Raw genomic sequence first — 72,089 nt, 5'->3', positions numbered from 1 at the left:
CTCGTCGAGGGTCACACAGCTGCTAAGTATTAGAACTACATTTTGAACACAGGCTGTTTGGCTCCACCGTCTATGCCCGTTAACCCCTTACTGACACAGGAGGGGAGGCAGTAGAGAGTAAAATGGTAGTTACGAGAGCTTTGGAAGTCAGAGGGTAGAAAGGGATGGAAAGATGTTGGTCAAAGGATATATAATTACAGTTAGGAAGAATTGTTTTTTAATGTTCAGAATAGGCAAATATAGAGAGACAGAAAGTAGATAAGTGCTTGCCTGGGGCTGGGGAGACTAGGGGAATGCTGTGAGGAGAGAATAGGTAAAGGAGGAGAGAAATGGGAAGTGACTACCAATGGTTATAAGGTTTCTTTTGGGGGTAGTGAAAATGTTCTAAAATTGATTGTGGTGATGAGTGCACAACTCTGTGAACAAATAAAAACCATTAGATTATACACTGTAAATGAACGAATTGTATTATAGATGAATTAAATCTCAATAAAGCTATTTAAAAAATAAGAGGAGGCAGACATCAAACCAACAGTCATGTAAATCAGTATATAATCACAAAGTGAAATGAATCTTAGAAAAAACAAAAGGAAACAGGGTTCTAAGAGAACACAGAATAAAGAAACTTAAACTGAGGGTGTGGGTGGGGCTGCTAGGGCACTGATACTGACCCCTGAAGGCTGAGTAAGTTAACCTGCCTCAGGAGAGAGCATTCCAGTCAGGGATGAGTGGAGGAAAATCCTCACTAGGAGGGAGCCTAGTGAGTGAAGGGCCTAAAGAGAGACGGAAGTCAGCCAGGGCTGAGAGTAATGGGAGGTGGTGCTGGATGAGGATAGAGCGCTAAGGCAGGCCAGGCCTAAGAGATAATTCAAGTATTAAAGTCCCATTAGTCTTAATTCTAAATACAATAAAAAGCCAATGAACCTTTTAAACTGGTGAGTGACTAAAGATTTGATTCTGAAAAACTGCTTGGGCTACTATTTGGAGAAAGACCCAAGTGAATGTAGGGCACCAGTTACAGCCTTTGCAATGGTCTAGGTGAGAAATGATAGTAATGTTGTCATGAAAGCCCCAAAGTACTAACTCTAAATTGCCTTTGTTTATATTGATCCAGAATAAGAGTTCTCATTCTAGATATCCTCTCTTATCATTTCACTAGTTTGTTTTACATTGGCTCAAACTTAGGAGCTAGGCAAATGTCTTTGACAGGTTGAGAGATCAGTAAGAAAATTACTCATTAGAAACTGATAGATTATGTGCCTTTCACCAGCAACCTTTTCACTTTGCTTGTTCCCTTCTCATTCAGTTTGATTCGTATACAAACACAGGTGCTTAGAGAAGATACAACCTGAGGACTTCAGTTTCTACCACAGATACTCTAGGCCTTGAGGACATTAAATAAAATGGTCATCTCAGGCAAGCCAAGGAGAACCAAAAACTTTCATCTTCCAGCATAAAGAGGTACTATGGTATTATGGAAGAAGACTAATTTGGGAACCACATAGATTTGCCACTTTCAAGGTTTATAGCCCTAGGCAAGTTGCTTAAGACCTCTTTGCCTTAGTTTCTTAATACGTGAAATGTGGATCTGAAAACTTACCTTATGGTTATCAAAGAGTTAGAAATGATATGTATTACCTGCCTGGAATAGTTAATTGGGAAAAAAAAGTAACCTATATCGGACTCAATTATTTGTTATTGACTTGGTCTCTAGATCCATCCATTTGCCATCTATTTAATAATTTACTGAGGCTCTACTATGGACCAAGCACTTTGCTAAATGCTCAGGGATAACTAGACAGGATAATGTAGGTTCTGCCATCAAGGATTATGCAGATTAGAGATGGTGACTGTTTCCTATTTCCTCTATAAACAACAATTTTGTTGTGGGAGAGAGGATTTCCCTAACCTCTATATATGAATCAGGATTGATGTAATGCCGTCATGAGAATCCAATTCTCCATTTCAAGTGACTAGTTAGATACACACATGTAAGCCAGTCCTGGTCAATGAGATTTAAGCCAAAGTAGCTGTTGGAGATTTCTGGGAGCAATTTTCTTCCATAATAAGTGGGAGAGGAGAAGCCACCACCAACCATGTCTCCTGCTTTATAAGGAACAAATATCTGGCTGAGCATGGTGGCTCATGCCTGTAATCCCAGCACTTTGGGAGGCTGGGGTGGGTGCATCATCTGAGGTCAGGAGTTTGAGACCAGCCTGACCAACGTGGTGAAACCCCGTCTCTACTAAAAATACAAAAAATTAGGCAGGCATGGTGGCGGGTGCCTGTAATCCCAGCTACTTGGGAGGCTGAGACAGGAGAATTGCTTGAACCCAGGAGGCAGAGGTTGCAGAGAACCGAGACTACGCCATTGCACTCCAGCCTGGGCAACAAGAGTGAAACTCCATCTCCCCCCCCCCAAAAAAAAAAAACCACACAGGAAAAAAAGAATAGAAAAAAGAACAAATGTTTGTGATAACATGATAGCTTGGAGGCTGCAAAAGTTCATCTTGAGACCATGAGGGGAGATACTCACAAATTATTGAGTATGACAAAGCAGAAGAATCAAAGGAGCCCATTTCCTTGGTGATGTTGAACTACAAAGCAAACTTGGGACCATCTGCTATTAAACTTGTCATTCACTAACAAGAATGGTGGATATTGGGATAGAAGCCTGAAGACAGTAGGTACTCTAGGAAGTAAGAAGTAGAAATGCCACTCATTACTTCATTCATTAATTAACTTTTATTAAATACTTATCCAGCTAATTTCCATAGCTCTTCAAGTGAATCTACCCTTCCTCCTTGGAAAGGAGGTATGAATCAGAGTTTAGGAGCAGTCCATAGCGTTGCATTGCCTAAGCGAATTATAACATTCTGTCCTTCTACTCATAGCTACCACTCTGCTTCTGCGACAAAGAAGCAAAATCCCTTTGTTAGAAGCAACACCCCAGATGCACCAAGAAGGAGACTAAACTCATGTCTACAACCAAGAGTAGCTCTTCAAAAAGTAAATAGGCCATGTACTAGCTGATATTTTTTCAGCAATAATTTTTCTTACCACAAAAGAGAGGCCTGTGCTTTAAAACATTACCGTATTCTCAAGGTTTGAGCCACCACAATAAACATAATATTATTTCCATTCTGTATTGGGATGTTGCTGAGACAAAACTGTTTGTTGGTTTAGCTTGTTTGTTTTATTCTTAAGTAAAGTGTAAGTGAACACCCAATGGAATCTGACAGTTCCCTTCCACGGGTGTGCTGTAAGAATTGCAGCATTTCCATAGGAATGTGATTAATGTCAAGCGTCGGAGCCAATGGTGTTGCTCTCCTGCTGCCTTTCCACCTGTCCACTGCCAGGTGAGCATATCCAGCCACTGTTCCCTGTCTGACTGCCAGATGATGCTTTCCTGCTGATCTGTCCTCGTGCTTGGTGGTATCTTCATACGATCTCACCACCTGTTAGGAACTAGCTCCTCAATACTTTCAAGTCTATAATTGACTTTGGACTTGATTTTTAATAAAGGCCCTATGCAAGACCATTTCCCCAAAGATCCAATGACAAAATTCAATTTCCATTGAAATAGCAATCAATGGGGATGATCAAGACTGAATATAGTTTTTCTTAATTACTACAAATTATAATTGTTTTCTTTACTATGTCACCTATCTAGATGATAGACCACACATGTCTTTGACTATTCTCATTTTATGATGAATCCAAGGCTCTGGAAGTTTAATCAGCATGCCTAAGCCTCATGGCTCACTGAGAATAGAACCCAGGTTTCTTACCTCACTACCTCATGCTGCATCATTTGCCTCTCAACAAAACAACACAAAAACTTTGGGCTTTCCTTGGTTAGCTTGCAGGAAATAATATCTTTTGCCACAAGAGAAAGCCAGATGGTCATAGTGAAAGAACACACAAAGATGTCCTAATCACAGAAAAAGAACAGGAATAAAACATGATGGATATAATGGATATAAGTTCTAAGATCCACAGCCTCTCTGGAAATCAAAAGTTAGTTTGATGCCGCCCCTTCCCACCATGAAAATAGCTGCCCTATGCAAATAAGCATTTTGCCAGCCAGCTGAGATGGGGCAGAAACAACTGGTCTGCAGTCAGCCAGAAAGAAAAACAGCAGCCAAAGTGCACAGTGTTACTTTTCCCACACTGAATGAGGCATTAACTTCCAAATCTCTGACCCTTTAAATCTGTGTGACAATAATTAATGGGAGAAAGATAACTAATATTTACGTTTGCAGTCAAAGCCCCAACTAATAAGAATACAGGTTATGTAAGGAGACATGAGAGCCTCACCATTTCTTACATGTGTTTCCAGCAGGTGAGGCATTAATTTCTTTTTCACTATGCTTGAGCTCCTACTTATTCCAGCAATGCTGCCACATGCTGTGTGGGAGCAAATGACTGGGAGATCTGAGTGAAGAACAGAGAGGAAAAGTTCAATTTGATGACTTACTGATTATCTGCTAGGGGCTCTGGCCTTTGGTCAGATGCAGAATCTCAATTGTCCTTATAAATACAGATTTTCATGCTATGCATATTTCTAACCCTTATCTTGGGGCATTGGCATCTTATTCAATACCAGGACAGCATACTCTTAACGAAGTCACTTCCCTTCTCTTGATTCAAAATTCCTTTCTTGCAAAATAGCTAGGTTTAACCAAATCAGTGGTTTTCATAAACAAAATCACCTGCATCACAATCTTTTAAAAATACAAACCCCCAAATCTTTTCACCATATATTCCCCCAATTTACTGAATAAGAGAATTTGTGATGAATCTATAGTATTAAAAAGTTTCCTAAGTAAGCATGATGCCCAGTCCAGGTTAAGAACCACTAGACTACTTAATGAATACTGTGATTTAATCTAAGTTAAGCAGGCTGTAGGCTTCCACTGATCTCTTCATTCAAGGACAGAAACATTGCCCGGAATAAAAATCAAAATGGACACCATATCCTTTCTATTCAGCTCTTCAGATAAACTTCAAGGAGGCAGGAGTATGGCTTGGTAGGCAAAAAGTTATGGAGAGGATGAGGGACCAAAGTTTTCAGAATATTCTAGGTCTGCGAGATAACAAATACCCAAGGCATTTATATTCACTGCAAGAAATTAAAGATTGTATTATTCTTTGGCTAGTAGAAAATTGTTTCTCTCTTTTTCTCTTCCACCTCCTTTCCTTTGATTTTGTTATAACTTTTATTTTAATGCTCCGTTTATTACTCTCTTTTGAGAAAAAGAAATGAGGATAAGAGAAAAAGTCATCCTTATAATCAGTTACGTTTTTCTTAATTTTTTTTTAATCAAAGTAGCCTTACTCTTTACCCTGCCTCTGACTCAGCCAGATCCTCTACCAGATAATTCGGCCCAGATCACGCTCCACTTCTATTTCCCTCTCTAATCAATTCCACTCAATACTTATTGAGATGGGAGACAGTGAGGGTGAAGCTGCCTTTCAATTCGCTTTTGTTTCACCTTTAAAGATAATGTATTACATTCCATTTGAATCCTTCTCTGGATCCTCAAATAGAAAAACCCAGAATTTAACCTCAATTTTTTTCCAGTGATTTCCAACCAAGTAAGACGAAAAATCCTCAGTGGTAAAAGAAAGGATTAGAATTTGTTTCAAGCTTCAAAAAGTGGCAAAGTAAGCAACACAATAACTTCATTCAATAAGAATTTCTGGAACTCTTACCATGTGCCTGGCACCATGCTAAGTGCTATGGATACAACAGTGAACAAGAAAAAATTTCCAAAATTTTGGCACTACTAAAAGCAAGGATTCTTTTACACAGGATAGTTATAGCTTATAAAATATCAAAATAGTATCTTACATTTATGTAGTGCTTTATACATATGCTACCATTTGATGCTTATAATAACCTCTGAGACAGGCAGGGCAAGTATTATTTTCATTTTATACTTACTTGTGGTAATGGTTAATATGCACTTAACACTTAGTAATAATAACCTAACATATTTAATGCTTTCTTCTATAAGGCACTGTGCTAAGCATTTTACACAAATTTATCTTCCTTTGACATGGTATTAATCCCCATGATATATTTAGAAAACTGAAGCTTAAGAGAGGTCACATAGTGGATGATGGGACAGAGCCAGCACTCAAACCCAGGTCTGTATTTCCAAAGTCTGTAGGTTTAACCAGTTTGCTGTAATCAGGGAGGTTAAATGATTTGCCCAAAATAATCTGACTACTAGGCACTGATTTTAACCCATACATTCTGTTTCCTTTTACATCATAAATATCTCAATATATAAATATCTGCTGGAGGTACTTTATATAGAACAACACAGCCTGTGTAGAGAAAAGATTCCATTGTTTTGAATTTCAAATAACTCCAATGGACTTTAAGAAGGATGCCTCCTGTTAGGGAATGAGTCCAAAGTCCTGCCATGTCTGTAAATGAACTATATTAATTATTTGCAAACATGCAAATGCAAATGATAATTTTTTATTTTAAAAGAATTAAAAGCTCCTTGACTTTTAAGGAATTGCTCACAGATCCAAATGATGCACAACGAAAAAGGAAAGAACAAGAAGGAAGTTCATAGAATCTGTGCATTTTTTTAATGTGAAAAAAAGTGAATGAGTATGATGCTGACCACCAGACTTCTAATATACTGATGAGAGAGAGAGAGAGACTAAAAAACTGAAGGAAATTGCTACCAAGAGTCTTTCGCCTATAAGAATAATATGATCTTGAAAATAGATTATGCTGGAAATTATAGCTTCTCCTCTAATGTTTACAGGGAAAAACCAGTGCTTTATGTAGCATTCATGTTTTCACCAAAGGTGCTACAATTACCATCCTAGCTAAAAGATGTCACAGTCCAACTCTTCATTTAAAAAGAAAGAAAGAAAAGGAAAAATGGAGAAAAGCAGGTTAGCAATTATTCTCCATGGGAAAGATGGCTATAAAGTAAGTGCACCTCATAAATTATTTGCAGACATGTCCATATTAGAATGAAATAAGATCTTTCAGAGGATAACACACCTGTGCCATGGATAATTGCCCTCATTCACAAATAATAAGTGGTCTACCAGATGTTTAGCCCCACACAGACATATGTAGGGCAAAGCAGTAGGAGAGGGTGTCTTAGCTCAGACCAGAGATGATCTTTTTTATCCTTTACAAGCTCTCATGCTGTGTCAGCAGCTTATTTAGTATGGTAACCAAAATTGAAGAGGATTCCAACTGTTAAGTACTAACATTTCATTTCAGTTATTAAACTTACAGAGAAACTCTTGGGATCAGTAGAAGTCTGAAGACGACGCCTGAATTTCTTTTCTTTACTTTTTAATTGTGACAGATGTCAACTTGATAAAGATTTTCTTAAATTTCAAGAATTTTATCAAGATGAAAAGGGCATTGTAAAGCTAAATGGAAGTTCAGTATGTGAGCAGAAACAACTTTCTTTACCTAATAAATGTGATTCAATTTTGGAGAACAAATATTTGGATGGTTCTATATTTACCATGCTTGTTCTTTGAAATATTCAATCTACCAAAAAGTGCCACCTAAACTAAAGGCTGAACTAGTTATAAAAACTGTCAGAAGTATTATTGCTGGGCTGGTTGGTGTTAAGCAGTGAACTAGGTATAGTCAGTGGTGAATATAGAAGATGATTTCATGAGTTACTTTTGATAAAGAAGTATATATTTCAAAACAGGTGATACTTTAAAGTGTGTGACACCACTATGCATATTATGTAGCCAGTGGTACATCCAAAAGATAAATAACAATAATTACAATCACAAGCTCACTTTCTTAAAGCCCTTGCAAGTAGAATTATGGTAGCATAACACAAGTCTTTTTTAGGCATGGTAGTGTGCCATCAACATCAGCATAATACTTATTTCATTAATATTAAAGGAGATGTGTGAAAATAGGATTACCTCTAAAACAGACTTGGAAGAGCACAAATCCATCCTACAGCTTCCGAAGGTGGTGTTAATAATAATACTTCTACAGTACTGACACCAAGCATTCTTCCCTCTCTTCACCTGGGAACTGCTCCCAGCCATACCCCACCACACACACACACACACACACACACACACACACACAGAAAACTACAGTGGGAACTTCCATAGTTTTACATGACCCTGCAGCCAGAAGTGGACACCTGACCTAATCTACACCAGTCAGTTCTTTTCCTTGAAAGAAAATCAGCCTCCTCTCTTCAGAGGGGTCTTTGATGAGAGGCTAAAGATGTGGAAGAACCAAGTCTATGGGGAAAGAGCATGAAAGCAGAAGGCCATGAGAAGCAGGGATGAGAGATGGAGGGAGCTCAGAGGCATGCCTTGTCTCTGGTTCTAGCTGTACTAAAGACTCTGCAAATCCCTGACCTCCTGCAATTTAGTTGTGAAAATTGAATTTGGAGTCTATGAAATAATAATTTACTTTTTTGGCCTAAGCTAGTTTGATTTCTGTAGCTTATAGCCAAAGAGATTGAATAAACCATATTAATTATAGGCACCACGTAAGTGAACTCTTAAGCATCTTCTTTTGAAATTAAAGTTGACTCATATACAACTTAAAATCTTACCTCAATGTAAACAAAGCCTTGAACAAAACTGTGCATGGCACATCGAGGGAAAGAAAAGCAGCAAGTATCACCAGAATACATGAGTTTTGCGAGAAAAAGTGAGTGAAACAGTCTCGTCATGGGTAAGATCAAAGTAAAGCACCAACACCACCAAACGATGTATTACACAGAATGATAAGAATGAGGGGACTTCAAAATGTTCATGGAAAAATTTAACTAAGAGATAAAAATTTAGAATATAAGCTTTGTTTCTCAACATAAACTTCATCAAGTTCAAGACACTTTTGTAAGCTATTTAGCTTACAAAATAGACCAGCCATTTAGTCCATCCCTAAAGAACTGGGGGTCCTGGGAATTTAACCACATCAATGCAGTCTTTTTATACTAGTAACTAAAGAAAAATGGGTACCTTTCACAGATTTTTTGAGTAGGAAACAAAAAGAAGTCAGATGGAGCCAAATCAAGACTGTAAGGTGGATACCTAATGATTCCTCAAAACTCTCACAAAATTGCCTTTATTTGATGAGAGGCATGAGCAGAAGCATTGTCATGGTGGAGGACTCTCTGGTGAATCTCTCCTGGACATTTTTCTGCTAACGCTTTGGTTAACTTTCACAAAATGCTTTCATGATAAGCAGATGCTATTATTATTTGGCCCTCCAGTCAACAAGCACAATGCCATGAGCATCTCAAAATACTGTTGCCACAACCATTGCTCTTGGCTGGTCTGCTTTTGCTTTGATTGGACCACGTCCATGTCTTGGTAGCCACTGCTTTGATTGGGCTTTGTCTTCAGGATCATACTGGTAAAAGCCACGTTTCCTCTCCTGCTGCAATTTTTTGAAGAAATGCTTCAGGATCTCATTAGCTGAGCATGCTGGCACATGCCTGCAGTTCCAGCTACTCCAGCTGGGTGACAGAGAGAGAATCTGTCTCTTAAAAAAAAACTAATAAAAATAAAAAAGAAATGCTTCAGGATCTTGATTCCATTTATTTAAAATTTCCATTGAAAGCTCTGTTCTAGCCTGCAACTCATCTGAGCACAATGGTTTTGACACCCATTGAATGGTAAGTGTGTTCAACTTTAATTTTTCAGCTAGAATTGTGTTAACTGAACCAGTTGAGATGTCTTTGATGCTGGTTCTTGTTTCTGCTGTTAATCAATGGTCCTTCTCAACTATGGCTTAAACAAAATGAATTTTCACTCTCAAATTGATGTAGTTGGTCTGTCACCGCAGATTTCATCTTCAACATCATCTCATCCCTTCTTAAAACGAGTTATCCATTTTTAAACTGCCGATTTCCTCGGGGCATTGTCCCCATAAACTTTTCATAAAGCACCAATAATTTCACATTCTTCCACCCAAGCTTCACCATAAATTTGATATTCATTCTTGCTTTAATTTTAGCAGAATTCATGTTGTTCTGATGGGGCTCTTTTCAAACAGATGTCTTCTTCTTAGTGCCTCAAACTACATTTTGTTCAGATATGTTATAACAAGTTAGTATGAGTTTATTTTGGTGCAAAAAATTTTTTTAAATCCATGCATAGTTTTTCATAATATGCATTTTCCATGAACTTTCGGAAGTCCCCTCATGTTTGCGGTATGCACCTAGGCAGGGGAGTAACATGGTGAAAGCAGCACCTAGGGAATTACAAGTGAAGGATTAAAGAGAAAAAACTATAGAAAGCTAATGCAAGGACCTTTACACAGACTCCAGTGGTAGGCCTGAGGAGAAAGGGAACCAAAAGAGTCCACATTTAATAAGAATAATTGACTAGGAGGAGTTGCAAATGATACTTAATGAGAACCCATTATATGCCAGTCACGGTTTTAAATAAATATCTCTCCATTTAAAAGTATAATATGTATATATTTATACACATACATAAGTACACTCATATACACACATATTTTAATCTTCATCACCACCTTATATGGTAATATCATCCCCATTTTAACCAAGAGTACTGAGGCTCAGAGATAGTACATTAAAATTTCCAAATTTATGCATATATATAGGGAAAGAGAGAGGGACAGAGAGAGAGAAGCAAAAATTCAAATCCAAATATGTCTGACCTATTTCATGATACCTCTCAAGCCTAATTAGACTCAGAAAACAAAGGAGAGGAAGCAGCCCACATAAAAATAGAAACAGCCTGAAGGCACTTGGAAATATAATGTAAATAATGTTCCTTAAAATAGCATATGATTTCAGCCCATTATATTGTTAGCTTTGAAAATTTGTGCATATCAGAGATAAATGTGAAAACAGTCAATAGGTAATGTCACAAGGTGATTAGAGTAATTGGCCCAGTAGAAAGCAAAGAAAAAAAAGAAGTATTTGCATAATCCAATATAGGAGTTCAGGGAAATATGTATATGGCCTTTTTTAAGCTTAGCAAAGTGAGGAATTATATCTGTTTGGCTCAATCCTGTAATCCCAGGATTTAGTGCAGTGTCTGTCATATTTCAATTAATATTTCTTAATTTTGAATTCTCAATTAGGAAAGTCTTTGAAGGGTTTAATGTAAACCTACAAAGTCTTAAAATGATAGAATAAAGACAACATGATGAATTCAGGATGGCCCACCTTGCAGATATGGTGTGGACAGGAGAAATCATGGTGGACAGGCAGAAATCCAAGAAAGGAATGAGAGTCCTAGAGAAGTTCCCTTGTTGCTTTTACTTTAAAGGGTTCTGCGTATTAGAGAAGAAACTACCCTCATGCAAAGCTGCAAGAAGCAAACAGTAAGACCATGGATTTTTCAAGTTTCTTTCATACTTATTCCTTCCCATCATATTTACACCTGGTAATTTCAGGTATTGCCTGTTTCTGGAAAAGTTCTTCTCAGATGCCAGCTTCAGGCAAACAGCAGTTGGACAAACCTTTTGTTTATTGGGGTTTTGTGTTGTTTTTTGCTTTTTGGCTTTTATAGTGGTTCATCTTTTCACTCAAATTCCACAATCTGCCACAGATGATCTGCTGATGGCTCCTCCATAAGATGTATAATGTCATATTAACTCCACTCTCTAGATGTGGGGCTTGGGGAAGTCAATCACTACCTCAGAGCTTTAGTCTGCACGCAACAAAGCAAAGACAGAGTCTTTTGTTTGTTTTAAAGGTGAATAGACAGTCTCGAAAATTTCTCTTATCTAAGTATGTTAACAAAGGGTTACCAAGGCTTTAGGTCCAAGGCATCTCTGTTGCTATGCATTTTGTCTTACTCAGCTAGACCTGCAGCAGAAGTCAACTAATGAAAATGTGGGGAGTAACCCTGCTGAACCTAACTCATAAAGCCATAAATGATATTCGACATATTTAGTTGTCTTCGGAAATATTTTTAGCAGTGGTTAACTTTTTCCAAATGAAATTTTATATAACTTTGCCACCTCCAAAACAAAGCAAATAATGAATAATAAAAATCAAGCTGCCCAGATCAACGTGGACTTGAGATAAAAATAGCAATGGCATGCATTGTTTGGTCTCCAAGCACCTTCAGAAGCTCTAAAGCACATCCAGAATACTTAAGCCTCCTAGAACCTTAAATTCTAAGTAAAAATGCAAGTAAAATATAAAGTTCTTCATCAATGAACAGTATTAAGTCAAAATAAAGAATTCACTTAAATTTTTATTCTGGGTTCTTGAACATTACTTAAAACAATGATTCTCAAACATTATCATGCATTAGAATCACCCAGACGGCTTGTTAGACAACAGATTGCTGGGTTCCAGCCCCGGGGTTTCTGATTCAGATCTGGGGTAGAACCTAAGATTTGCATATCTAACAAGTTTCCAGGTGATGTTGATGCTGCTAGTTCAAAGACTACACTTTAAGAATTTAAATTATAATTATTAGCTGTTTCTTCAGTGGGACCTATGGCAGGCAGAATAATGCTCTCTGCCACCCCCCACCCCCCAAGATGTCCACATCCTAATCCCTGGAGCCTGTGAATATATGTTACAAGACAAAGGTCAATTAAGGTTGCAAAAGGAATTAAAGTTGCTAATCAGCTGACCAGCAAACGGGGGAGGGGTAAGGGTGGGGGTGGGCAGGGGTGTATCCTGGATTATCCAAAGACGTCCGATGTAATCACAAGGGTCATTAAGTGTGGAAGAGAGCAGCAGGAGGATCAGTGTTAGATAGGATGTGAGGACTCCCCTAGCCATTGCTGGCTCTGAAACTGAAAGAGAACCACCAGCCAAGGAATGTGGGCAGCATCTAGGAGCTGGAAAAAGTAAGGAAACAGATTATCTTGTTGAGACTCCCAAAGAAACATAGCTCAGCTGGAATCTTAATTTTAGCCCAGTGAGGTTCGTTGTGAGTTTCTGATATCCAGAACTGTAAGATAAACTCGTGTTGTTTTAAGACATTAAACTTGTGGCAATTTGTTACTATACTTAATACAGGACCCCACGGATTACATTAGGATGAAGCACTGCACAAAGAAAATCTTCTTGTGGGGGGGGAAAAAAAAACCCAAAACTGGTGTTATCTGATTTGAGGTAGTCTTTTTTCCTCCCGGTAAGAAGGTACTGTGGGATAGAAAGACACTGGTCAAATCAACTAGTCTGAATACGAATCCTGGTGACCTGGACAAATCATCTTATCTGGTCTCAGATTTCTCATCTACAAAATGAAGGTGTGGAACTCAATGTCCAGGAAGACTCTTTCCATGTCTCAAACTCCATGGTTCCAAGTCTCTAGAAAATGCCACTGCCTCTACTGTTGCCATCCTCCAAGGCCTTGCTACAGCCAGCGATGCCGTCTTCTGAATGCTTGAGTCAGCTGAGAATACGGTACTATTTGTTGACACAAGCTAAGGGAAAATGTTTTACTTTCAAGGCTTTAAGACCTGGGAAGCAATTCCTCAGATTAGCTACTTCAGACCAATTTAAAACTTGTATTTGCTCCAGAATTGTTGGGCCACCTTAGACAGGTTCCTAAACCAAGAAGCCATTTCCCACTCTTGAAAACACTGACTTGAAAAACATCAACTCATAGATTTAGCCTAATGAGTAATGGTCTACTCTAAAATGGAAAAACTTCCCTGAAACAATGTTATTCTTTCCAACTAAAATTCATGAAGCCACAGTCAATGATGAAGGGGATTGGGGCAAGTTAAGGACTTCAAAATCTAAAAATGAATTTAAAAATATTTAAGTAGTGCTTGTGGTGTGTCAGGTTCATTTAAGATAATAAAGAGCCAAGTTCCAGGCTGAAGTTGAAATATGAAATTCAAAAAAGTTAAAGCAACTTTATTTTCCTTGCCTAGTCCATTTCACATCTTCAGTAGTCACTTTCCAAAACACTGCCTATTAAAAAACTTCTCTGTAAATACTGGGCAGAAACCCACACATGGGAACAGCATGCAGCATTCTTTGAGAATATGCCCAAAAATTCATCCCCTGCTACTCAAACAAGTTGGAGAGGGTTCAGAGAAGATCTGGAAAATTAACTTTAGGAGAGAAACTTGAAGCTCAAGTTCTTCATCCAGGAGATACAAATGAAAAAGGTATCTTAAAAATGGTTTTAATACAAAGGTTTGCAACTCTGGAACATATATGACTCTCCACGGGCACTTGTTAAACAGGCTTACTACCAGCCCCCAGCCCCAGACAGTCTGACTCAGTGGTTCTGAATTGGGCCCTAGGAATGGGTATTTCTAGTACGCACCCTGATGATGCTATTACATGTGGTTTTCGGACCACACTTGTTGAAAACAAGTTGAGAAACACTCACTAAATAAGTAGGAGAGGAACCCACACAGCTGTTCTGAATCTCAGCCACAAAACAAGTGAAATCCATTTAAACTGCATGAGCGACTTGGATCCAGAATTGGGGGGGGGGGGAACCACCTCCCTGACAGCGAGTGAATTGTTAAAGGTGACACAGCACAGCAGTTATGTGGCAGTAAGTAAGCACAGATAACCAATTAAGGAAGACTTAGGAAACAATGCTTGCTGTTAAAGAGTTTATAGTCTAAGATGGTGGTTCTCAGTGTGGTCCTCAGACCAGCAACATCAGGATCACCTGGGAACTTGTGAAAAATACAAACTATCAGGCTATACTTTATACCTTCTGAATCAGACACTCTAGGGTTGGAGTCCAAAATCTGTGTTTTAACAATGCATCCCCACAAAGTGATTCTGATGAAAAACATTTGAGAACCATTGGCGTGAAGGAAGGAAACAAATAATATTAAAGAAGTTACAGAAATAAGTTACATGGTGTGGTGGAAAGAGAAGTACTTTCAGATCCTGACTTTCTTGCCCAATAGCTGTTTAAGCCTGAATAAGTTATTTAGTCAGGAAGAGCTCCAGTTTCTTCATCTGGGTGGTTACAACTCCTTCGCTTACTATGAATATATTAGAAAAATGGTGAAAATCAAAGGAGAGATGTAAGAACATTTCACAAGCTGAAAGTTCCAAATAAATCTAAGTTATTAATATAGCTATATACATAATCTCGAAAAGTAGCTTGGTTGGATAGAATCATTCATTCATTGTATAAACATTAATAGAGCACTTACCATATGCCAGTCATTGTTGTCTATGCTAGCGACACAGGAGTAAGTTACTTCTGCTATCTGTTAGTTAATTATTTGGAGGTCAGGAAAGACCTCATGAGTTGAAGAACAAGGCCACCAGAATTTCAAAAGTGGGAATAAGCTATTTTGGTGAAGAGCAGGGAGCTGTATGCTCAACCCAACAGAATCTAACTTCCTCAGGGCGGAGAACTTGTTTTCTACTGCTTTATCCCCATTACCTAAAGCTGTGCCTGGCAGGTAAAGTCAATTAAGTATGGCAGAAGCAAGGGTGGCAGAAGTAAATCCCGAGGAATAGCTTGAAAGTTGAATGCACACGCAAATAAATATATTTAACAGAAGTAACAATTCCACCTGGAGAGTAATGAAAAATGAGGTAATTATATAGGGAATACAAACAAAGAGGCTTGAAGTACCCAAGATGGATTTTTGACTTACTAAAGATCAAGTTTGTTATGCTATTTAAAACATCAACAAGGCCTGGTGTAAGTTTTCTGAGCAAGTGTTATTTTAAAATTACCTCCTTTAAAGTCCTTAACCATAGACACAGAACAGTAAAGCATGGGCCTGTCTGAAGAATAGATGATTACTTCTTGGAGATCCTTACAAAATTCACATGTTGAAATTATCTATCCAATTCTTACTTCATTAATTTCACATTTGCTGAATGAATGAAGAAATCCTGGGTAATTGTTTTTTTCTTCGCCTCTGTTATGATAAAAACAGCAATGGGCTCTTCTGGGCCCTTCTACCCAGCAAAGCAGTGACCCATCAGCCTTAGCAGAGGGCTCTTAAAAACAAAACAAACAAATAAACCCTGCTTTTAATTCCTAATCGAAGTTAGTGGGCCCAGATGGAAAGCTTCAAGGACAACTTCTGTTTGCCAGCTTGTCTGCAAATGTGGAGGTTTGAAAATGGCCAAAGGAGTTTAAGGGAAACTTAAACTTGTTAAGTTTCTCTTCTGCAAATAACGAAGTGTGTCTGTCTCTTGAGTTGATGGCGGAAAACATTCCATCCACCAGTGAGTGATTAGACACACATGTAATTAATGGTCTGAATTCCAAAAAAAGAGATGAAACTCATTAATAAATCATTAGGAATTGTGAGGTTTTTTTTTTTTCCACTTCCTCCTACCACCCACATGCTGGTGGCAAAGGAGTCTCTAGCTATTATTTTTAACATGTAGAGTTTGAAAGATTCTGAATCTCTGCAATTAAGCAAGCACTGAGACCTCACAACTAAGGAATTATTAATAATGCTAATTGTAAGGACCTATTTTTTTCTCCCCAAAGTGGGAGTTCTGGGGCTAATTTTTCTAACAACTTATTGTAGCAGGGTCTATTTTTAATTTTGGTTCAGAAAATCATGCTTTATGTGTTAAAGTTAAGCAGCTCTAAATTAGAGGTGGAGCCTTGTAATTGAAATCTGTTCCTCTAAGCATCAAGTGCACTCTGAGATAGCTAGTTAATGACACTTTGGAAATGACTCTCAGGCTTTCTTCAAATCCTGAATCAGATTCCCAGCTAACTGAAAGCAGAAAGCCAGTGAGCAGAGACGGGGGCCTCCAGCGTAACTGCTGGTTTTGACCTGTTTCTAGTTCTCTAACTCTTTTCCATCAGCCTGACTGCAATGTGCTGGCTCTCAGGGCACGGATGTCCCCCTCACACTGTTGCATGGGTACCTTTCAAGTACTTTTTGAAAGCAGATATGTCCATGCCTCTCTCAATCTCCTCAATCTCCCTGTCTAACTCCATTGAAGAAAAAAAAAATAAATGTGCTACAGTCCCTTACATTCAAAGACAGGTAAAAACCCCAAAATGTTATGGATTTCCCTTCTTGACTACTTACAGGATAGTTCAAAGTGCTTCCTCACTCCCTCTTACTCCTACTTTCTAGGATAATGGAATTTTTCTCTGATCAGTTTGACTTTTACCCAATTAGACCTTTGTTACTACATATAAATACATAGTTTAGGACTTAATGACAAACCTTTGTATTTGCAGAATTATAACTAGTCTTTAACCTTTAATAAATTGCAGTGGTACATAGCATTGGGGTTCAGGAAGAAGAGAAGTGGAGAGAGGTGAGCTACTTCCTACTCTGAAGGCCACAGCCCATTCTTTAAAAAGATCATTTCCAAAAATGTGTCCACACTTACATTGAATTGTTGAGGTAGAAATGCATACAGAACAACTTGAGTGAATTTACAATGAGGTTCAATGTGCTAGTCAGCATTTACTTTGCGACCCATGGTCAGGGAAGCTAATTGCTGGAATGTGCTGGAACCATTTGTATTCATTCCATACAACTTTGCTTTCAAATCTTCTATAGCACCATTGTGTACTATTGCCTTCTAGCTGTCAATATCACTGACTTTCACCAGAGATCCAAAAATAGCTATCCCAAGTATCCCTACTCCTTAAATTATTTTTGTCTATTTCTTTTCTCTTTTTTTTTGGAAGCATGAATATGTTTTATTTGATTATTTTTCTTTAGTTAGTAAAGCTTGTCTATATCTTTATACCTGTTAAACAATATGCAAAAAGCATGTAGAATAGGGTCTGGCAAATAGGAAGCACTATATACACATTAGCTCTTATTACTCACTTTTTCTTATGTGGCCTTCTTCTGTGGTATTGGCCCATGAAGCCCCGTGTCATCAAGACAAGGATCATAAGAGGTATCAGTAATAAATTGTGGAAACAAATACAATATGATGATTTCTTACTCCTTTTTTTTTTTTTTTTTTTTGAGACGGAGTCTCGCTCTGTCGCCCAGGCTAGAGTGCAGTGGCGCAATCTCGGCTCACTGCAAGCTCCGCCTCCCGGGTTCATGCCATTCTCCTGCCTCAGCCTCCCGAGTAGCTGGGACTACAGGGGCCCGCCACCACGCCCAGCTAATTTTTTTTGTATTTTTAGTAGAGACGGGGTTTCACTGTGTTAGCCAGGATGGTCTCAATCTCATGACCTCGTGATCCCCCAGCCTCGGCCTCCCAAAGTGCTGGGATGACAGGCGTGAGCCACTGCACCTGGCCTCTTACTCCTTTTTACAACTCTCAAAGCACCATTTGAATACAAAGCTCTTTTGTAAACAAAAAGAGTTTTCTGTGAAGAATAAGAAAATGACCCTGAGAATTTGACAAAACATGAAGCTATCACCCTGAACATTTTTCTTTTTTGTGCATGCGTTTTAAAAATGGGACTATATCTTGTACTTTTTACCCATGAATTATGAAGTTTTGCTTTTTAAAAATGATAAAATTTAAGTTGTAATTTTTTTACACTTTTGCTTTTCCCCTAGTTAGCCATTGGGAAAGTAAGAAGCATGAAATCTATGTAGGGACTCTCACATACGAGGTGAAATAACCTAATAAATGTCTTTCTCCAAGAGAGATCTTCCAATACCATAAAATAAATCAATCAAGTAGATAAAAACGATGTTGTAGATGATGTCTGCTAGAAGCTCTGATATTTACAATTGATTCCAAATTATTTTAAGTACAAACATATTATAAAAATTACCGCGTTGATGTGGCCATCCTATACACATTCACCTGGAAGGGGTTTTTAAGAGGTGATGATGAAAATCCTTCATTCCTGAAGAAGCAGCATTATCAAATCATTCCAAACTCTTGGTATGAGATTTTTCAGCTTCTCCTAGTAATTTGTTTTAGTATTCAGCACCTCTCACTGTCATAAAATTTTTCCAGATATTGCATAGACCATTTATGTTATCGTGGAAACTCACTTGTAATCCTGCTGCCTGTGGAATAAGAAAATGTGCTAAAAGCCCTTTGCATTCTTTGATCCTCCTGTTGATTTATTATTTTTTCTCTTTCCAGATTCATCATTTTTCCCAGAAGCTGTTACCTTTCCTCATAGATTTAATTGTTCAGCTGTTAATTAGCATCCCTGAGACTGTCTTCGGAATTATTTCAAGTTTTCTCAATCTTTGCTCCTAAAAGTGGGGCCTCTGGACTCCTCACATCTGTGTCATCTGGAAACTTGTTAGAAATGTAAACTCCCAGGCCAGAACTTGCATTTTTACAAAGTCCTTTGATGATGTGTATACATACTAAAGTTGGGGAAACATTGGTCTATATATTTACATGACTAGAATTATAGACTACACTATAGTCACTTTAGAATAAAGTAGAAATCATAACATTTCCATTCTATTATCGTTCAGGGGAAATGTTTATGGTGTTATGTGTGGATTAAACATCTAAGATTGGTGAGGCAAAGTCCACTTCATTCTCTGGAAGTGTTCTTACCTATTATTTAGTTTTACCTATTAGCTAGCATTCTACAGTTTATAACTCACCCCATTTCCATGATCACACTGTTGTAATTATCACTTATTAAATGAATTTCCTAGGATTATGATGTATTGCCTATAGTGAAAAATAACAGGAAATTATGACTCTTTCCAGCAGATTCTGCTTGAGGAATTGCAGTCCAGCTTTCTGTACTCCATGTTTTTCCTCTCTGAGGTGGAAAAGGTACACTCTAAAGAATGTACACAATTTCTTTAAGGCCAGAATATATTGTAAAGTTGTCTTAAATATTGAATCAAGGGTCATTTCACTGCTCACCTACTTTGTAGGTGGGGGTTGGTCCTTATTTAAAGTTTTTCTTTCCTATATTGAGCCCCTCCTTACTTCTTACTATCCTCTTTACTTCTTTACTACTTACGATTCAGGGATAGAATTTCACCCTAAAATTCTACCCCTGAATATCTCTCCCACTTATCTCCATGTTAATGAATGTCATAACAGTCATTCTTTGAGAGAATAAGGTTGTCCTGGTGACTGACAAGAGAACAAATACGAATTTATTCCCTGCAGATTTTTCTTTTTTTTCTTTCTTTTTTTTTTATAACGCCTTCACTTGCACCAGAATTTTACAACCAAGCCATTTCATTCGCCAACACAGCCATATTTATCTTTCATCTGTTTGGGGTCATGAATTCATAGATGCAAAATGGTTAATCATCTTGTCAGTGTGGACAAATCGTGCATAGTAATCCACAAAAATGGTATATTTGGGACCCCAGGGTCTGTGTTCATTCATTTGCCTACACAAACATTGGGGTGTATTTCCTTTAAGCTTCACTGAGCAGTCACCATTTTTTCCCCTTCTTTCAGCAGTACATGTTGCTGATTTCTCCTGATGTGTGAAAATTTTCACAGCTGTATGCAAGAGACATTCATGGAACTGAAAAGCTTTTTGTCCCTGTACGACTAAAGTCAGAATAAGGAATTCAATAAAGAATAAAGAAACCCAGTTTTTCCTGCTCTGTTAGAACAAGACTGTGAACTTTGTAGTCTTACTGGCTGTAGGTCAAAAGACAGGTAATTTAGATGTCTATGAGCCCCTGCCAAAGACAAAACTTAAAGATGGAAAAAAATTAACTATAGTAGTACAACACTCACAACTTATAATTCTGATTTTTTAAAGTAGTGCCACTTTATAACCTGCTGTTTTTTTTTTTTTTTTTTTTGAGACAGAGTCTTGCTCTGTCACCCTGGCTGGAGTGCAGTGGCATGATCCTGGCTCACCACAACATCCACCTCCCAGGTTCAAGTGATTCTCCTGCCTCAGCCTTCCGAGTAGCTAGGACTACAGGCACACACCACCACACCCAGCTAATTTTTGTAATTTTAGTAGAGACAGGGTTTCACTATGTTGGCCAGGCTGGTCTTGAACTCCTGACCTTCAAGTGACCCGCCTGCCTCAAACTCCCAAAGTGCTAGGATTACAGGCATGAGCCACCATGTCTGGCCTTCTGAGCTTTTTAATATTAAATAATTAAGTGGCTCATAATTCTCATAAATTATTTAAACCTTCCAGAAATGTAGTCACTCTCACATTTGTGCCATAGATCGAGGATCAATAAGAGCTAATAATGATTTCTGTGTCCAAACAAAAATACAAACAAATAAACTCTTGGTGTGCTCATTTTGAATAATTGCTCATGAGCACTCCTTTGTCGCATGTTTATGACTTCCTATAGCCTTTGAGGACGGGTTTTCTTACGAATTCCAGGCTTATGATTGGTATTTCTGGATACCATGGGAATAATTAATGTTTTATTGATTGTGTTTATACTAATCTTACAAAAACTTGCTTATTTACTATCAGGGTTAGGATGCATCGCTTTTCAATCTTCTAATAAGTGATAGCCTCAACCTCTTTTCTTTTGTATGACATAAGGATGACAAGATAAAAATCACACTACTGAAAATTGTCTTGGGCCGTAAGAGGAGCTTGGCCTAAACAGAGGATAGTGGGAAGTTCTTTGAATAGAATACACTTAGCTGAGCTGATGAGAAGGAGGTAGCGGCAGAAAAAGTCTTGGCACTGGTATTAAGACATCAAAAATATGATTACCACCAATGATCTATGAGGAATTTTAGAGAAGAAAAAAAAAAAGGCGAAAGGCCTGAACTGAACTGAACTAACACCCTATTTATTCCTAGACCCAGAATGAGACAGGGTTTTAGAAACTGAAAACCAGCAAGCACGAGGTTTATCCCTGGCAAAACCAAGCTTCTAGAGTAAGTTGTTCAATAAACAATTCATGATGCAATTAGGAATATTTGAGTCATGGTAACTCGATGCATATTCATTGCTCAGTGAGTTATGTTGACTCAATGTCATTTAATTGCTCAGTATAAATTCTACACAGAAAAAAATGGAGAAATGGCAGACAAACTCTGTCTTTATTTCCCTAAGGAATTTGGCCTCCAAATTTAAATGTTTAAGTCTTTTATGATATCCTTGAGCGTAAGATAGATTGGGTGAGTGATGTCTGAATTTTTATCTGATCAAAACTTCATGAAGAATATGAATGTTCTGGTAAATGTTAATATTAAGCAAGGGCGAGAAAGCCCTAAAATTTTATAGTGGGTGGTGTGGACACACCATCCAGATACCACACTGCAGGACCAAGGGTCTTATTCCCTCAGCTGCCTGGAGTGGTGCCTGCTAAGGGCCACAGCTGAGTTCCCCAACATAAATTTCCCTAGGCTAAAGGAATGTGACTCACCCCAGATAGTATTGCTGGCAATGCTCCAGGTCTGCTCCCTCCTTAGGCAGAGCCTGCATCAAATCATAGGTGAAACCATTTTAGCTTTAGACTTCTGTGTGATTCACTGAGGCCTCTCTTGGAACTGCATTTCAGTTCAGCTTTTTCTCTTCTCTCTCCTGCTTCCCTCATTCTCTTACACATTTGTTTCTCAAGAGCAGTCTCCAATAACCCGCCTATGTGCAAATCTGTAAATCATCATTTATTTTCTAGGGAATCAAACCTACAAAAGTTGGCATGAGCAATGGTCCTAGAAAGCAGATTCTACAATAGGATTTTAGAGACAGATCACTTGCTAATCAGGTGGTCATAAAGACCTGCCACTGGTAGTAGGTTGAGTACTTAAAACCCTCAGCATGGTGTAGCTATGCAATTACTAAAACTTTCACCAGTGACCAACTGGAATTGGATACCAGAGGACGGAAATACACTGGTGGTGGAGTATGTCAGGCATTTGAAAGACTGGAGGAAATAGTAAATATAAAAGGTATGAAATCTGATAGTTATTAATGAGAGCTATAGGGGCATTAAAGAAAGATGTTGAAAGACAGAGAGATTTACAATGAATTAAAAGTACAATATGAAAGCCAGAAAACCTTTGTGGCAGCATACAAACAGACTTCCATCTCTTGAAGCAGGAGGACAGAAAAAGCTGAGGATTCAGGCTCAAGAGACAAGGTCAGCAGATCTACAGAGAAAGTTGAATTCTCAATCCTGGAAAATCACCTATACCAAGATCAAAAGCCTGGTTAAGAAAGGGTAGGATCTTGAGACTTGATAAGGACATCAGGGTTGATGCTTTCAAATCTTCAATCCCCATATTCCTCTGAGCTCAGTGGACTTGCAAAGTAGACCACTGCTCCATATTACAAAGCCACTTTTCCCTTCTTAATTAAAGGCATCACAAAGGCTTTTTTGCATGCACCCTTCCCACCATAACTTACCCCTACTTACCTTCCTGGCCCCAGTCCAAAAACTAGGACTAAGTCACAATATAACCAGATTGGAAATGTGCTGAACCTGCTGAAGGAGAAATGGACTGTTTCCCAAAGGAGCTGCCAACATGTATCAGTAAGATACAGGAGATCACAGAACTTGATCCTGAGGATGTGAACTAACAGATATGGAAGATGAAATGGGATAAGAAAGGGCTTATCAATATGGAGTGGCCAAACATTCTGGAAGACAATGCCAACAGGCTTTTAGGGTGGCTTATGTAAGTTTGAAGAAATAGATGACCCATAGTAAGTGAAGGAATTGAAAGACTCAGAGAAGAGAAAATCCCAGAGATGAAAAACTAGTGAAGGTTAGCTAACCCAAGTCCACTATGTTCCATGGGAAAACCTTTATCAAAATGATAAGGAATGCACTGCTTCGTGGGGCCATGGCATCATTGAGAAGCTCAGAGATGGTTCTTCTCTGCAGTCTAGCACTAAAAATGAAAGATGTTACAGAACTTGGCTCACTGATAGCAATGGAAATAAAAGGATCCTGAAATAAGAGAGGCCACGTGATGACACATAACACCACAAGCAAGATGGGCCCCATTATCATAAAGAACAGCAAAGTTGGAGTAGCAGCCATAAGGTCCTGAAAAAAAAAGGTGTGAAGTTGGTTAAAAGAATGCTGCTGGCAAAATACATGAATAGCAAACAAGAGACTTAGTCACCCTATACAATCAAAAGAAATTATAGTCTCCAGATATTTGAAAATTAAATATTTCTAAATAACTCATGGATCAAAGAAGAAATCAAAAAAGAAATTATAAAATATTTTAACTGAATTAAAATGAAAACAACTTATTAGTGATAAAAAGAATGAACTGTTGATGGAAGAAACAACATGGATAAATCTCAAATTATTCTATGTGTAAGAAGACAGACGGAAAAGAATATATACTGCATGATTCTATTTACATAAAGCTCTAGATAATACAAACTAACATATAGTGAGAAGATGCAGATCAGTGGTTGTTTGGAGGGCAGGAAGGGTAGGAGGGAGAGATTGCAAAGTGGCACAAGAAAATTTTTGGATGTTATTATCTGTTTATTATCTTTATTTATGATTATCTTTATTATTTATTTATAATTTATTGTTTATAATCATCACAATTATAATTGTGATGTTTTCCTGATTGTATACATATGTCTAAACTTATAAAATTGTATACTTTAAGCATGTACAGTTTACTGCATGTCAATTATATCTCAACAAGACTATTAAAAATAAATAAAGGCCATTCTACAGCTCTAATAGGTGGCAGCTTCCTGATAATGTATACGTGAGAGGGACAGTGAATCCCTTGGTCATATGCCCAGAATTGCACCTCCTTTGTTGGAAGGTGGAACCCTGAGTCTAAGAGAATATTACTCATGATCCTGTGTTTGTTGTTAAGGCACTCTGAAAGACATTAGAAAGTAGCACTGGCTGAGTCAAGCAAGAAAGACAAATTCATAACTGAAATGTATGTTAATCTGGTGAAGATAAATCACTCCCTTCGTAGAGTGGGAGGGACCAATGTAATCAAATTATCACCAAGTACCTAGTTAGTCTCCTGGAGTTGTTGTATACCAGAGACTTAGCATTGGTTTCTGTTGTCAGGTTGGGCATTTGGCAGTGGTAGTAACCTGGATGGCCTTGGCGAGCGGGAGCTCATGCTGCTGAGTGTATGCATAGCTTCTGCCTCTGCCTTCCTGGCAACTCCATTCATATACCCATTATACCAGCTTTTGGGTGGCCAATGACAGAAGCTGAAGTCAATCTACTGAGTTATTTTGTCTGCTTCATCATTTAGATCATTTTCATAACTCGTGCCCAATCCCTTAGGCCTATCCAATATCTCTTACCCAGTTGTCCTAATCTCTGATCTTCCTAATATCTTGCCTTCCTGACCCTGATAAATAAGCCAAGCCATTTGCTTGTACACACAAATACTCTTGAGCTACTTTTCTTTCACACAAAGTGGATAATCAAATGCATCATATGAAGTTCTTCCAATTGAGGGGATTTCCCTTAATTATGTACTTCAAGGCCACCCCTGAGTAGGGGTTTGTACATATTGGGCTTGCACCCAACAATACCAAAGTTAACCTTTTTTCTTCCACTTGCAGTTGCTTAGAGGGACATGCACATTTTACCATTGGTTCGTGCCAAAGAAGAGTCACTGGTGCAACAATGGTGGATGACATGTGATTCTGGTCCACCTGGTCATGCAACATTCTTGAAATCCTTGGCCCTACCTGGGCCAAAACCTGGTATTTACGTTTAATGTGTTTACTGATATGTTTAGGTTTGAGTTTGTCTTGTTGTCTTTTATTTATCCTATCTGTTCTTAGTTGCCTTTTTCCTTTTTGTCTACCTCTTTTGTATCAATATTTTTATGCTTTCATTTTGTTGGTGTATTAACTATAATGCTTTATTTTGTTATTGTAGTGGTTACTTTAGAGTTTATCATCTACACCTGTCAATTATCACAGCCTACCTTCAAGTGATACTGTGCCACTTCATGTTTATCATGAGAGCCCTGCAATAATGTACATCGATTTCTGGACTTTATGCTATAGTTGTCATGCATTTTATTTTTTACATATGTTATAAACCCCACAATAGACTAATATTTTTATTAGCCTATGATCTTTAAAAAGATTTAAATAAAAATTGGAATACCACTTATATACCACGTAATTACCATTTCAGGTTCTCGTTCTTCCTTTGTATAGATCCAAATTTTTATCTGGCCTAATTTTCCTTCCAGATGAAAGACTTTATTTAACATTTCTTGTAGTGTAGGTCTGCTGGTGAATTCTTTTAGCCTTTGTATGTGTGTAAGCATCTTATTTTACCCTTTTCTTGAGAAATATTTTTGCCAGGTAGAGAATTTGAGGTTGACAATTATTATTTTCTTTCAGTAATTTAAACATGTTGCTTCACTGTCTTCTTGCTTTTATAGCCTCCAACAAGAAATCCGATGTAATCCTTACTTATCTTCCTCTGTATGCAACATGTCTTTTTTTCCTAGCTCCTTTTTAAGATGTTCTCATTATCACTGGTTTTGACCAATTTGATTATGACCTGCTTTGATGTTGCTTTCCTTATGTTTATTTTGCTTGGAATTTACTGAATTTCTTAGATATGTGGTTTCATAATCCTAATTAAGTTTGGATAGTTTTTGACCATTATTTCTTCAAATATATTTCTTCTCCATCCTCTTTATTTGGGGGCTCCAATCACTCATATATTAGGTCACTTGAAGTTGTTCTGATGGCAGTGGCCCTTCAGAGGTGTGGCAGGAGCTCCCTGGGTGCCACTGCAGCCACCCAAACTTCCGCTGCAGGCCAGAGCCTCCCACTCCATGGAGCAGGCAGGAGCCCCATACAACCCTGCAAACCACAGATGCAGACTCAGGCATCCCTGGGCTCATGGAGGCCCAAGAAGTCTCCCTACTTTTGCAGGCTTGAAAGTGCCTGCTTCTGCTGCATGGCTTCTCCCTGCTATTGGTGCCCTCCCCACCCTAATCTTGGAGAAGTCTGGCAGAACCTGGGTGTCATCAAAGGCAGCGAGAGGCAGATAGGTTCCTGGGCAGAAGGGAGCGGTCCCCAGTAAGGCCCCACCTTCAGGCCAGGGAAAGCTTGAAGGCTGGCGGCCCAGCTGCCAGCCCTGTGGACTGGGGTGGGGACTTGTGGTGCCTTTCCCAAGGCACACATGGCCACCCCTGGATCAATCTGTACACAATTCCTGCTGAGGCCCCAGACTCAACCAGAGCAGGCAGAGGATGGAGAGGGCAGAGAGAGGATGGGACAACCAGCTGCAGTAAGGAGCTACCCTCTCCACTGAGAGCTGCAAAGACAGCCAGATGACCTGCCAGTAGAGAGGAGCCACCCTCTCCAGGGCCTCCTCTCTGCTGAAAGCTGAACACTCCATGAGATTACCTGCTTGCAGAGAGGAGCTACCCACCGTGGGTCTCCTTTGAGCTGTTCTAACACTCAATAAAGCTCCTCTTCATCTTGTTCACCTTCCACTTGTCTGCATACCTCATGCTTCCTGGACACAGGATAAGAACTCCCAGGTCAACAGAAGTTTCTGGCCAGAAAATCAACACCCTATAGATCCCATAACAGTTCCACAGCTCACTGATGTTCTCTTCATTTAAAAAATTTTTTGGACAGTTTCAGTTGCTATGTCTTTAGGTTCACTAATCATTTTTTCTGCAATGTTTAATCTTCTGTCAGTCTCATCCAGGTTATTTTTCTTCTCATTGTTTTCATCTCTAGAAATTTTATTTGTATTTTAAAATATGTTTCATATCTGTATGGGATACAATTATAGTGACTGTTTCAGGGTCCTCCTCTGCTAATTTTAATGTCTATGTTCATTTGATTGATTTTCCTCCCATTATGGGTTGTGTTTTCTTATCTCTTTTTATGCTTTGCAATCTTTGTTTGGATGTCAGCCATGAATTTTACCTAGTTAGGTGCTGGATAATTTTGAATTTCTGTAAATCTTGAGCTTTGATCTGGGCTGCAGCTAAGTGACTTGGAAACAACTTGATTATTTCAGGTCTTACTTTTATGACTTGTTAGGATGTCCACAACAATGCTCAGTACAGGACTTATTATTTTCCACTACTAAGGCAAGACCTTCCTGAAAAGTCTACATAATGTCCTGTTAATTATGAGTTTTTCCAGTCTGTCTGGTGTGAGCAAGTACTATTTCTGGCCCCATGTGAGCACCAGACATTATTATCTCCAACGTTTTCAGATGGTTCTTTACCCAACATATACATGCACTGCTTAATACTCCACTGGATACTGAAAGGGGACCCTCTGCAGACCTCCAGCATGTTCTTTCTATGAAGCTCTCTCCTCTTGGATCTTCTGTCTTATAAATTCTAGCTGCCTTAATCTATCTAGATTCTTGGCTTTATTGCTTCAACTCAGAGAGTTTGCATGGCTGTCTGTCTGTTCCCCTTCACTGTGCCAACTGAAAACTGTCTCAAGGCAGTAAGCAGAGGAAATCACATAACCCATCATGTTTAATTTCTGCCTCTCAGGGATAACTTTCCTTTGTTTTTGACATCAGTGTCTTAAAAACTGTTTGATGTATTTGTCTGGTATGTTTGTTTCAGGAGAGAAGGTTAATATGGTCCTTGTTATTCCATCTATATTACCTGCTAAATCAATAACTATCATCTTTCATAACATATCAATAGATACAATAAATGGATCTGGGGACAAAAAGATAGAAAGATAAAAGTTAGAGTGCCTCGGCTTAATGTAATTCTTGGTGACCCATTAGGAGAATTTTGCTTTTCATGTCCACAACTCTGGGCTTGGAGGTTTAGAGATGTTGAACATTTCTACCAGGATACATTGCAAAAATCCTACAAAATTCTAAGCTATGGCTCCCACCCTGTTACTTTGATCTCCTTGCATGAAGAGACCAGCATTTAAGAAAAGTCAATATCATCCTCATGGTAGTAGCTGATCATGATCATCAGGAGGAGGTAAGGTTGCTCCTTATACAATGAAGGCAGGGAGAAATTGGCTTGGAAAACACATAATTCACTGGGACCACTCTTGATATGCCTCTTCCCAATTTTCATAGTAAACAAAGACAGCAGTTATGGTCTGGGAAGGGCAAGGTAATCACGGGCTCTATATAACAGAGGGATGAGGAGATGAGTCAGATAACTCAATGAACAATTGGATGTGAGGTGTGAGAGAAGATTTAAAGATGACTGCAAGACTTCTGGCCTAAGCAGCTAGAAGAATGGAGTTGCTATTTCCTAGGTTAGGAAGGACATTGACAGAAGTAGGTTTCAGGGGGATTGGAGGTTTAGTTTTGGACAGGTTGCTTTTGAGACACCTAATAAACATCAAGCTAGATCTTTCAAATAGGCAATCTGATATGAGCAATGGCATTAAGAAAATGCTTAAAAGTTACTTAAAGTATTATTACAAAAAAATACAAAGACTTCTCAGAGTACTTCTTGAGTTTGGAGAGGGTGCGTGTCTCTCTCAAACCATACAGGGCATGCCATATTTGGGAAGCCAGAACTCATCTTCATGTCTCATCTGCCCCTTATTTGCTACATCTGCACTCATATTTTCCCCATTACAACCTCTCCCTTTTTCTTCACCTTCTACCACCCTTGACTTTTCAAGGGAAGGATTACAAATATTCTTTCAAGTAAGTATTCTTTGCCTGTTTTGGGTGTCTAAGGTCTGTGGTGATGGCTCTGAGCCAAGGAATTTTTCCAAGAAACAGAACATGTGCTTCCTTGGGCATGGTGTCATTCAGCACAGAAAGAAGCTTGATCAGACACAAAATAGAACAAAACAACCTCCCACCACCTCTTCCTCTAGAACACTTTTTCTCCTCCTTTTCTTTGTTACCCACTACTTTACAGATCTAATGCCATCTCCTGGAAACTCTGGGAGGTTTCCATATCAAGATGTGGCCATCAAATCTTTGCACAGCAGCCCATTGGTGAGAAGACTGGGAGCCTGAGCAGGGTTTTGCATTCCCAAGCTTTAGTTTTTCAACATCTATAAAATGAAGAGTTTGGACTAGATCATTTTTAAAACATTTCCAACTCTACAATTCCATTAAGTATAAAATAATTTAAATGGGTCAAGAAATTTTAATGTTAATTTGAACCAAATGTAAAGCTAGGCATAGTTTATATCAAGCTCTAATTATAATCATCTAAGAACTGGATTAGCAACCAGAAAATTCTTGGCACTCGAGCTCAGCAACAATGACCTTTTAGCTTTGGCAAGTACCCTGAACTGTGGTCTCTGAAGAAATAAGCAAGAAAACATTTACCTACCTCATGGGAGTCTTTGAAAATTTTATTTGTTAATTCTATTTAAGTGCTTTGACTCAGGAAAGCTTAATAATAGAGCATCAGTACTAGGAGTTATTATTTAGGTTTATGAAATTGGGTTTCCATTTGATGTACAGAATGGTTTCTGGGTTCTTATTGTGTAGGGCAGGCAAGGATGCCAAAAGCTTTTGAACTCCACACAGGGTTGCCCTTTTTAAAAAATTAACATTCTATAAATATCAATCATTGAATCAACTTTTAAAAATAAACAAATTTATTTCAACAGTGAGTGGAAATTATTTTTATTAATATTAAGATTATTCTTCTCCCATGATAATAACTATTAATATACTAAAATAACCTCCTGTTTATTTGGGCACATGGGAATTTCTGAAAACTATCAGAAAGACTCACTGGGAAGGGGAAAAAATCCAAGAATAGAGTGAAAAGAAACTGTTTTGAAAGGGTTTGTTTTCCCATGTAGAGTTAAACTACAAATAATGCCAAAACTAGAAAACTTGGAGAGCGAGAAAATAAAAGCTCAAACTGAATGTCTTGGTCATTTATGTAAGTGATCAAAATTTGGTCATCTGATGTAAAAATAGCCTAAGAGAACTTATGAGAATGTATTAATTAGTTAAGCATATAATTTCATATACCTAAGTAAAATCATACATTAAAACACTTTTTCAAATTACCACACAGAGAAACATTGCAATTTCAAATAGTTGTCTCAAATGAAAAATTATGCTATTATTTTATAAATGTACTTTTGCAAGCAATATGTTTACCACCTGCAAAACACTGGCAAAACTTTTAGTACAATACAGAAAGGTATATGTTTTCCAGCAAGACATAATTTATATATGTTTTTCCTAACACAGTTCATTGATAAGAGAACATCTTTGTGGAGTTCTTAAATACATAAGCAGGAAGAAGAGGGTGGAATAGCATGAGGTGATGACATATTTAAAAAAGTAATCATTGATATCTTCCATTTTCTCTTTCTGGATTAGCAGGAAAAAAATCAATTTAATTACATTTCTTTATAAATAAATTTAAAAGCTAAGTTCTCAACAAGAATATGAGCTTTAAACCAAATGAAAAACCCCCTTTTGATCATATGACTGGCCATTTATCTTTCACCTTCCGAATTTTCATTAAATAAATAGGGTGTCATTTTATTAAGAATACATAGATTATATTTATGTAGTCAGGTGTACATTCGACTGTGAAAATCAAAACAGAAGTAGCAGATGGTTCTGCTTCAACCCAAGAGACCACTGACTGAGCCAACTCAGAATGAAAACCTCTTTTATCCAATATGAAGATACGATATTTGGAATTCCTGCCCTAATACTTATTTAAATACCAAAATAGAAGAGAATGGGAGAGGTGGACTGGCACAAATTGACATCATCGACATCCCAACCATTGTTCATTCATTTGTGCTCACCCCAGGCCAGAAACAATGAAATGGTCAGATATCTCAAGAGCAACGACAATGCATAGTGTAAGCACACTTCTCATTAGCTATAATGACTCATTTACACCCAAAGTCTCATTCAAACTGATAGGCTAAAATCTCTTTCTTTCACATTTTCAGAAGAATATTGATGTGTCTCTAAGAAAACGTGCTATTTAAATTAAAACTGTCTAAAAATATGAGATTTTTCTTCATGTTACAAACATAGTTTTCATACTACAAAAGAGATCATCTGAAAGCTGCATTTACAATGTAACAATTTATCAGCCCAAATGTAGAAATGCTATAGTTCAGTTATTGAACTCTTTACCAAAGATCAATGCATCTAGACAAGAGAAGTGGATTTAAAGAAGTGACTGTTTACCCCTTAGTCTTATTGGAGGATTATTTCCACTCGACGATTCACCAGGGAATAGATAAGGGTCAGTTCTTTTCTTAATCAGTCCGCCAGACTAGGACTATGGATTCATGTAGCCTACTCATTGAAACAAAATTTAACTACTAAGAATAAAGTCAATACATGCCTACATTCATTGTAAAGATAGTCAAAATATAAATAGTGTGGTAAGATAAATGTACTCTGTCTTCTACAGGACTGCTATCTAGTTGCATATGAATCTTTTTTCCTCAGTGCTTATACATAGATGACAGTGGCAGATACTGTCTGTGCTCTCCCTATACCTGCCCTGATCTCCTTAAAATGCTCATGCACAACAGCTCCAAGTGTGTTTTACTGCTCACAGCCAGAACTTGCATCTCCTTGTTGGAGGGCTGTCCTGGCTGCCAGAATTCTCTTTGTCTGCATGCACAGAGAGCCAGAAGTGCCAGAATTCATGTCACCTCAGGTACGCTCTTAAACATTGACTGATAGTGGCAGGGTAATACTCCAACTCCCTTCCCCCTAATCAGGACATTTAGAAGTGTGATCTATACTGTTTTCTGAGATCCTCCAGAAGACTGAGCTAGTTACCCTCTTTAAAACACCCTGGCACGGCCTCTCTCCCTTCCTGGTCACACATCCCCACTCCCTTCCCAATTTTTCCTAGAAACATTTCCTAATAAATCACTTCCATATGGCTCTGCCTCAGATTCTACTTCTGGAGAATCTAATCTAAGACAGCTGGTACTAGATGTGGTCATAGGAAGTGGACTCTCAGGAAAGGATTCTTGAGTTGGATCAGTCGCTGACCAGATGGCAACAGGAATTAATTCCATTGTTGGAGGTAAATCAGGTGAAGATAACCCTTAGCATGCTATAATAGGGTAATTGATAAGAACCTTATCTGTGAATTAGGGGGATCTCTGATTTCCTCAATATCCACTCCCACCTCCCTGCAGACCACTAAACCCATGACTAGGGTCAAGTCTCAACATGGATCAACTAGAAAAATACAAGACATGCTATGGTCTGTTTATGTCCCTCTAAAATTTAAATGTTGAAACCTAATCACCTGTGTGATGGTATTAGAAGGTGGGGACTTTGTAAGGTAATTACATCATGAGGAGAAACAGGGTTTTCTAACCTTTTCTAAGCCCATTTTTTTTTTATAAAAGAAGCCCCAGAGAGCTGCCTTGCCTTTCTACCACGTGAGGACACAGTGAGAAGGTGCCATCTATGAACCAGGAAATGAGCCCTCACCAGACATCGAATCTGTCGGCACCTTAATCTTGGTCTTCCCAGCCTCCAGAACTGAGACAAATAAATTTCTGTTGTTTATTTGCTACCCCATCTACGGTATTTTAGTAGAGTACCCTAAACAGACTGAAACAGAAGAGAATGAATTATTCACCAAAAGTGCTTCAGTACCTAGCTAATATGTATTGGTAGAAACCAAATAAACACAGTTCAGAGAGGATTTTGAGGGTACTAGACTCAATAAGAGGTGCTGGGTAGAACATAAGGCATTGTAAGGGAGCGTTTAGTGATATAGGAACATTCTTCCATGACTTAATGTTCATGATTCAATATTCTGGCAAAAGCATCTGGAGTCAATCCTAACACACTGATAGAGTGGTTCCTGGAAGTCTGGGATAAATGGTGTCTCGCATTAAATGAGAGAGAAATCTCAGAATGAGCTTGTATGTTCAGCAGTTTGAAGAACGCTTACCTTGGCTCATTAACCTGTGGTGTAAAGATCATGATGGGAGAAAAGACCAAATGAAATCCCCTAAGACTACTACTCTCTACCCCTCAACTTGGCCAAGATTGAAGATCATAAACTACATTATATTCAAATGAAATGGCAGGGATTAATACCACTCTCAAAGATTTAACAAAGATTTCCCAACACATTTCCTCTTAAGTCACCAATTTGACACACACAAAAATCAACGAATCATGGCAGATGACAGTGGATCACTGAAAGTTTAACCAAGCTGCAATGACCATGATATGTTTACTACAAAAGGTTAATACTAACTCTGGTATTTGGTATGTAGTTATGCATCTGGCTAATAAATTATTCTAACACTTCTCTATACGAAATGTTAGAAGCAGTTCTCATTCACTTGGAATAAACAACAGTACACATTTTTTATCCTATCGCAGGACTATGTTAACTTTCTTACCCACTAATGGGTGGCCTTGTGGTAAGGAAAATACTTCTCATTTGGGCAGAACTTTAAGCAGTACACTCGGTCATCTACTTTGTGGAGAGAAAGACGTGGCCAAAGGTAAAAATATAAATGAGTTCCTTAGTGTAGCAAATAAATTGACTGGTTGATCAGAAACTAGAAGGAAAAAGATTGGAGGATAGGGAAAGAAAGCTGGGTGAAAGTCATGTAGATATAACCATACACCTGTAGGTTACTAAGTGTAATAATCTTTGCTTTACATCTAAGTGTTCACCACAGAATCCACTGTAGGGTAGGCACTACACAATTGATATGGTTTGACTGTGTCCTCATCCAAATCTCAACTTGAATTGTAGCTCCCATAATCTCCATGTGTTGTGGAAGGGACCCAGTGGAAGGTAATTGAGTCATGGGGGTGGGTTTTTCTCATGCTGTCCTTGTGATAGTGAATAAGTCCCGTGAGATCTGATGGTTTTATAAAGAGCAGTTCCCTGCACATGCTATCTTGCCTGCTGCCCTGTAAGGTGTGCCTTTTTTTCTCCTTTGCCTTCCACCATAGTTGTGAGGCCTCCCCAGCCATGTGGAACTATAAGTCCATTAAACCTCTTTTTCTCTATAAATTACCCAGTCTCAGGTATTTCTTCCTAGCAGTATGAAAATGGATGAATACAACAATGAAGTAGACAGAGTCATCTGAAAGATGCCAGCTAGTCTCTGTCCAGAGTCATTCTAGTGCTTCAGCAATGACCCCCCAAAATGAACCATGGATAAAATAGAAATAGAATAGAATAGAGAAGAATAGAATAGAATAGAGAATAGAATAGTTGCAGAGATGGAGACTCTGCATCAATCCAATAGCATGAACTCCTATGCTCCAAGGCTGATCCAGCACAGTTACTGCTAAATGTCCACCCTGTCAACAGCAGAGACAAAAGCTGAGCCCTTGATATGACACCATACCTCGAGGAGACAAACCAGCCTCTTGGTGAAAAATTTATTACATCCAATCCCTTCTACTATAGAAAGAATAAAATTACAGTAATTTGTCCTGACGAGGATAAGCACATATTCTGGAGATGGATTTGCATTTCCTAATGGAAGAATTTTGGCCAGCACCACTATCTGAGGGATCCCAGAGTGTCCGATTTACACACCTGGGGTCTCATTTGACTGAAACTACGTGACATCATTTCAAACCAATTGACCCACTTTACATCAAAGAAGATGCAAAAGTGGGCACCATATCACAAGATCCACTGATCCTGGCATATACTATATCATTTCAAAGCTGCTTTTTATATAGAATTTTAGAATGGCTTCTTATGGATGCAATTAAGACACTATCTTAGAAATGATAACCTGTGGGATTACAGCTTCATTATTCAAGTTGAGTCAGTAATCACTGTATGGCGTTGTCCCCAATAAGTAGAGCATACGGGTCCAGGAACCAAGTAGTAAAGTGGAAGTGTCTCCTCTCACCATCACATCCAGTGCCTGCTTGGGGGAATTTAGGCTTCCATTCCTACAACGTGAGTTTTGGTGTGTCTAGAGGCCATGGTTCTTGCCTAGGGGTGAGGAGGAAAACAATTCCACCAGAGGAAACAAGGGCCCCACTAAACCTAATGCTACAAATTTTAGGTCCTTTTGGACCACTAGTGCCAGTAGACAGACACAGCAAAACGTTGCTGAACTGCCAGGGGCAATAATCCTGATTATAATGAGAGGGTATAATTGCTGCTACATAATGTGCCAAGAAGAAGACCATCTGGAACTCAGAACCCACTCAGACATCTCTAGGTCTTTTGCCCAGTTTCAACTACAAACAAGCAATTACAGCAAAACATAGTAATCACATCCCAGCCCCTACAGGTATGAATATCTGGATCACCCACTAGGCAAGCCACCAGATCTGCAGAAGTGCTGGCCAAGGGTAAACAAAATCTAGGATGAGTGGGATGGGAAATAAGTGATCAATATCTATCTGCAACAGGAGGGGTTGTAGCTCATTGCACGGACCTTCTTAAAGGTTTTGAGGTTTTCTTTTTTTAGAAATTATGACCAGCTCTATCCTGAAGAAACAACGGAATAAAGTTAACGTAAGGCATGAGTAGATCTGTGTGGCAGAGGGTTAGACTGGAGCAGATGCCGTCAGTGTTCCATCCAAATGCTTTCAGATTCAATCATCATTTTCATGTACGATGGCTCCCACTGTGCTTTCGCCCACACAGCCAACACCCATGTCTTCATCCAATAGCTGCCCTTAGGCTGTGAGAACCCACTTAGTCTGCTGGCAGAAAAAGTCTGAAGGACCTAGGAATTTGTGTCATCCCTGAGTGGCAGCCTTTAACCAAGACTGATGGAAATGGGAGTACAGCTTCTCCAACCCCCAGATTTGGATACCCTCGCTGCTTTTCTCAACCAGTGTTCCTCATCTGAATCACAGAAGACAGAACACGATTTCAGTGATGAATTTCTCAATTCCCTTAGGAATGGGACAGGACTGATACCATTCTGGAAGCATAGAAGAGAAATTAATTCCCTGCCCACAGTGGATGGCCTCAGAAATTAGGACTTAATTCTTTAAAATTATTAAAAAATGTTGTCTGAAGTGTGACCTACACCATCTCCAGCTCTCCCCTGAGTAACTGAGCCAAAGTTATTCCGGAGGGACTCTACAGGAATAGGCTGTGCAAGAAATGTAACTGTCCTTACCTGTCCATCCATCTTAATTTCTGTTTCAAACTCCACCTCACCCCCATCCACTAGGTTTTTGGAAACTCAATGGCATTTTAATCTGGGGTTCTTCCCTCTTCCTGAGGTCATGCTAATTTCCAGGAACCTAAGATAGTACCAATGCATTGATGAGGAGAGGGGAGAGAAAGGTTGTGCTCAATGCCACTTATCCACACAGCATACCCTCCCTGACCCTCCTTCCCTTCTTGGTTTCACTTCCCCACCCATCCTGCCTGGTTTTCCTGGGGGTGCTTCCTAAAGAAATCACTTTTGCGCAAGCCCTCATCTCAGGGTCTGCTTACAAGGAATACAACTGGAGACATTCACTTCCTGAACTTCAGTTTTGTTGCTGGAACAACAAACATGCATAGAAAAAATTAGAGCCCAGGAAATGGCTTCTGCATCTGGAGATGGATAAGATTTCAGGGTGGTGGCATAGTGGGTGGCAGGAGAGGGTGAGGCTCTCTATGGATACAGAAATTGAAGTTCATGAAGACAGAGCCTGAATAAATATTGCTTAGAGTTCACAGAATCTACGTTTGACCCAAATCAGAATTTTCCAAAATAGTCCCATGACAAAAATATGTCAAGGTAAATTGTGTAGAAGTTAAGGTGGCTATTATAATATCAATTTTAAATGCAGTCCAGTTAATGATTCCAATTTTAAAATTTCCGCTGGCAATTTAAATGCTCCATCTTCAACTTCTTTGTTCCTTTCCCCATTAAAACACTGGATTGTTAATTTTGCAAGTTAACACTTAATAAGAAGAGATTAATGAATAACAGTGAAGTGGTACAAGGAAGAAAACTTTGCTTTCTTTTAACAAGTCCTATTAACTTCTGTTTTTTCCCAGAAGGCTCAAAAAATGCCAAAGGTTTACCTTTAAATTATGAGAGTCTAAACATCACAGTAATTATGTTCTCTTCCTACAAAAGGTGGCCTATTGTTGTTTTTTATTAGAGTTTCCATACTAAAATCTGACTCTCAAGAATGTGTTACATCCAAGATTGTGTTCTCATATCAACCTTGTACCAGGGTCTGGCTTCCAGAGATCCTTCATAAGCTACTGTTCAATAAATGAATAACTTATGTAACAGGAATAAAGAGAAAATAATCTGTCTATAGCGAGGATGTTAGTCCATGACCTTGGCTGTACAAGAAATGTAAATGTCCTTATCTGTCCAAACATCTTAATTTCTGTTTCAAACTCCACCCCACCCCCATCCACTAGATTTTGGAAACTCAGTGGCATTTTAATCTGGAGTTCTCCCATCTTCCTAAAGTCATGCTAATTTCCAAGAATCTAAAATAGTACCAATGCATTGATGAGAAGAGAGGAGTAAGAGATGGTGTTCAATGCCACCTGTCAATTCAAAGCAGCATTTGCTGAGGATATTCCTCATTCCATGCCTTCCTTGTGCTCAATCCTTAAATCTGCTCCAGCATACTCCTCTCCTCTGGTAGGATTCACCACCACTCTCAGGCCTTTCTTTGGAGTGAGGAAATGGCAGCACTTTCTTGTGCTACCCTGAAGTCAGGAGACTCTCTTCATGAGGTTATGTTAAGCCCTATCTGCCATACACCCTGTAGCCATGTTATCCTTGAGCCTTTGACCACCAAAGAGCTTGAACTAGGAAACAGAAGATGATTCCTCTGCTCCAAGACTCTAAAGAATTGTTTGGCCTTCCCAGATCAAGAGCAGAGTGCATGTCTATATTTCTCTTTCTCATTCTTTCTCTCTCATTCCCCTCCTTCCCTCCTTTTTTTTCTCCCTCCCTCCCAAACCTCTCAACTTTCCCTCTTTCTTTCTCTCCACTTCTCCCTTAACAAAGTTCATGAAATTTTTGTGGTAAGTATGTTTGGGATGATAGAGAGACATTAGGGTTAGGAAAACGATGTAATCTAGGAGACCTCTCATGCTTGGAGTTTTCTCCCCATTCTTTGTAAGAGCCAAGACTCTGAAAATCAGAAACCAGGAGGAAATTCCTGTATTCCTCTTTTTTTTCTGTAAATATATCCTTTTCTTGAGGCATAAGCAGAGAGCGACCTAGATTAAGGGTGAAGAGTGAGAAACTGGGTTAGGAACTATCAAGAAGAATCATCAGTTAATATTGTACAAACATTATTTCTTATCCTTTAAAGTCAAGCAGAGAAAGCGCCATCAGTGAAGCCTCCTTCCTTTTCCCCTTCCAATCAAAATTATCCCTGTGTCTTTATTTCACTTCTTTTGTGAAAGACCTACCTAGACTTAACTATCATGTGTTGTGTTGAACTTATTTGTTACTTTCTCATCTATAGATTGGGAACTCTCAGGAGGCAGGACAAACCTTATTTATCTTTGAATTCTTGGAGCCTAACACAGACCCTAAGATGAAGGGAGCAATCAATAAATATTGGTTGAATGAGGAACGTAACTTGCTTTGTTTTGCAGAATCATACTGCTTATGAGAGTATAGTGATCAAGTGGCCAAAGTGCGTGGTGGTGGTCAATCATACCGACACTAGAAGGAAGTGCTGGCTCTTAACCAATCTGCTTCACTCCTTTCTGTCTCAGTTCACTCATCTTTGAAAGCAGAGACTCTGAAGCCAGACTGCTGAATTTGGACATTGCTTCTCCCATGTATGAGCTGTGCGACCTCTGGACGTTATTTATCCTCTCTGCACCTCTGATTCCTCATCTGTACAACAGAGATGATAGCAGTCCCTCTCTTATAAAGTTGTGCTGAGGGCTACATGAGTTTATCTTTGTATTTAAAACAGTGCCAGGTACATAGAAAGTGCTATTTAAAGTGATGGATACATAAGTAACATAGATAGCTCATGTTGTTACTATTTCAGCCCCAGTGTACATATTTGGAAAATAATTAGACCACCAGTTTGTGTGGGCAGAAAGGGAAAAGGAACACTTGAGTTAATTTGGAATCTATTAAGAAAAGAAGGGGGCGGGGCCAAGATGGCCGACTAGAAGAAGCCGCGTTCAGAGGCTCCCACTGGAAAAAAAACATAAGCGTGAATCCTTCACTGGCAACCAAGGTATCTAGGTTCTCTCATCAAAATTGACTAGAAGGCTGGCATGACCCATGGAGAGAAGGAAGAACAGTGTGCTGCAACAGCCACATGGGGAAGGGGAACCTCCTCCCCACAACCAAGGGATACAGTGAGTAAGGGTGCTACCCAGCTGAAGAAATTGTACTTTTTCCATGGAAGTGTGAAACACACAGATTGGAAGAGACCACTCGCGAACCCACACCACCAGGGCATAGCGTCCTAACCCTGGAATGTGCAGACTCTTACAGTCTCTCAGCTGGAATCTGCTTAAGCCTGCTGAACTGCAGGAGGGAGGGGAGGCCACCACTGGGACTCACGACTACCTGGCATGCTAAGCTCCCTGGGTTGGGGAAGGGAGGCACCAATTTCTATAGCTCCAGGCTGCACTCTTCCCCTGCTGGAGCCAAGGAAGCTGGATGGCTTCGTCCCAATACTTGTCCCCACAACCGAACACATTGGCTGTGGCAGTCTGCAGCTGGAGTGCCTCTTCAGGCCTAACCCTGACCCATCCTTCCTCATTGGGCAGGGCTTCCCTGCAGGATCTCCAATAACTCCAGCCAGAGGCTCAGGGACAGAATTTGGATCTCCCTGGGCCTGAGCCCCTATGGGCAGGGGTGGTTGCAGTCTCTGCAGACCAGCAGACCTAGCCTTTCTTCCTGGTAGTTCTGAGGAATCCAGGCAGCCCAGACGAGTGGGTTTCCCTAGAGCGAAGCACACCCTCTCCACCAACGGACAAAGTGCTTCATTAAATGGGTTCTGCTCCCCATGCCACACAACTGAGACCCTCCAATAGGGGTTGTCAGACACCCTATACAGGAGCAATCCTACTGGCATCAGGTTGGTGGCCCTCAAGATCAGAGGTCCCAAAAGAAGGAACAGGCACCCATCTTTGCTGTTCTCCAGCCTCCTTGAGTGACATCTCCAGGCACTGGAGCAAATCAGATGAATAAGGCCTGAAGTGAACCCCCAGCAAACAGCAGCAGCCCTACAGAAGAAGGACCTGACTATGAAAGAAAAACAAACAAGCAGGAAGCAACAACAAAAATAGGGCCCCCACAAAAACCTCAACGAAGGGTCAGCAGCCTCAAAGACGGAAACTAGACAAACTCACAAAGATGAGAAAGAATCAACAAAAAATAATGAAAACCCAAAAGGCCAGAGTGCCTCTTCTCCTCCAAATGATCACAATGTCTTTTCATCATCAAGGGTACAGAACTGGAAGGAGGATCAGATGGACAAGTTGACAGAAGTAGGCTTCAGAAGATGGGTAATAAAAAACTACGATGAGCTAAAGGAGCATGTTCTAACCCAATGCAAAGAAGCTAAGAACCTTGATAAAAGGCTAGAGGAATTGCTGACTAGAATAACCAGTTTAGAGAGGAACATAAACGATGTGTGGGAGCTGAAAAACAGCATGAGAACTTTGTGAAGCATACACAAGTATTAACAGCCAAATTGACCAAGCAGAAGAAAGGATATCAGAGTTTGAAGACCACCGTACTGAAATGAGACACGAAGACAAGAATAAAGAAAAAAGTCTAGAAAACCCCATTGTCTCAGCCCGAAATCTCCTTAAGCTGATTAGCAACTTCAGCAAAGTCTCAGGATACAAAATTAATGTACAAAAATCACAAGCATTCTTGTACACCAATAACAGACAAACAGAGAGCCAAATCATGAGCGAACTCCCATTCACAATTGCTTCAAAGAGAATAAAATACCTAGGAATCCAACTTACAAGGGATGTGAAGGACCTCTTCAAGGAGAACTACAAACCACTGCTCAATGAAATAAAAGAGGATACAAACAAATGGAAGAACATTCCATGCTCATGGGTTGGAAGAATCAATATCGTGAAAATGGCCATACTGCCCAAGGTAATTTATAGATTCAATGCCATCCCCATCAAGCTACCAATGACTTTCTTCACAGAATTGGAAAAAACTACTTTAAAGTTCATATGGAACCAAAAAAGAGCCCGCATCGCCAAGTCAATCCTAAGCCAAAAGAACAAAGCTGGAGGCATCACGCTACCTGACTTTAAACTATACTACAAGGCTACAGTAACCAAAACAGCATGGTACTGGTACCACAACAGAGACATAGATCAATGGAACAGAACAGAGCCCTCAGAAATGATGCCGCATAGCTACAACTATCTGATCTTTGACAAACCTGACAAAAACAAGAAATGGGGAAAGGATTCCCTATTTAATAAATGGTGCTGGGAAAACTGGCTAGCCATATGTAGAAAGCTGAAACTGGATCCCTTCCTTACACCTTATACAAAAATTAATTCAAGATGGATTAAAGACTTATATGTTAGACCTAAAACCATTAAAATCCTACAAGAAAACCTAGGCAATACCATTCAGGACATAGGCGTGGGCAAGGACTTCATGTCTAAAACACCAAAAGCAATGGCAACAAAAGCCAAAATTGACAAATGGGATCTCATTAAACTAAAGAGCTTCTGCACAGCAAAAGAAACTATCATCAGAGTGAACAGGCAACCTACAGAATGGGAGAAAATTTTTGCAACCTACTCATCTGACAAAGGGCTAATATCCAGAATCTACAATGAACTCAAACAAATTTACAAGAAAAAAACAAACAACCCCATCAAAAAGTGGGCAGAGGACATGAACAGACACTTCTCAAAAGAAGACATTTATGCAGCCGAAAAACACACGAAGAAATGCTCATCATCACTGGCCATCAGAGAAATGCAAATCAAAACCACAGTGAGATACCATCTTACACCAGTTAGAATGGCCATCATTAAAAAATCAGGAAACAACAGGTGCTGGAGAGGATGTGGAGAAATAGGAACACTTTTACACTGTTGGTGGGACTGTAAACTAGTTCAACCATTGTGGAAGTCAGTGTGGCGATTCCTCAGGGATCTCGAACTAGAAATACCATTTGACCCAGCCATCCCATTACTGGGTATATACCCAAAGGACTATAAATCATGCTGCTATAAAGACACATGCACACGTATGTTTATTGCGGCACTATTCACAATAGCAAAGAGTTGGAACCAACCCAAATGTCCAACAACGATAGACTGGATTAAGAAAATGTGGCACATATACACCATGGAATACTATGCAGCCATAAAAAATGATGAGTTCGTGTCCTTTGTAGGGACATGGATGAAACTGGAAAACATCATTCTCAGTAAACTATCACAAGGACAAAAAACCAAACACCGCATGTTCTCACTCATAGGTGGGAATTGAACAATGAGAACTCATGGACCCAGGAAGGGGAACATCACACTCCGGGGACTGTTGTGGGGTGGGGGGAGGGGGGAGGGACAGCATTAGGAGATACACCTAATGCTAAAGGACGAGTTAATGGGTGCAGGAAATCAACATGGCACATGGATACATATGTAACAAACCTGAACATTGTCACATTGTGCACATGTACCCTAAAACCCTAAAGTATAATAAAAAAAAAAAAAAAAAAGAATAAAGAAAAAAGAATGAAAATGAATGAACAAAGCCTCCAAGAAATATGGGACTTCATAAAAAGACCTGATCTATGATTGATTGGCGTACCAGAAAGAGATGAGGAGAATGGAAAAAAGCTGAAAAACACACTTAAAGATATTATCCAGGAGAACTTCCACAACCTAGGAAAACAGGCCAACATACAAATTCAGGAAATACAAAGAACACCATTAGGATACTCTAGGAGAAGAGCAACCCCAAGATACATAATCATCAGATTCTCCAAGGTCAAAATAAAGGAAAAACTGTTAAGGGCAGACAGAGAGAAAGGTCAGGCCACCTACAAAGGGAAGCCCATCAGACTAACAGTAAACCTCTCAGCAGAAACTCTATAAGCCAGAAGAGATCAGAAGCCAATATTCAACATTCTTAAAGAAAAGAATTTTCAACCCAGAATGTTATATCCAGCCAAACTAAGCTTCATAAGTTTAGGAGAAATAAAATCTTTTCCAGACAAGCAAATGTTGAGTGATTTCATTACCACCGCCTGCCCTGCAAGAGCTCCTGGAAGACGCAGTAAATATGGAAAGGTAAAACCAGTAGTAGTCACTGCAAACACACACCAAAATATAAAGACCAATGACACTGTGAACAAACCACATCAACTACTGTGCAAAATAACCAAATAGCATCATGATGACAGGATCAAATTCACACATAACAATACTAACCCTAAATGTAAATGGGCTAAATTCTCCAATTAAAAGACATAGACTGGCAAATTGGATAAGGAGTCAAGACCCATTGGCATGCTATATTCAGGAGACCCATCTTACATGCAAAGACATATTTAGGCTTAAAATAAAGGGATGGAGGAAAATTTACCAAGCAAATAGAAAGCAAAAAAAGAGCAGGGGTTGCAATCCTAGTTCCTGACTAAATAGACTTTAAACCATCAAAGATCAAAACAGACAAAGAAGGTCATTACCTAATGGTAAAGGGAACAATTCAACAAGAAGAGCTAACTATTATAAATATATATGCACCCAATACAGGAGCACCCAGATGCATGAAACAAGTTCTTAGAGACTTACAAAGAGACTTAGACTCCCACACAATAATAGTGGGAGACTTTAACACCCCACTGTCAGTATTAGATCAACAAGACAGAAAATTAACAAGGATATTCAGAACTTGAACTCAGCTCTGGATCAAGTGGACCTAGCAGACATCTACAGAACTCTCTATCCCAAATCAAAGAATATACAATCTTCTCAGTGCCACATGACACTTATTCTAAAATTGACCACATAATTGGAAGTAAAACCCTCCTCAGCAAATGCAAAAGAACTGAAATCATAACAAACAGTCTCTCCGACCACAGTGCAATCAAATCAGAACTCAGGATTAAGAATTCACTCAAAACCACACACTTTTATGGAAATTGAACAACCTGCTCCTGAATGACTCCTGCTTAAAAAATCAAATTAAAGCAGAATCAAGAAGTTCTTTGAAACCAATGAAAATAAAGAGACAGCGTACCAGAATCTTTGGAGCATAACTAAAGCAGTGTTAAGAGGGAAATTTATAGCACTAAATGTCCACATCAGAAAGCTAGAAAGATCTCAAATCAACACCCTATCATCACAATAAAAACAGCTAGAGAGGCAAGAGCAAACTAATACAAAAGCTAGCAGAAGACAAGAAATAACTAAGATCAGAGAAGAATTGAAGGAGATAGAGACAGGAAAAACCCTCCAAAAAATCAATGAATCCAGGAGCTGTTTTTTTGAAAAAAAATAACAAAATAGACCACTAGCTAGACTAATTAAAGAAGAAGAGAGAGAAGAATCAAATAGACACAATACAAAATGATAAAGGGATAGCACCACAAACCCCATGGAAATACAAACTACCATCAGAGAATAAACACCTCTACACAGATAAACTAGAAAATCTAGAAGAAACGAATAAATTTCTGGACATATACAGCTTACCAAGACTAAACCAGGAAAAAGTTGAATCCTTGAATAGATCAATAACAAACTCGAAAATTGAGGCAGTAATTAATAGCCTACCAACCAAAAAAAGCCCAGGACCAGATGGATTCACAGCTGAATTCTACCAGAAATACAAAAAGGAGCTGGTACCATTCCTTCTGAAACTATTCCAAACAATTGAAAAGGAGGGACTTCTCCCTAACTAATTTTATGAAGCCAGCATCATCCTGATACCAAAACCAGGAAGAGACACAACAAAAAAAGAAGACTTCAGGCCAATATCCCTGATGAACATCGATGCAAAAATCCTCAATAAAATACTGGCAAACTTAATCCAGCAGCACATCAAAAAACCTATCCACCATGATCAAGTTGGCTTCATCCCTGGGATACAAGGCTGGTTCAACATACACAAATCAATAAATGTAATCCACCACATGAACAGAACCAAAGACAAAAACCCCATGATTATTTCAATAGATGCAGAAAAAATTTAACATCCTTTTATGTTAAAAACTCTCAGTAAAGTAGGTATTGATGAAATGTATCTCAAAATAATAAGAGCTATTTATGACAAACCCACAGCCAATATCATATTGAATGGGCAAAAGCTGGAAGCATTCCCTTTGAAAACTGTTACAAGACAAGGATGCCCTCTCTCACCACTCATATTGAACATGGTATTAGAAGTTCTGGTCAGGGCAATCAGGCAAGAGAAAGAAATAAAGGGTATTCAAATAAGAAGAGAGGAAGTCAAGTTGTCTCTGTTTGCAGATGACAAGATTTTATATTTAGAAAACCCCATCATCACAGCCAGAAAACTTCTTGAACTGATAAGCAACTTCAGCAAAGTCTCAGGATACAAAATCAATGTGTAAAAATAACAAGCATTCTTTTACACCAACAATAGGCAAGCAGAGAGCCAAATCATGAATGAACTCTCATGCATAATTGCTACAAAGAGAATAAAATACCTAGGAATACAGCTAACAAGGGATGTGAAGGACATTTTCAAGGAGAACTACAAACCACTACTCAAAGAAATGAGAGGACACAAACAAATGGAGAAACATTCCATCTTCATGGATAGGAATAATCAAAATCGTGAAAATGGCCATACTGCCCAAAGTAGTTTGATGTTATTCCCATCAAACTACCATTGACTTTCTTCACAGAATTAGAAAAAACTACTTTAAATTTCATATGCAACCACCTATTAAAGAATGTGTGCCAATAATATAATTCAGTATACTCAGCAAGTATACATTTCCACAAACATCAGCTATCTAAAATATGTATATTGGTGATCTAAGAAATATCAGTAAAGTATTAACTGTGCATCACATTGCTATTACATAATAAACCCATCCACAGTCTTATACTCTATCTCTGACCTTTTGCCATTCAGCATCCATGAGACAATTTCCCAAGTTAGGGTGCTAGTTAGAGTCTCTCAGGGTTTAATTCCAGGCTAAGTGCATACATCTGCATCTACTATTGTGCTGGGAAATTAGAAACTGGAAGAAAAATGTCAGTTTTGTTTTACCAGGGATTGGAGATTCAACTCAGTTGCTCCCAGGGAGCAAACCAAAGTGGAAATGAGTACAGTGGCATGTCTCCAGCAAAATTTTTGAAAACAAGCAAAAACCCACAGAAAGAATATCTGTATTTTATGAAAGATAATTAGTTGTGATCAGATGGTGGCCATTGGCAGTGATATGGACATTTTCATGAAATTAATTAATTACTTCCATAAGCAGGGTTTTAAATCACCCTGTCTCTATTATTAGGCTCTCTTGTGCTTGAGGCCCCACAAAACAGGCATCTCTTTGACCTTTCATCTAATCTAGCCTTGTCTCTCAGATCCCTTGCAGGAAGCTGTATTTTAACATAGCATTCAACTTGTCTGTTATATCTTCTTTATTTAATAGCATAAGCTTTGGGTTTTGCTTCTAACTATGGGAGACCTCAGTTGTATTACGTAGGAAAGCCATCTGCTGAGATGGGAAGGGCTTTGGTCCAGGAATCAGAAAATTTTGGTTTCAGTCTCAGTTCTTCTATTCATAAACTATGTAACCTTGAAAAAGTCACTTTATGTCTCTGGACCTCAGATTCTTTCTTCACATTATCTTTCTGCTCTCTTCCATTTTTAAAGGGCTGTAATTTTATTCCAAGGTTATTGTGAGTATAATCATAATAACAGTATTGCTATCCATCTTTTTTTAGTGTTTACCACATGAACGACATTGCACCAGGTGTTCTGTACATATTAACAAATTTACACTCTTCCCCCATATGCAGAGCCTTCTTGAGGCTCAATTTCTTTGACTAACCTATCCCAGGTCGCACTGCTGCTAAGTGTATGGCAGAGGAAGGATTCAAACCAGTGTCTGCTGAACTCAAAAGTGGTACTCAGGAGTGCTCTCTGGGAAGAATTGATAATGATGTTGAAAAGAAAGAAAGAAAGAATCTAGTTTCAATAATTGTTTTTTCTCTCCAGAGGGCTTATGAATTCCAACCTGAGGCCAGCAAAGAAGCAAATACTGGATAAATTAGTCATCAGTAAATCAACTGGTCAGTAATTAATGGGAATTCAGTGATTTGGACTATGTGCTAATGAGGTCAAGGCCAAGTTCAGAATGTGTGCTTAACCCACAGAGGCAGATGTGCTCAGCCCCTGTTTCAAAATCATGGAGAATGTGGACTGGATGGCCTTTACCCTCCAGAGTGCTGGTAATCTAATATAGAAAATGGTACCCACTAATGGCCTAAAAATAAGCAAGTGTAAGTGGGTTCCATGCAAACTAGACCTAGACAACTCAGACAGATTAGAGGACAGGAATCTAAGTCCCTAAAATGAAATTTTGTTTTTAATTAAAAACAATGCCTTTATACAACTAGGAGAAAATAGAGCTGCAAATCTAAAATAGTATGGCCTTTCAGCAGTTGATGACACCCCAGTGCAAGGAGCTAAACATATTGAGTATTAAGGGAGCTGAAAGCAATTATCGAGCCAGATTTTTTGTCTCTTTTTTGTTGGCCTTTAACATAAAAAATACAAGGATAAACATGTAAATGTAGGAGATTGTTTTTCATTCACTGAGTTTGTAATTCTTTCCTGCATCTCTTCCCAGAATTAGCATGGGTTGTGTAATAGTTTTATTAACAATGTCCTTATTAGATTTGGGGGTGCCCCACCCAGAATGTGTAACTGGAGTCTGTGTATCTAAACCAATCTACACAAAGAAGTCAGAAAATTATGAATTTTTAAATGTAATTAATCAATATTTGAAAATGGCAAGGCATTCATTAGGGAACAATTAAGCTATGATGCAAGAAGATAATTAGTAAATTGGGGACAACATGGGTTCATTCATTCCTTGAAAACTTAAATAATGCTGTTTATCTGATTTCCTATAATAATGACATTTAAAAATTGACATTGAGATTTAAATAATCCCATATTCTTTCTGTGTGTGTCCATATGTGGCTTTCAGTTTTTCTAGGAATAAATGTGATTATTTTTGTCTCTTCTAACCATCAACGTTCCCCCTACATTTTTTTTTTATCATATTAGGATGTTTCTCTCAGAAAATAGCAGTGTTTCATATAGTGTAAGAATATATTAAATTGTAGCTTCCACCATTTATTCGCATTATTGTTGTTGTTGCTGTTGTCGTTGTTGTTGCTGCTGCTGTATTTTAGATTATCAGTTAGCCTTTGCTTAAGGGGACTAAACCTCAGTCAGGTAGTTTATTTTGTGTGCTATTTGTTGACACATTTTGCTTAGCAATAAAGTACATGCTGTAAGGTATAGAAAGGTAAGATTTTAGAAATTCAAAAACCCAGGCCCTGTAAGAAAAGAGGCAGACAATCCAATAGAACAGTGGGCAAACACTTTAAACAGAAACTTCAAAGAAGATATACAAATGGTCAATTAAAATAGAAAAGCAGGATCAACTTCACAAGTCACTGGGGAAATCCAATGCCACTGCATTCTAACCAGCAGGGCCATTTGAGAAAAATAAACAGTTCTAAGTGTTTGTGAGGATATACAGAAACTAGAAGTCCTATATTCTGCTGGTAGTAGTGTACATTGATACAACCACTTTCAAAATTGATAGTATCTACTAAGCTGAGCAGATATACATTACCCTATGACCTAGAATTCCAGAATTCTATGTATCTCCCTAGAATATAGACATATATTTAGCAAAAGACATTCAGAGGAATGTTAATAGCAGCACTATTAGGTTGGTGCAAATTACTTTTAATGGCAAAAACCACAATTAATTTTGCACCAACCTAATATTTGTAATAGCCCCAAACTGGACAGCATTCAAATGTCCATTCAAATGTTATAGTATAGGCATATGATGGCATACTATACACCAAATAAAATGAACAAACTAAAACCAAATACAACAAGAATAACTCTAACAAATGTAATATTGAACTAACTTACAAACAAGTATGTTCTACATATTGCCTGTTCTACAGGCAAAACTAATTTTACATTTTACATCTCGAGGATATATTGCACTGTATCTGCGAGAATGAGAGAGATGAAGGTGGCTTCTGCAGGTGCCAGTAATATTCTCCTTCTTGATCCTGGTGCACTTACAGAGGTGTGCTTTCTTCATGAAAATTCATTCAGCTGTAAACTTTTGATTTGTATATTGTCATATTATATATTCATATATTCATATATACATATGAAAATGTAAATAAAATTATATTTTATTTACATTTTCAAAATTATATGCTAAAAGAAGTCCAGGCTTCTGTGAATAAAAATCTTTACTTTTAAAAATACAAAAATTTTGCAATTCTAAAGGTTTTTTCTTTGCCGTTTTACAGTTTGCATTTCCTGGAACATGAGGATGCTGATGCTACTGATTAAGGAACCACATTTTGAAGGCCACTATGTTTGAGTTAATCTATACTGGCTCTCACAGCCTTCCCATTTCTCTTAATCCATACATACCACTTTCCATTCCTAGTACGCCACTGGAACGGTGCTCTCCAGTGTCTCCATGAACCGATTTCAAGACCCCTTTAGTTCTTTCTTATTGATCTTGCTGCAGTGTTTGATTATACTGAAATCTCTTTGAAAACATTCCCCTAATTAATGTGTCCAGTCTTTTCTAGTTTTCCTCCTACTTTTCTGAACTCTTTCTGGCAGATTTGTTTTTTATTTACCACTAAATCTTAGTATTGTCTGATGCTTCGTTCTAAACTACCATTCTCTTCTTTCTGGTAACCTCATCCTCTGCCTTGATATTAATTATTACCTGTGTGCTGATGACTCCCGAATTTGAACCTTCAGCCTACACTCTTCTCTGAGCCCTGTCCGCATACACATAATGTCTTCTGAACATTTCTTCTTAAATGTCCTTCACACACCTCAAGGTCTTCATCTTCCACAAAAATCTGTTCATCTTATATACACTTTCTCATGGTTATCTGCCCAGTTACTAAGATTCTTGCATAACATCCTAGTCTCTTCAATCTACCTCACCCACATGCCGGCATGTTTTGCGATTCTATTTGCTAAATAGCATTCCCACTTTCCATCTCACTGCCATAATTCATCCTCTCCTCTTGCCTTGCCTAGGCCATGGCAGTAGTTTTCTCCATCATCTCACTCCCACAGCCTACCGTTCTGCAGTTCTCTTCGCACTGTTGCTACTCAACTCTTCTAAAAGCAGAATATGATCATCTTAATGCTTTGCTTGAAATACAATGAGCTGTTCTTAGCTACAGAGTAAAATCCAAACTCTAGCATCTGGCTCCAGTTCACTATTGCATTTCCATTTTAGGGAACTGCGCAGCTTCTCAAGCATCAAATTTCATATGAATGAAGGGGAGTAGGATCTTGTTAAAATGCAAATCCTGGATCTGGCTCATAAGCCTAGGGTGGGACCTGAAATTCTGCATTTCAGTAAGCTCCCAAATGATATTGATGCTACTGGTGAGCTACTGCAGATCACACCTGGAATAACAAAACCCTACATGACCTCTTCACTACAGCTACAATGATTTACTTACTGCTTCCCAAAAGTAACATGTGGCTTCACAGTCTCTATGCTTTATACCTGTTGTCCCCTTTGCTTGCAATATTTTCTCCCTTGTCTAGCTACCTAATGCAATGCCACCCTTCAACAGACAACTAAAACAGGACCTCTTCAGAAAGGTTGTCTCCTTTTTCTCTGGGATGATTGAATGCCTACCTCTTTGTCTTTGTATCAATCAACATGACACTAAATTTAGGCAATCAGGGTTACATCCCAGGCCCTATGCCTCAGGGGATCCTGTGCTTTGTAAAAGTAAGACTGCCTTCTTTGAGATTTTCTAAATTACCTTCCAGGACCTGGGATGAGCTAGGGTCAGCAATACCCTTTGGGTGCAAAGTCTCAAGCCTGAAGTTGAATATGTGTGTGCCCTGGTCCCCATTGTTTTTCTTAAGGGCACTGTCTCATCCACTATCCCATGGAGAGGATAGACCACATGCCCTGAGGAATTCTGTGGGACCCCATGGCTGATTTCTGTTTGCAGGAGGGTGGCCTACTGAACAAATTGTTCTTACTGACCAGTGCAATATTTTTTTCCACAGGATAGCATGAGATCTCGCAACCAGATGTTACTGACATGCTGATTGGAGATGACTGTCACTCAGGACCCAGGACAAGCTCAGGTCTCTGAGATTCTGACCATCCACCACCAACCCTTGCAGTAGAGCCCTCTGTGTGGACTCTTGTTTCTGTTCTCACTCATCTGTGTTCTAACCGTGGTGCTGCCTATAGTCTATACCACCTGAAGGTGGTAGAGATGGCAGCAGGAATCCTTTATTCAATGTGCCCTCCTCCCCCAACTCCTGGACCCAAAGAGGTCACTCCATCTCGAAATTTTCATAACCTGTGTCAGATACTTCTGCAAGAGTGGCTGAACCTGTCTTCTCTGAGGGCTTTCATTTTGCAAAGTTAACAAGTTCTTCTCATTGACGTCCTCTCTTGCTTCCAATCAATGTGTTGATATCATGGTCTTTTGAATCCTCTTAAGCATGCTGAATAAGGAACATGAGGAATGGGCATTCCTTGCCCTAACAGGATCACTCTTCTCATTCTGCCAGTGGGCTCTTGCTCCTCTTTGCCTCACTAGTAAAGATGTAGAGAGGGCATAGATGTAATCAACATTGGAGAGAGAGCGTATTCTAAAAATGCAGTGATTGTAGCCTAAAGAGAAGATATGTTTGGAAGATGTGTTGCTCGTTTATACTATGACATTCAGAGCAGTAAAATTTACATGATCAGAAGATGAATTATCATTCACATTTTCCTGCAAATTGTGGGTAAGATTTGAATTTGTGGTCATCATCTGTGAGTCACAGTAATAACTTTTGGGAAGTTCGTCTTCACAAGTGGCCTGAAAGTTGATACAGCATCCTGAGTCCTACGAAAGTATCATTAAATAATTGATATTAGGGACCTACAGAGGACAAAAGATCTATTTTATTTTATTTTAATACAAAAAGGTTCCTAAGAGCCACGGCATTGTGAGTAATAACAATGTAGCAATCTTTTCCTCATGGTGGGAATATCAAATTCTCCAGAAATGGCACATTGGACAATAAAGAACATGAGGCAATGGTGCCTGGCCACTACAAAGAATCCTCAAGTGTACTGATTAGGCCAAAAACAAATATCTAAATACTTCTCTACCCACTGTTCTAAGTTTTCATCAGTAAGTCAATATACCTCATCTGGGCCCGAGATTTTGTATATACTTTTAAATCAAATTGCTTATGTAGACTGGTCTCTAAACAAATATATCCCTAGAGCCCTGCACATCCTGGAATGATCCTAACCAGTAGCATCCTGTGCATGATCTCTGGCATAGTACCTGCCACGCTGCCCTGTAAAAGCTTACCTGCCCATCCCTCTCACCCAGCAGTGAATTATGAGTGCTCGAAAGGCAGTGGCTGTTCTTTCATTTCTGTAACTCCAGAACCTAGCACAGTGTCTAGAGCATAGGAAGTTAAATAGAGCTTATGCTTTACTACAAAATAAGTATGTCTAGCACTTGTTTAACAAAGTGATGTTGATCCACAGTAACTCAAATTAAATTAACATTCTCATCCTCACTGGTTCATTCACTAAGAACAGGTTTGCAAGCCCTAGTGTACTTAGAACCTTATTGATACCTGGAATACCACAAAATATAGCTAAGAAGTAGAGAGGATAAATCATCTTTTCTTTTTATTGATTTTTACAAACACATTTATTCACCTAACTTCACATTCTATGCAATGAAGTTTCAGAAGTTGTAACTTTACAAAGGTAAAAAAGAGAGGCAGTGACATTGCAAGAAAACTAGGGATGAAAAGGACATTTCACAATTTGTCAATATGTGAATACTGGCACCCCCTTTTTGACAGAACAAAGTCCTGCCAAAGAGTCTCGTCAGAAGTAAAATGTGGTGGCTCAGGCAAGATACACAAAAAAACACAAGAAGCCCATTGATTATTTTTGTTATAAAATACACTGTTGATTTCCGTGTACCTTTTTAAAAGAGATTTTTAAACACTTCTTTTCCATAAAAATTTACTTTGATTCCTCTGATGCACAAAGAAGCAGCCACTAAAAATGAGAGTTGATTCCAACAGAAACTTCACAGTTGTGTTTAAAGTAGGAAGAATTCGTCGCTTAGCAAAAACTCAAGAAGAGAAAATATATGGAAGTGTGCTGGCCTTTTGTCCTTGGTGACTGTCCACATGTTTAATTTTTCTGAGTTGATGTTCATGGCAAATTTGATTTAGTGATTTTATGTACGCTATCTAGCTAAAGTAATACACATTTTAAAACAACTGTCAGTAACCTGCACAGAGTGAAGCACATAAACGAAAAGGAATTAATGAAATGCTACAATATATACATTACTGCCCAAAAACAATGCAATTTCACAAGATAGTTGCTTTGTTTTGCACGCAGAATAGCAAATTACTCTCAATAATCATTTATGCATTTGCCCTTTAAGTGCTTCTGACCAAGGAGGTATAAAACGAGAGCCGGCAAAAGGGAAAGGATCTTCTCTATTGACTAAATAAGCAATTTATGTGTTGAAGAGCCAACACAGAAATATGCCTGAGAATGATGACTGCCATCACTTTGATTAAAGCTTCCTGAATTCACTATTGGGTCAACAGGGATGTATCTCACACACACACACACACACACACACACACATCTCCCACCTCTATTTTTTTCAGAATAATTAGCTGGAGCAGAGGTGTTCCCGCTGCATTCTGGGGAGCTCCCTGATTCTTCCTAGCTGTCTTGGGGTCCAGGGAAAGGAGAAACTTTGGAGCTTAACCAAGGATTCAGCTGGCTTCTGAGACTCAAGCTTCCTGTATGCCCACCACTCCCCACTCACCCCGTCCTCGGAACCCTCTCTGCAAGCTGTAACTAGAATGCTCTGCTTTTTCTTATTTATGTATTAGGGTTCCAAGTAAGATTTCTTTCATAAAGATGTTTTTGCTTCCACATACAAAATTTTAAAACTACTCCAGTTTGGCTGGAATATTAGTTATCCATTTATTTAATAAGCATTATTAAACACGAACTATATGCAAAGAACTCTGCTAATTACTGGGGATTCAGAAAGGGAGAATAGTGGGGAGGGGCAAAGGTGGGGAGTGGAAAGAATATTGTAAACACAGGGGACAGTACATGGTAAGATCTTGTAGCAGGGGGAGACAATGGTGTAAGTCACAGTAAATATTTTTTACATAGTATTATTTGACTGTTCAAGTTCTTGTTATGAAGAATAATGCCAAACGCTGACCAATGCTTAAGGTGAATGAAGATTGTGAACCAGTAGATCTGGCAATGCAGAAACTCCAGTGACCTTAATTCTGTTACAGAAATCTCAGTAGGGAGATATGAATAATATTAACAAGAAATGATTAACTTGGTCATATGGTTTGGCTGTGTCCCCACCCAAATCTCATCTTGAATTGTAGCTCCCATAATTCCCACGAGTTGTGGGAGGGACCTGGTGGGAGATAATTGAATCACAGGGGCGGTTTCTCCCATGCTATTCTCATGGTAGTGAATAAGTCTCATGAGATCTGATGGTTTTATAAGAGGAAACCCCTTTTGCTTCGTTCTCATTCTCTCTTGTCTGCTGCCATGTAAGATGTGCCTTTGTCTTCCACCGTGATTGTGAGGCCTCCCCAGCCACATGGAACTGTAAGTCCATTCGATCTCTTTTTCTTTATAAATTACCCAGTCTCAGGTGTGTCTTTATCAGCAGTGTGAAAATGAACTAATACATTTGGGGAGTGAGATAACAGCAGTATAGGCAGATGCAAAGGAAATTTAAAAGATAGAATTGCTATGATAAGGAATTTGAGTGAAGAGATGATAATGACCTTGCAGATTCTAACACAGTGACTAGAATGATAGAACAAACTTAGAGAGAATGAGATCAACGTCGCTTTGGACATATGAGACTTGAGGTACTTGAAATTCCAAGTTCAAAAGCCTAGCAGCCTTCTGGAAATACAACCCAACAAATGCAGCAGGGCTCAAAACAGATGGAGGGTATTTGGAGACACTTAAAGTTCATTAAGTCATATCAGGCACTCAATAATTAGAGATATTTTACATTAAAGATTAAAATGCAATTTTAAATATCTACCAGGCAGCTGGGCACAGTGGCTCACGCTTGTAATCCCAGCACTTCGGGAGGCCGAGGTGGGCAGATCACGAGGTCAGGAGATAGAGACCATGGTGAAACCCCGTCTCTACTAAAAATACAAAAAATTAGCCGGGCGTGGTGGCGGATGCCTGTAGTCCCAGCTACTCGGAGAGGCTGAGGCAGGAGAATGGCGTGAACCCGGGAGGCGGAGCTTGCAGTGAGCCGAGATTGCGCCACTGCATTCCAGCCTGGGTGACAGAGCGAGACTCCGTCTCCAAAAATAAAAATAAAAATAAAAATAAATAAATATCTACCAGGTAAATCCTAAGTTCCCTTTTATAAATTCTTTCCCCACAATAGGAAAGACACAACATATGAGAAAAAAATAAAAGACAGGAAGAGTATTTAAAGAAAATTGAAAAAGAATAATGACAAAGGCATAGACTCGAAGAAAAGAGCCACTGGCATTAAGAAAACTACACAGATGAAAGGGCTAGGAAATAAAAGGACAAGCCAAGGACATTTGGTGGGGGAAGAAATGTGGAAAATAATGAAAAAGAATCAAAGGGGAAAATAAGAAAGGAAATGTAAAAAATTGGGGGAAATATGAAAACTTGAAAGTTCTATGGACATAAAAACATGTTGTTTTCATTGCATAATACCTAAAAAACAGACTGATTAGGAGGGCTATCGCTGCCCTTTAAATCTTTCAGAAAAATCATTTAACTTTTCTTGAACATAAGAGAGCTAAGTTCTCAAGGTAACAAACCAGCCTCAAAGTTTAAAAAAGGCAAGTGCCTCTGAGGAGAGTCAAACATAAGCCCTGGCCAGGTGGAGTAGGGTATGGGAGGAAAATAGGATGCCACATAAAGGGATAAAAAGATTTTAGCTTAAAGTTTATTATGAATTGCTAACAGCTCAGTGTGAACTTACCTGAAAGTATAGGAGCCCCTGGGAGCCACAGACATAAAGAGTGTTTGAACCACTTCACAGGCTCTTCTCCACCACCATCAACATATACTAATGAGAGAGTATAATGCCAAAGGGGCAGGGCGAGAGACCACAGAAAACTTCCCTTGGCCCATGTGCTTGGGAGAGGGGAGGGGTAGCCTCCACTGCAGGAGAGGCAAAAAGCCCCATCTAGATCCTTTCCCCTTCTCTCTCTTACGGAATAAATGCCTTAAGAGCATGGGGAAAAGGCAGGGCACAGGTAGGGCCCAACTGCAGCTAGGAGAAGCAGACAGGAAAACAAAACCAAAAACTCGTACCACTGGGAAAGGAGGAAGGAACCGTCCTGGGCTCTGACCATTCAAGATCTCTTACTACTGAGGGAAAGGCAGAAAACTTTTTCCCCACAAGGTCTACCAAAGGTATAAGGCTATCATACGAATAGCAGGGAGTATGGATATCATATGAAAGAGGGGCAGAATCATTTGGAAAGTTCCACTCTTGAGACCCAGGTTCACAGGGACTGCCTAAGACTGGGAATAAAAAAAGGACAACAGGAAAGGCCCTTTTACCTCAGCCCCAACACCAGGCTAGCTAGCATTAAGTATCAATTAAAAGTAGTCTACCACTGAAGGAGGGGCAAGGACAGAGAGAAAACCTACTCAAAGGTATGGGCTCCTAGGGAAGACCAAAAGTTGAGGCAGAACATGATCATTGAGAAATATCCTAAAGATTCAACCCCCAACTTAACTACAAGATAGCCCTGGGGGAAATTTGAAGACTGTAGTACAATGAAGGTAACCACAGCAAAACAAACAAACCCATTTCAACTTCTGACTACACTGACTTAATGTACCCCACCACAACAATAGAGAGGCACGCCCATTACTTAGGTATAAATACAATTTACCAGCGTCTCTGCTGTCCTAAACACAATGCCTGGTTTCAATCAACCAAAAATTATAAGACTAAAAAAAAAACCCACTGTTAAGAAGCAAAGGAGATGTGACCCAATTGTTGAAACAATCAAAGAATTTAAAATAAATTATTGTATTAAAAGTTCTAGTGGAAAATGTGGACAACATGCATGGACAAATGGGAAATTTTAGCAGAGTGATGAAAACTAATAGAAAGACCCAAATAGAAATGCAACAGTGAAAAATCATAAGTGATAAAGAATTACTTTGACAGGTTCCTCAGTAGATTCAACACTGCCAAGCCCACGGAGGAAAAAAAGTTAATGAACTTAAAGATGAGTAAATACAAGTTACCCAATCTGAAATATTAAAGGAAAAAATAATTAAAAATACAGAGCAGAACATCTAAGAGCTATGAAACAATATCAAGAGGTCTAACACATGTGTAATTGGAATCCCAGTGTACACAAGAAAGAATAGGGGATGAGAAATATTTGAAGAAATAATGGCCAACATTTTCCAAAAATAATTAAAAAAATCAGACTACAGATTCAAGAAGTTCAGAGAACACTACGAATCACCATCCTACCACCACTTAAAAACCCTTCACTTGGACACATCATATTCAAACTGCTGAAAAACAAAGATACAGTGAAAATCTTGAAGGCAGTCAGAAAAAAACACGTATTACATGAGGAAGAATGAAGATAATGATTACAGCATATTTCGTTTCTGAAACTACGCAAACCTCATAGGATGAGTTGGAAAGTATTCTCAGCGCTTGTATTTTATGGAAAAGTTGGTAGAAGAAGAATATTACTTCTTTAAATACTTGACAGTGACACTGTCTGGGATGGGAGAATTCTTTGTTGAAAAAGTTTTACTATGAACTTGATTTTAAAAATAGATATAGGACTATTCATGTTGTTTTTCTTGAGAAAATTCTTAAGCCTTCAGAATTTGTATCTGTACACAATGGACTTTGAGGACGGGGGAAAGGGTGAGAAGTGGGTGAGGGATAAGAGACTACAAATTGGGTTCAGCCTGTACTACTTGGGTGATGGGTGCACCAAAACCTCACCAATCACTAAATACCACCTATTCCCCAAAAACCTATGGAAATAAAAAAGAATTTTTAAAGAAGATTAATTAAAAAAGAAATTTGTAAAGAAATCTGTTCATTTCATCCAATTTGTCAAATGTATTGCCATAAAGTTTCTTATAAAATGTATTTATTATCCTTTTACTGACTTCATGGTCTACAGTTCTCTCTTTCATTTCTATATTGGTGGTTTGCATCTTTTCTCTTTTTCTTTGGTCTGGTTAAAGACATCAATTTTATTAACCTCAAAAACCAAAGTTTTAGATTAGTTGAACCAGGTCGTATTCAAAGAGAGGGTTAGAAATAGCTTACTCTAATGAGGGAGCAATGAAGCTGAAACTTGAGAGAGGCAATGAGTGCAAGTGTCCTAAAATGAATAAGAAATCGGGGAGTTCTAGGAACAATTATTTAAAAAAATAAAGAAAGCAACAACAACAATGTGGGTGGAGTGTGGAAACAAGAGAGGAGACTGTTGCAATACGAGGCCTGGTAGGAAAACAGAGGCTATATGACACTGTTATATATGGTAAGGATTATACGGTAAGGATTTACATAGGAATTTATACTGAAAGCAAATGGAAGCCACTAAAGGGTATTACATAGCAGAGTAACATGATAAGTTCATTTTGAAAAGCTCAGTCTGGCAGTAGGATGGGAAATGAACTGAAGTTCGGGAATAGAAATGGAGAAGAATAATTAGGTGGTTGTTACAGCAATTTAGATGGGAGTAGGAATTTAGACTGGAAGGTGGCAAAGAAATTGAAAGATTCAAATGCTGATAAGTAATGATTGATTTATGATTGACTTATTGAGTTATTTTTTATTTGTGGTAATAAATAGGACATTTATTTAGCACTTATTACATACCAGGAATTAATCTAAGCATTTTATGTGAGTTAATACAAGACCATGTAGCTAGTAGTAGAAAGAGCAGGGATGAAAGCCAGGCAGAGCCTATGCTCTAAGTTCTTGCTCTTACTGCCTCTTGGATGTTAGGATTAAAGAAAGGAGAAAAATAGAAGGAAGAATCTCTGGTTTCTGGGTTAAGTGACTGGGTACTAATTACTGAAATAAGAAACATGAGAGAAAAACCATGTTTTGGAAAGAAATGATAATCTCAGCTTTAGATAAAACCAAGAGAGACATTTTATCACATTCTTAATAAATCCAAATCTGCAAGGACAAATGAGGAAGTCCTCTTTACGGTGTCATGATAAAGAGTTCATTCATATACCCTGGAAATTATTAAAGGACATTTAGTTAAATATAAACATAAACACTGTCATGTTCCACATAATGACATTTCAGTCAACAATGGACCACACATACAATGGTGGTCCCTGTAAAGTTATTATGGAGCTGAAAAATCTCTATCACCTAATGATTTCTTAGCCATGGTAACCTTGTAGCCCAGTGCATTACTCACATGTTTGTGGTGATGCTGGTGTAAACAAACCTACTGTGCTGCCAGTCATATTAAAGTATAGCACATGGCCGGGAGCGGTGGCTCACGCTTGTAATCCCAGCACTTTGGGAGGCTGAGGCGGGCGGATCACAAGGTCAGGAGATCGAGACCACGGTGAAACCCCGTCTCTACTAGAAATACAAAAAAATTAACCGGGCGTAGTGGTGGGCGCCTGTAGTCCCAGCTACTCGGAGAGGCTGAGGCAGGAGAATGGCATGAACCCGGGAGGTGGAGCTTGCAGTGAGCCAAGATTGTGCCACTGCACTCCAGCCTGGGCGACAGAGCAAGACTCTGTCTCAAAAAAAAAAAAAAAAAAGTATAGCACATACAATTATGTATAGTGCATAATACTTGATAATGGTAATAAATGACTATGTTACTAGTTTATGTATTTACTATACTATTAATCCTTATTTTAGAGTACATTCCACTAGTACAACCACTGTGGAAAACAGTACGGAGATTCCTTAAAGAACTACAAGTAGAATTACCATTCCATCCAGCAATCCCACCACTGGGGACCTACCCAAAGGAAAAGTCATTATATGAAAAAGAGATATGCACACATGTTTATAGCATCACAATTCACAGTTGTAAGGATATGCAACCAGCCTAAATACCCATCAACCAAGGAGTCGATAAAGAAAATATAGTATATATTCACTATGGAAAACTATTTGGCCATAAAAAGGAATGAAATGTCTTTTGCAGCAACTTGAGTGGAGCTGGAAGCCATTATTCTAAGTAAGTGACTCAGGAATGGAAAACCAAATATGCTATGTTCTCACTTAAAAGTGGGAGCTAAACTATGAGGATGCAAAGACATAAGAATGATATGGACTTTGGGAACTGAGGAGAATAAGAGTCGGAGGAGAGTGAGAGATCAAAGATTACATATTGCATGTACGCTGCTCAGGTGAATGTTTGTACCAAAATCTCAGAAATCGCCACTAAAGAACTTATCCATGTAACCAAAACCACCTGTACCCCAAAGCTATTGAAATAAAAATAATTTTTTAAAAACAAGTATATGCCTAATACTTTTTAAAAATGTTAACTGTGAAACAGCCTCAGGAAGGTCTTTCAGGAGGCATTCCAGAAGAAATCATTGCTATCACAGGAGGTGACAGCTGCATGCAGGTTATTCCCCCTGAAATGGGGATGCAGAGGTGGAAGACGGTGATATCAATGATGTTGACCCTCTGTAGGCCTAGGCTAATGTTGTACGTGTGTGTGTGTGTGTGTGTGTGTGTGTGTGTGTGTGTGTGTGTGTTTAACAAAAAAAAATTTTTAAGTGAAAAATAAAAATAGAAATAGAAATAGAAAAATAGAAATAGAAAAATAAAAAAACTTACAGAATATGGATATAAAGAAAGAAAATATTTTGGTATAGCTATACAATGTGTTTGTGTTTTAAACTAAGTGTTATTATAAAAATGTCAAAAGTTTAAAAAATTAAATATAAAGTGAAAAAGTTATAGTAAGCTATTACTGAAGAAAAAAAACTCTATAAACTTAGTGTAGCCTAAGTGTACAGTGTTCATAAGTCTCCAGTAGTGCACAGTAATGTCCTAGGTGTTCATATTCATTCACCACTCACTCACTGACTCACCCAGATCAACTTCCAGTCCTGCAAGTTCCATTCATGATACGTACCCTACGGAGGTACCATTTTTTATCTTTTAAACCGTATTTTTATCGTACCTTTTTATGTTTAACAATGTTTAGATATGCAAATACTTACCATTGTATTACAATTGCCTAGAATATTCAGTACATCAACAGATTTGTAGCCGGGAGCAATAGGCTACATCACATAGCCTAGGTGTTTAGTAAGCTACACCATCTAGGTTTGTGTAAGTACACTCTATGATGCTCACACAATGACTAAATCACCTACTGACACATTTCTCAGAACATATTCCCATAATGAAGTGATATATGGTTGTAATTAATTATAGATATAGATGTAGATAAATTACCAAGGGTAAACAAAAAAAATGTTTCTTTGGAGTTTCAGTTTTGGTAGCTTATATAGCACTAGTCTTCTTGCAGATAACAATTATAAACTCTGGACAAAATATTTTAAAAATTTTGAAGGTAATGGGGAGTGGCCAAAAGAAGGTAGAAATTGAAGGGGGTTTGACTCTTGAAAAACTGGAACCATATTAAATGAAATATATGCCTAATAAGCTTATCATCTGAGTTAACTCCTCAGGTCCACACTGTACATGGTGTCTAGAAATGAAGCAGAAAGGTACAGTCTTTTAGGTATAAAGAGTCTGAAAAAGGTGAATGGTACTTCTGGAAAAGTTATAAAACCGGGCAGACATTTTAGAAAGAAAGAACAAAAATGGATAGCTTTAAAATTGCAAATAAATTTCCTCCAAACCCTGAAAGATCCCTAAGCTGTGCATAGTTGAAACGCCAAAGAGTTCAAGGGTAAAACAATATTTGAAAGTCTGAAAGATGTAACCAGAATTTTCAGCTGCTGCCCAACACAGGAAAGAGAGAGATTTGGAAGCACATCCTTCTAAGTCAGAGGGTCTTGGTAAACACCTTGGTCTTTCTATTGAAGTCCCAGAAGAGCCATGTCTCAGAGTAAAATCTACTTCCCCAAACTAAGGAATTCCCTGTAGAACTAAGGACAATATAAAAAATAGACCTACCCTCGAAAAGAGAAATCAAGCCTCCACTTATTGAAATAACCTGCCAGTAACTTAGCTGCACACTAGAATATAAATTAATACTCTTCAGAGAAAAATAAAAAATCCGACATCTCAACAATGCATTGCCCAGAATATCCAAAATATAATAAAAATCACTATTTAGGAAAATATGACCTGTAGTAAAGGGAAAAGTCAGTTAAAATAAATTTGCCAACAAATGGAAAAGGAAGTTAAAATAACTATGATTAATATGTTACAGTGTATAGGGCATATAAAATAATGGGTAAACTATGGGGAATTTTAGAAGTAATTTGGAAAAGTTACAAAAAATATAAATAATATAACTGAAAAAATATAGTATATTAAATAATATTATATGCGATTAATAGCTGACTGAACAGAATGAAATAATACATCAGTAAACTTAAAGACAAAATAAAGCACAGAAAGAAAAGAAAATTAGAAAAATTTGAACAATGCATCAAAAGTACCTAATATATGTGAGTTTCAATAAGTCTAATATATGTGATTGCAGCCAGAAAAAAAGAGGTGAGAGAGAAGATGGGGTAGAAAAAAATGAAGAATAGCTAATTTTTTTTCCAACTTTGATTCATGAAAAATGTCAGCATACAGATCCAAATAACTGAAAAATCTTCAAGCAAGATAAACCTCTAGCTTGACTCTCTGATAGTGAGAGGAAAAGAAATAAAATAAATATTAGCAATAAAAAAGATCTACCAGATACTAAAAAGATTTAAAAAATTCTAAACAACATTATGCTAATAAATTCACCAGTCTAGATAAAATGGATTTAAAAAAAAAAAATTTGTGTTCAAAAGTGCTACAAGAAAATAGAAAATCTGAATAGTCCTCTATGTAATATAAAAATGAAACTCATGATTAAAAACCTTCCTATAAAGAACACTAGAAGCCCAAATGACCTCGCTAGTGAATTATATCAATGAGCTAAGGAAAAATTATACCAATGTTACACAAACTCTTTAAGAAATGAAAGAAAGTGGAACCAGTTCTCAACTAAATATGAGGCCATCATAATCTTTACATCAAAACCAGAGAAGAATCATTGCTAAAAAATAAATTACAGACCAGTATTTCCCATAAATGTTGATGCAAAAAAGTTTTATATATAATACAATTTTTATTTTATATACTTGATTTACTAATATTATTAGTAAATATTAGAAATATTAGTAAATATATATTAGAGATATATAAATTAGTATATATACTAATATAAATAGATACATATCTATTTATTTATACATATTCTAATATAGAGACATATATCCATTTATATTACTATATATTACTTTTATATGATATAACTACTTATTACTATTTCTATTACTATTTATAGGTATATGTATATATAGTAATATAGTATATATAGTATTTATAGGTATATGTATATATAGTAATATATATCTGTTACTATATTATCTTACTATATATCCATATACTAATATATATTTATATTACTATATATTACTATTTATACTATATTACTATTTATTACTATTTACATTACTACATATACTTATATATATATATGTATATCCATATCCCTCCCAGTGGGATTTAATCCAAGAATGTAAGGTTGTTTCAATATTCAAAAAAATCAACAAACATCACAATCGATGTGGAAAAGCTAATGCAAATTTTGACGCCCATTCATGAATAAAACGCTCAGCAAACTAGTAACAAAAGGAAATTTCCTCAGTCTAATAAAGGAAAAGGCATCTATGAAAAACCTATAACTAACATTATACTTAATGATTAAAGACTGAATACTTTACCCCTTCTAAGATTAGTAAAAAAGTAAGCATGTTCACTCTCACTACTTTTATTAAACATTGTGCCAGAGGCCCTTGGCAATGCAATAAGGTAAGAGAAAGACATAAAATGCATAAACACTGGAGTGGAAGAAATAAAATTGTCCTTATCTGCAGGCAATATAATTGTATACATAAAAATTGCTAAGTAATCCAAAATAATCTATTAAATCTAGTAAGAAAATTTAGTACATTTGCAGGATACAAGGACAATAAAAACCATTGTGTTTCTATATACTAGCAACAGCAAGTGAAAAATGAAATTCAAAAGCACCATCTGTAATAGTATCAAAAAACCATAAAATACCCAGGAATAAGTTGAATATAAGCTGTCCAACACATTTACTCTGAATACTACCAAACAATGTTGAGAGAAATTAATGAAGACACAAAGAAATAGTGAGATGACCCATGTTTATTGATTGAGATAAACAGTATTAAGATGTAACTTCTCACTAAATTGATCTTTAGATTCATGGAATCTCAATAAAATTCCTAACAAGTTTTTGTAGAAACTGACAAGCTAATTTTCAAAATTTATGTAAAAATGAAAAGAGCTAAGATAGCCAAAACAATCTTGAAAAAGTAGAATAAAGTTGGAGGACTTACACTATCTAATTTCAAGATTTACTACTATAAAGCTATAATATCAAATAAGTGTTGCAATGACATGAGACTAGACAAATATATAACAGAGTCTTGAAAGAGATCCACCATCATATGGTGATCTGGTTTTTACGTAAGTGCCAAAACAATATATTTGGCGACCAAAGGAAAGTCTTTTCAACAAATGGGACTGAAACAACGGGTATCCATATAGGAAGAAAATTGATCCTTGACTCCTACTTCAAACTCTACATACAAATTATTTTGAGATGAATCACTGACATAACATTAAAGATAAAACTATAATGCTTTTATAAAAGAAATTGCCATATATTTTCACAAACATAAGGCAGACAAAAAATTTTTACACAAGACAGATAGAATGGACCATCAGAGGAAATTTTGAAAAATGAGACTTCATCAAAATTCAAAATTGCTCATCAAAAGACATTACTAGTAAAATAAATAAGCTAGCCACAGACAGGGTGAAAGAATTCATAATACCTATGTGTGTGAAGGATTGTATTTAGGAAATTTATAAAACTTGTATAGCCCAGTAATAAAAGAGACAACCGAATAAAAACAATAGGGAAAGACACTTCATAAAAGATATAAAAATGACCAATATGTACATAAAATGTTTTCAACATTATCAGCTGCCAGGAAAATGCAAATTAAAACTACAATAAACTATTCCTGCCTATCTGCCACAATGGCTAAAATTAAAAGATTTGTCTACCAAGTATTAGTTATGCTGTAAAACATCTGATACTCTAATATGTTGCAGGTAGAAGTGAAAAATGGTATCACTTTGGAAAAGTATTTGGCATTTTTTTATAAAGGTAAACATATACAACTCAGTGACCCAGCCATTCTACTTCCAGCTATTTACCCAAAAGAAATGAAAATGTATTTCTACAAAAGTTTGTACAGAAATGTTTATAGCAACTTTATTTATAACAGGCTGTCAGGCCTCTGAGCCCAAGCTAAGCCATCATATCCCCTGTGACCTGCACGTATACAACCAGATTGCCGGTTCCTGCCTTAACTGATGACATCCCACCACAAAAGAAGTGAAAATGGCCTGTTCCTGCCTTAAGTGATGACACTGTCTTGTGAAATTCCTTCTCCTGGCTCATTCTGTGCTCAAAAGCTCCCTTACTGAGCACCTTGTGACCCCCGCTCTGCCCGCCAGAGAACAAACCCTCTTTGACTATAATTTTCCTTTACCTACCCAAATCCTATAAAACGGCCCCACCCTTATCTCCCTTCACTGACTCTCTTTTCGGACTCAGCCCACCTGCACCCAGGTGATTAAAAGCTTTATTGCTTACACAAAGCCTGTTTGGTGGTCTCTTCACACGGACGCACATGAAATTTGGTGCCATGACTCGGATCGTGGGAACCTCCCTTGGGAGATCAATCCCCTGTCCTCCTGTTCTTTGCTTGGTGAAAAAGATCCACCTATGACCTCAGGTCCTCAGACCCACCAGCCCAAGGAACATCTCACCAATTTTAAATTGGGTAAGGGGCCTCTTCTTACTCTCTTCTCCAACCTCTCTCACTGTCCCTCAACCACTTTCTCCTTTCCACTCTTCAATCTCTCCCTTCTTTTAATTTCAATTCCTTTCATTTTCTGGTAGAGACAAAGGAGACACGTTTTATCCGTGGACACAAAACTCCGGCGCTGGTCACGGACTGGGAAGGCAGCCTTCCCTTGGTGTTTAATCATTGCAGGGACGCCTCTCTGATTATTCACCCATGTTTCAGAGGTGTCAGACCATGCAGGGAGGCCTGCCTTGGTCCTTCACCCTTAGCGGCAAGTCCCGCTTTTCTGGGGAAGCAGCAAGTACCCCAACCCCTTCTCTTCGTGTCTCTACCCCTTCTCCACCTTTCTGGGGGGCAAGAAACCCCCAACCCCTTCTCCTTCACTCTTAGCAACAAGTCCCACTTTTCTAGAGGAGGGGCAATTACCCCAACCTCGTATCTCTGTGCCCCAATCCTTTATTTCTGCACCCCAACCTCTTATATCTCTGTGCCCCAATCCCTTATTTCCACACTCCAACCTCTCATCTCTGTTCCCCAATCCCTTATTTCCATGCCCCGACCTCTTATCTCTGTGCCCCAATCCCTTATTTCCATGCCCCGACCTCTTATCTCTGCACCCCATCCCTTATTTTCACACCCCAATCTCATCTCTGTGCCCCAACCCCCTATATCCGTGCCCCAACCCCTTTCCCACTTTTCTGGAAGGTAGGAACCCCTGAACCCCTTCCCTCCGTGTCTCTATTCTCTCTTTTCTCTATGCTTGCTTCCTTCACTATGGGCAGCCTTCCACCCTCCATTCCTCCTTCTTCTCCCTTAGCCTGTGTTCTCAAAAACTTAAAACCTCTTCAACTCACACCTGACCTAAAACCTAAATGCCTTATTTTCTTCTGCAATGCCGCTTGACCCCAATACAAACTCCCCAATACAAACTCGACAGTAGTTCCAAATAGCCAGAAAATGGCACTTTCAATTTTTCCATCCTGCAAGATCTAAATAATTCTTGTCATAAAATGGGCAAACTGTCTGAGGTGCCTGACGTCCAGGCATTCTTTTACATATCGGTCCCTTCCTAGTCCCTGTGCCCAGTGCAACTCATCCCAAATCTTCCTTCTTTCCCTCCCACCTGTCCCCTCAGTCCCAACCCCAAGTGTCGCTGAGTCTTTCTAATCTTCCTTTTCTACAGACCCATCTGACCTCTCCCCTCCTCCCCACGCTGCTCCTCGCCAGGCCGAGCTAGGTCCCAATTCTTCCTCAGCCTCTGCTCCTCCACCCTATAATCCTTTTATCACCTCCCCTCCTCACACCCGGTCCGGCTTACAGTTTCGTTCCGTGACTAGCCCTCCCCCACCTGCCCAGCAATTTACTCTTAAAAAGGTAGCTGGAGCTAAAGGCATAGTCAAGGTTAATGCTCCTTTTTCCTTATCCCAAATCAGATAGCTTTTAGGCTCTTTTTCATCAAATATAAAAGTCCAGCCCAGTTCATGACTTGTTTGGCAGCAACCCTGAGACACTTTACAGCCCTAGACCCTAAAAGGTCAAAAGGCCATCTTATTCTCAAAATACATTTTATTACCCAATCTGCTCCTGACATTAAATAAAACTCCAAAAATTAAATTCCGGACCTCAAACCCCACAACAGGATTTAATTAACCTCGCCTTCAAGGTGTACAATAATAGAAAAAAGTTGCAATTCCTTGCCTCCACTGTGAGATAAACCCCAGCCACATCTCCAGCACACAAGAACTTCCAAATGCCTGAACCACAGCAGCCAGGCGTTCCTCCAGAACCTTCTACCCCAGAAGCTTGCTACAAGTGCCAGAAATCTGACCACCAGGCCAAGGAATGCCTGCAGCCCAGGATTCCACCTAAGCCGTGTCCCATCTGTGCAGGACCCCACTGGAAATCAGACTGTTCAACTCACCTGGCAGCCACTCCCAGAGCCCCTGGAACTCTGGCCCAAGGCTCTCTGACTGACTCCTCGGCTTAGCGGCTGAAGACTGACGCTGCCCGATCGCCTCGGAAGCCCCATAGACCATCACCGACGCCGAGCTTAGGGTAACTCTCACAGTGGAAGGTAAGTCCGTCCCCCTAGTCAATACGGAGGCTACCCACTCCACATTACCTTCTTTTCAAGGGCCTGTTTCCCTTGCCTCCGTAACTGTTGTGGGTATTGACAGCCAGGCTTCTAAACCCCTGAAAACTCCCCCACTCTGGTGCCAACTGGACAACACTCTTTTATGCACTGTTTTTTAATTATCCCCACCTGCCCAGTTCCCTTATTAGGCCGAGATATTTTAACCAAATTATCTGCTTCCCTTACTATTCCTGGACTACAGCCGCATCTCATTGCCTCCCTTCTCCCCAACCCAAAGCCTCCTTCGCGTCTTCCTCTCGTATCCCCCCACCTTAACCCACAAGTATGGGACATCTCTACTCCTTCCCATGTTTGGTAACATGCCCGTTACCATCCCATTAAAACCTAATCACCCTTACCCGGCTCAACGCCAGTAACCCATCCCACAGCACACTTTAAAAGGATTAAAGCCTGTTATCACTCGCCTGCTACAGCATGAGCTTCTAAAACCTATAAACTCTGCTTACAATTCCCCCATTTTACCTGTCCAAAAACTGGACGAGTCTTACAGATTAGTTCAGGATCTGCGCCTTATCAACTAGATTGTTTTGCCTATCCATCCTGTGGTGCCTAACCCATACACTCTTTTGTCCTCAATACCTTCCTCCACAACTCACTATTCCGTTCTCGATCTTAAAGATGCTTTTTTCACTATTCCCCTGCACCCCTCATCCCAACCTCTCTTTGCTTTCACTTAGACTGACCCTGACACCCATTAGGCTCAGCGAATTACCTGGGCTGCACTGCCGCAAGGCTTCACAGACAGCCCCCTTTACTTCAGTCAAGCCCAAATTTCATCCTCATCTGTTACCTATCTCGGCATAATTCTCACAAAAACACACGTGCTCTCCCTGCTGATCGTGTCCAATTAATACAAAACAACAACTCCTTTCCTTCCTAGGCATGGTTAGCACGGTCAGAATTCTTACACAAGAGCCAGGACCGCACCCTGTAGCCTTTCTGTCCAAACAATTTGACCTTATTGTTTTAGCCTAGCCCTCACGTCTGCGTGCAGCGGCTGCCGCTGCTTTAATACTTTTAGAGGCCCTAAAAATCACAAACTATGCTCAACTCACTCTCTACAGTTCTCATAATTTCCAAAATCTATTTTCTTACTCACACCTGACGCATATACTTTCTGCTCCCCCGGCTCCTTCAGCTGTACTCACTCTTTGTTAAGTCTCCACAATTACCATTGTTCCTGCCCCGGACTTCAATCTGGCCTCCCACATTATTCCAGATACCACACCTGACCCTCATGACTGCATCTCTCTGATCCACCTGACGTTCACCCCATTTCCCCACGTTTCCTTCTTCCCTGTTTCTCACCCTGATCACACTTAGTTTATTGATGGCAGTTCCACCAGGCCTAATCGCCACACACCAGCAAAGCAGGCTATGCTACAGTACAAGCCACTAGCCTGCCTCTTAGAACCTCTCATTTCCTTTCCATCGTGGAAATCTATCCTCAAAGAAATAACTTCTCAGTGTTCCATCTGCTATTCTACTACTCATGGATTATTCAGGCCCCCTCCTTTCCCTACACATCGAGCTCAAGGATTTGCCCCCACCCAGGACTGGCAAATTAGCTTTACTCAACATGCCCCAAGTAAGATAACTAAAATACCTCTTAGTCTAGGTAGACACTTTCACTGGATAAGTAGAGTCCTTTCCTACAAGGTCTGAGAAGGCCACCGCAGTCATTTCTTCCCTTCTGTCAGACATAATTCTTCAGTTTAGCCTTGTCATTCCCTTCTGTCAGATATAATTCCTCAGTTTAGCCTCCCCACCTCTATGCAGTCTGATAACAGACCAGCCTTTATTAGTCAAATCAGCCAAGCAGTTTTTCAGGCTCTTAGTATTCAGTGAAACCTTTATATCCCTTACAGTCCTCTGTCTTAGGAAAAGTAGAACAGACTAATGGTCTTTTAAAAACACACCTCACCAAGCTCAGCCACCAACTTAAAAAGGACTGGACAATACTTTTACCACTTTCGCTTCTCAGAATTCAGGCCTGTCCTGGGAATGCTACAGGGTACAGCCCATTTAAGCCCCTGTATAGACACTCCTTTTTATTAGGTCCCAGTCTCATTCTAGACACCAGACCAACTTAGACTGTGCCCCAAAAAACTTGTCATCCCTACTATCTTCCGTCTAGTCATAATTCTATTCACCATTCTCAACTACTCATACATGCCCTGCTCTTGTTTACACTGCCAGTTTACACTGTTTCTGCAAGCCATCACAGCTGATATCTCCTGGTGCTATCCCCAAATCGCCACTCTAAACTCTTGAAGTAAATAAATAATCTTTGCTGGCAGGACTATGCTGAATCTCCTTAGGCACTCTCTAATCAGATGTCCTGGGTCCTCCCAATCCTTTGATCTTTTATACCTGTTTTTCTCCTTCTCTTATTCCATTTAGTTTTTCAATTCATACAAAACCGTATCCAGGCCATCACCAATAATTCTACACGACAAGTGTTTCTTCTAACAACCCCACAATATCACCCCTTACCACAAAATCTTCCTTCAACTTAATCTCTCCCACTCTATGTTCCCACACCGCCCCTAATCCCACTCAAAGCAGCCCTGAGAAACATCGCCCATTCTCTCTCTCCATACCACCCCCCCAAAATTTTCGCTGCCCCCACACTTCAACACTATTTTATTTTTCTTATTAATATAAGAAGGCAGGAATGTCAGGCCTCTGAGCCCAAGCCAAGCCATCACATCCCCTGTGACTTGCATGTATATGCCCAGATGGCCTGAAGTAACTGAA

This window comes from Hylobates moloch, unplaced genomic scaffold, assembly GCF_009828535.3.
Source record: "Hylobates moloch isolate HMO894 unplaced genomic scaffold, HMol_V3 SCAFFOLD_1, whole genome shotgun sequence".
NCBI lineage: Eukaryota > Metazoa > Chordata > Mammalia > Primates > Hylobatidae > Hylobates > Hylobates moloch.
The sequence above is the reverse complement of the archived record's forward strand: the minus strand, read 5'-3'. Positions refer to the sequence as shown.